At 37.9% G+C, this 72,089-nt stretch overlaps 2 protein-coding genes across 2 annotated transcripts in view; one reads left to right on the top strand and one right to left on the bottom strand.

Moving 5' to 3' along the window:
- LOC306884779 (F-box/LRR-repeat protein 20) overlaps positions 1 to 9,214 on the top strand; it is a 14,696-nt gene extending 5,482 nt beyond the window's left edge. Inside the window, exons 4-15 of the mRNA XM_079440968.1 lie at positions 609 to 683; positions 820 to 914; positions 2,289 to 2,357; positions 2,429 to 2,524; positions 2,616 to 2,742; positions 3,225 to 3,299; positions 3,397 to 3,527; positions 3,618 to 3,678; positions 3,800 to 3,844; positions 6,143 to 6,199; positions 6,561 to 6,773; positions 8,447 to 9,214. Coding sequence (XP_079297094.1) covers positions 609 to 683; positions 820 to 914; positions 2,289 to 2,357; positions 2,429 to 2,524; positions 2,616 to 2,742; positions 3,225 to 3,299; positions 3,397 to 3,527; positions 3,618 to 3,678; positions 3,800 to 3,844; positions 6,143 to 6,199; positions 6,561 to 6,773; positions 8,447 to 8,554 — 1,152 coding nt within the window. The 3' untranslated portion in view covers positions 8,555 to 9,214. The remainder of the gene's footprint in view (positions 1 to 608; positions 684 to 819; positions 915 to 2,288; positions 2,358 to 2,428; positions 2,525 to 2,615; positions 2,743 to 3,224; positions 3,300 to 3,396; positions 3,528 to 3,617; positions 3,679 to 3,799; positions 3,845 to 6,142; positions 6,200 to 6,560; positions 6,774 to 8,446) is intronic.
- Positions 9,215 to 28,697: 19,483 nt separating this feature from the next.
- Positions 28,698 to 37,108, bottom strand: LOC306884955 (CMP-N-acetylneuraminate-beta-galactosamide-alpha-2,3-sialyltransferase 1-like). Its single transcript, XM_079441225.1, has 7 exons — positions 37,055 to 37,108; positions 35,548 to 35,875; positions 34,452 to 34,639; positions 33,273 to 33,452; positions 30,947 to 30,992; positions 30,651 to 30,770; positions 28,698 to 30,465 (listed from the first exon to the last, which is right to left on the bottom strand). The coding sequence occupies exons 2-7, from the start codon at positions 35,818 to 35,820 to the stop codon at positions 30,298 to 30,300; spliced, it is 975 nt and encodes a 324-aa protein (XP_079297351.1). The 5' UTR covers positions 35,821 to 35,875; positions 37,055 to 37,108; the 3' UTR covers positions 28,698 to 30,297.
- Positions 37,109 to 72,089: the final 34,981 nt, after the last annotated feature.

Genomic DNA, 72,089 nt, shown 5'->3' with positions numbered 1-72,089 from the left:
GAAACCCAAACAAAGTATGTTTGCTTTCACAACGAAACACAGCGTCTCCAGGACATGGCACAACAATACTACAGCGAGAATAATAGTTCCGCCGCCTTTCATTTCGTATACATTTGGGCGGTGTTATGCAAACCTTCCCACACCGTGACGTAGACGTGGGGGCGTGTTTGAATGAGCCGTTTTTGGTGGGCATGGTCGAGTCTTAACCTTTATAAAGAATATCTCTTTGGTTTTGAGACTTTAGTCTTTGCAACTTCAGGGATCTTATCTATGCATGAACAGCTTGTAACACTCCAAAGAGAAAGAAAAACTTGGAATCGCATCATATGACCCCTTTAAGAGTCTGTTTTGACATTTGCTCATTTCATGCTTTTAAGAGCCTCTAAAATGGGCACTGTCAAAACATCTACGATAACATAGTAATATTTTTAGTGGATTACATGTTGCTTGCAGTGATACTTTGTCTAGATATATAGCCATCTTTGAGTGGGTGTCTATGGAGAGACATGAAAGGAGCTCTACTAGAATAATATCTTTAGTGTATATGTATCTGTGGTGGATTATTGAGTGTCTGTTTCTCATTTTATCTCCTTCCATGATTTTCTCAGTCATGGAACGTGTTAGCCCTGGATGGCAGTAACTGGCAGCGCATTGACCTCTTTGACTTCCAGAGAGACATTGAGGTGAGTAGACAGAAGTTGTTCTTAATCTGGAGTCTGGACAGTCCACATTTTGTTCTAACTATTAAAATACAAGGAATTTCAGACATTATTTAATGCAAAAGTGGCTAAAAATCATAAAAAATCTCTTTGTTTACAGGGCCGTGTGGTGGAGAACATCTCAAAACGATGTGGAGGCTTCCTAAGGAAGTTAAGTCTTAGAGGATGTCTGGGAGTTGGAGACAGCGCTCTCAGGTGGGAAAGAGAGAGCGGATGAATGCTTATCTACGCTGAGCACGTTTTCACTGCAAAAAGATGAAAGTATTTATTCTCGAAGACCCATTTGCAGATGGGGGCTCAAAAAATGATTTTTTTCACATTTGCATGTATGCATTTGACAGAAGGCTTATCCAAAGCAATTTACACTACTGTTCAAACGTTTGGGGTCAGTACTTTTTTTTTAAAGAAAGTAATACTTTAATTCAAAAATGTTGCATTAAATTGTTTTAAAAAAGACATTTATAATGTTTCTATTTAAAATAAATGCTGTTTGAACTTTCTATTCATCAAAGCATTGTGAAAATGCGTCACACTTTCCCCAAAAGCAGCACAACTGTTTTCAACATTGATAATAAGTTTTATCAGCATATTAGAATGATTTCTGGTGGATCATGTGACACTGAAGACTGGAGAAATGATGCTGAATATTCAACTTTACAATGACAGGAATAAATTACATTTGAAAATATATTCAAATGTAAGACAGTTATTTTAAATAGCAATAATATTTTGCAATCTGTGATCCTGGACCACAAAACCAGTCATAAGGGTAATTTTTTTCCAAATTGAGATTTATACATAATCTGAAAGCTGAATAAATAAGCTTTCCATTGATGTATGGTTTGTTAGGACAATATTTGGCTGAGATGCAACTGTTTGAATATCTGGAATCTGAGGCAAATAAATCAAAATATTGAGAAAATCACCTTTAAAGTTGTCCAAATGATGTTCTTAGCAATGCATATTACTAATCAAAAATAAAGTTTTGATATAGTTACAGTAGGAAATTTACAAAATATCTTTATGGAACATGATCTTTACTTAATATCCTAATGATTTTTGGCATAAAAGAAAAATCAATAATTTTGCCCCACACAGTGTATTTTTGTCTATTGCTACAAATATACCCCAGCGACTTAAGACTGGTTTTGTGGTTCAGGGTCACACATCACGATACTGTTTCCACAATTTCTTGAGACTTCTTTCAAAAAAAAAAAAAAAAATCTTACTCGCCCCAAATTTTTGAACATGGTATATTTGATCGGTTCAATATTTGGGCTTGTATTTTGTATTAAAATGCTTTCAGTGATAAATATCCTACTAACTGACAGATATCTTTGAAATAGGTGTTGTGAGAATCTTTTTGTCAACTCTACAGCAGAAAAGACTGACCAATCAGAAATACTTTCCACCTGTCAATAATTTTGACTCCTGCTTTAGCAAGATAAAAAACAGCTGAATTTGCTTATTGTACCTGTACATTTAAGATTTGCCATCTTTCGTGTATGCAAACCTTTTATTAATAGTTTTAGAGCAACATTTTAGAGCATTTGTTTTCGTCTCTCGCAGAACATTTGCCCAGAACTGCAGAAATATAGATCTGCTCAGCCTCAATGGCTGCACCAAGATCACTGACAGGTGAGTAAAAGATGCGGCGTGTGTGGAAATGTTTTTTGATCTCTGTTGAACTACTTTCTTTCTTTTTGCAGTACCTGTAACAGCTTGAGTAAATTTTGTCCCAAACTGAAGCACTTGGATCTTGCCTCCTGCACCTCAATCACAAACCTGTCCCTCAAAGCTCTGAGGTCAGCGTTTGAAGATGCTAACGGAATCTTTAGTTGCTGGTTATGCAAAACGCTTGTCTTGGGCTAAATGACTCTGTCTGTGTCATTTTAGCGAGGGCTGTCCGTTGTTAGAGCAGCTGAACATCTCGTGGTGTGATCAGGTGACCAAAGACGGCATACAAGCGCTTGTGAGATGTTGTCCAGGACTCAAAGGCCTGTTCCTCAAGGGATGCACACAGGTAATTCTGTGCTTTCACGACAGACCTCTTCGCTGTTCTTCTCCACCTTCTCAATGTTATTTTGACACACTTGTAGCTAGTTCTAATTGCTTTTGAAAAATATTTAAATATGCAGTATGTGCCACTAGGACTCCCCCCACAGTGCTGCTCAACTAAAACCTATTACAAATAATTTTTGGTGATTGAAATAGAGGCTAAAATAGACAACCTAAAAATGTGGTTCATGTGTTAACATCAAGGTTAACTGTGATATGGGATTTTGCATAGTGACAACAAAAGACACCATAAACATTGTCTGTATGCTATCATATAGTTTCAGAAGACTTAAAATATGTTTAAATTTATGGTAATGGTGTTCACTGATTCTGCAAAACTCCATAAAAATAAATGGTCTTAAAACAACATGAGGGTAAATAATATTTTGGCGTGAACTGTCCCTTTAAATCCATTCATCCATTCATTATCTGTCTCTCTCTTCGTAGTTGGATGATGAAGCCCTTCAGCATATTGGAGCACACTGTCCAGAGCTGGTCACACTCAATTTACAGACGTGTTCAGTAAGTCACACAAATTCGCTCGTACAGGGGTCGGGTGTGAATATGTCCTGCGGATGGGTTCCTCATGCAGCTCTGTCTCTGTGTGTGAATCGAGCAGCAGATCACAGATGAAGGTCTCATAACCATCTGTCGCGGGTGCCATCGGCTGCAGTCTTTATGTGTGTCGGGCTGTGCAAACATCACAGACGCTATTCTCAACGCCTTGGGCCAAAACTGCCCTCGCCTCAGGTGTGTAACACACACATCAGCTGCAATCCACCATAACCCAGTTTTTCTCCTCTTTTAAACGATGCATCATTGATCTCTGTGTCTGTGTAGAATATTAGAGGTGGCTCGCTGCTCTCAGCTTACAGATGTAGGCTTCACCTCACTAGCACGGGTGAGTAAACAATCCCACAAACACACTGCACAGCTCAAACCTCTGTCTGTGCTGATCCTCCAGAGCTTCTAACAACACAAATCCAGCGTGTCGTTTTCTCTCACTCTTTCGTTTTTTACAGAATTGTCATGAATTAGAAAAGATGGATTTAGAAGAGTGTGTACAGGTGAGTCACAATGGGTTGGCATAATAATGTTCAAATATTGTTACATACAGCATTAAATGTTATTAATTCTACAGTAAGAACATTAAATTTGATAAAACTCTCTAAAATATTTTTTGTTGCCCATTGAAGTGATTAGTCACTTTTTCTGAAATAAATCTAGTAAAACTTTGAAATGGGTGAAATTTTAATGGAGACTCTAAAGAGAAGGAACTTGGAAAGGATAGATTATTTATATATATATATATATAAAAGGAATTTGATGTTTTTATAATAAATGTTTATTAACTTTGATTAGTTAAATAGAATAAAATATAAAATAAAAATCTAATTTCTACAAACAGCCCATTCTTTGAGTAATATTTTTCCAATCATAAAAACAAAGACATTATATTTCACATTTGAAAAAGTTTTAAATTGTAAGCCTGAATGTATCTTTTAAATTTAAATTGTAGTTTTTATGATTGTGTTTTTGTTTAATACTACTAGATGTGGAATCTTGTTTCCGCCATGGATTGAAACATAAAAATTTACTTTTTGTCTCACAATTCTTGGGGATAAAAGTAAGAATTAGTGCTGTCAAGCGATTAATTGCATACAAAATAAAAGTTTTTGTTTGCATAATATATGTGTGCGTTCTGTGTATATATAAATACACACACATACAGTATATATTTTGAAAATATTTACATGTCTATATTTATATTCATATAATTTATATTATATATAAATATATTTAATATATAAACAAAACATTTTTCTTAAATATATACATGCATGTGTGTGTATTTATACAGTGGTGTGAAAAAGTGTTGGCCCCCTTCCTGATTTTTTTTTTTTTTTTTTGCATGTTTGTCACACTTTAATGTTTCAGATCATCAAACTAATTTAAATATTAATCAAAGATAACACAAGTAAACACTACATGCAGTTTTTAAATGAAGGGAAAACAAAATCCAAACCCACATGGCCCTGTGTGAAAAAGTGCTTGCGGACTGACGAGACAAAAGTTGAACTTTTTGGAAGGTGTGTGTCCCATTACATCTGGCGTAACAGCATTTCAGAAAAAGAACATCATACCAGCAGTAAAATATGGTGGTGGTAGTGTGATGGTCTGGGGCTGTTTTGCTGCTACAGGACCTGGAAGACTTGCTGTGATAAATGGAACCATGAATTCAGCTGTCTACCAACAATTCCTGAAGGACAATGTCCGGCCATCTGTTCGTGACCTCAAGTTGAAGCGAACCTGGGTTCTGCAGCAGGACAATGATCCAAAACACACCAGCAAATCCACCTCTGAATGGCTGAAGAAAAACTAAATGAAGACTTTGGAGTGGCCTAGTCAAAGTCCTGACATGAATCATATTGAGATGCTGTGGCCTGACCTTAAAAAGGCGGTTCATGCTCGAAAACCCTCCAATGTGGCTGAATTACAACAATTCTGTCAAGATGAGTGGGCCAAAATTCCTCCACAGCGCTGTAACAGACTCATTGCAAGTTATCGCAAACGCTTGATTGCAGTTGTTGCTGCTAAGGGTGGCCCAACCAGTTATTAGGTTTAGGGGGCAAGCACTTTTTCACACAGGGCCATGTGGGTTTGGATTTTGTTATCTTTTCATAATAAAAAATTTCATTCAAAAACTGCATGTTGTGTTTACTTGTGTTATCTTTGATTAATATTTAAATTTGTTTGATGATCTGAAACATTAAAGTGTGATAAACATGCAAAAAAATTCAGAATCAGGAAGGGGGCCAACGCTTTTTCACACCACTGTATATATATACATAATAAATATACACAGCAGACATAAATATATTATGTAAACAAAAACTTTTATTTTGGATGCAATTAATCCTTTGACAGCACTAATAATAATTGAGAGATAATGTGAAAACAGAATTGCAAGTTATAAATCAGAATTTGGATATATACACTGACTGAATTCAGACTTTTTTCTTGCAATTCATGTCTCAGTTCTGAGTTTACATCTTGCAGTTCTTTTTGTCTCAGAATTGCAAGAAAAAGTCTCAGATTTTTCAGATGAAGTCGCAATTACCTTTTTTCTTTTAAATTATTTTTATTCTTTATTAAAGATAGCAAGTTCTTAATATTATTTCCTGTTTTGTATTTTATATATAACTATATATTTTGAAATGTATATAATTGTTAATAATTCAAATGATTTTGTATGTTACTTTGGACAGAAATCAATGCAAACATACAACAATGTAATTATCACATTAAAAATGTTCTTTAATATAATATCTCTCTTTAATATAATTGGACATCTTTCTCTAAAGATCACAGATGGAACGCTCATCCAGCTATCTATACACTGCCCTCGACTCCAGGTTCTGGTGAGCATTAAACCACAAAAGTGTACAAAAAAATTACACTGCATATTTTAAAGTCAGCATGAAATGAAAATTCTGTAAACGGTAAATTACTGTAAACAGTTCATTTGTGCATATGTTTTATGTCATTTTATATTATCACAATATAGAAGAAAAGATCTGTCACTACTTCTGTTTCATCACGATTTTCAATTTAATGCTTTAATTTAGTGTGATCAGTTTTTAGAAATTAAATGGAGAGAAAATGACCACATTTTGATACACGCATCTGTTTCAAAGTTATCTTTATTTGAGGGCTTTTCTCCACAAATATTGATATATGTGAGTGTTATGGACTAGTGTTTGGTTCTCTGGCGTGTTGCAGAGTTTGTCTCACTGTGAGCTCATCACTGATGATGGCATCAGGCAGCTGGGCAGCGGACCCTGCGCTCACGACCGACTAGAGGTGATCGAGCTGGACAACTGCCCGCTCATTACAGACGCGTCTTTAGAACATCTGAAAACCTGTCACAGCCTGGACCGCATCGAGCTGTACGACTGTCAACAGATCACCCGCGCAGGCATCAAGCGCTTGAGGGTAAGCCCTGCTTTTGCTTATGCTCCGTGAGGGAACCACAGTGTATTATTGTTTCTAATCTTGTGGATGTTCCTAAAAATAAAACCTTTTAGGGTATAGATTTAGGATTGATTTGCAGTGCCAACGCGATCTCACGACCAATTCGTACGTATTTTACGAGGTGGCTAATTTGTACGAATTCGTACGACCTCACTCTACACCCCAGTGACGGGTAGGTTTAGGGGTGGGGTTAGGTGTAGGTCATTTGTACAAATTCATACGAATTGTGCAACTCATAAAATGTGCGATTTAGCAAAAAATTGTGTACGGATTGCCGTGAGATCGGGCTGCAGTTCTCATTATGGTCCCAAGAAATGGGTTTACGAGTGTAATATTACAAGTGTAAATATTTGACTAAATTGGGTGATGCTTCATGCAAATTGGGATCCATTCAGTGTGATTTTGGTTTAGTTCATAATTCAAATAAATGGTGCAAATATAAGAAATTAGTGAATTTTAAAGATATTTTCAAATAAGTGACCTTAGTATTTATGTTAATAAAATTTAAATCTGAGTCAACCTAGAATAATTTTTTTTGTAGTTATTTTAACTAAATTATATTTCAATTGTAATGTAAATTGTAGGATTATTTGAAGTATTGCACACGTTTTTATAGTGCTGTCAAGTGATTAATCGCATCCAAAACACACGTTTTTGTTTACATAATATATGTATGTGTGCTTATTTATTTATTATGTATATATAAACACACAAACATACAGTGTATATATATTGAAAATATTTACACGTGTGTGTGTATATATATATTTATATTATTTTTATATTGTATATAAATATATTTAATACATAAACATTTATCTTAAATATATACATGCATGTGTTTGTATTTATATATACATAAATATACACAGGACACACACACATATATTATGTAAACAAAAACTTATTTTGGATGCAATTAATCACGAATAATCGTTTGACAACACTATATTTTTATAACGTAAAATGAACCTATTTAATAAATTTGCATTGTATGCAATATAAAATTGTTCAAAATTAACAAAAAATACAAGAACACAATTTTTTTTACCATCCATTGACTTATAGTATTAATATTTAGAGTTGGCTTTTAATTAAATTTTTGTCTTTTTTCAATGTAATTTTAGGTTGTATTTTCAGTATTTTATGTGCTTTTGCTGTTTTTATTATTTTTTTAAAACATATTTCTTATGAACTTTTTCTGTTTAAGTAATTTTAGTACTTTAGCATATTTTAAATTCTAATTATTAAGTTGTTCATCTAATATTTATACTTTTATTTGATTTGAGCTTTATTTCAGTTAACAAACTACTTGTAAGAATAGCAGCACTGATTTCGACACAAGAGGGCGTTAACACAGCACAGTCATCAACCTGTGCTCACAATCTCAAAATGGATAGATATTATCTAACATGTATCAGTTTAAACTTTGGTTGTTTTTGCCACCATGCAGAATTGCTGCATCTGTTGAAGTTTATTTATGGTAACATTGAGTTTTAACATTTTAGCATTCATTATTGTTCATAAATAAGCAGTCTTATAGGGCAGGAAGTTATCATATGTTGGTGAGCTTCCTGCCAGGTGTACATCCACAATGTTTGAATCGTTTTCCTTTTTTCTTGCATCCTCTGTAGACTCACTTGCCCAACATTAAAGTTCACGCCTACTTTGCACCCGTGACTCCGCCTCCATCGGTGGGTGGAAGCCGCCAGAGATTCTGTCGCTGCTGTATCCTTCTATGATGTAAACTGGACTGTGCATCTTGACCCTGATCTACCTAGAGCACATGCTGGTGGGTTCCCGGTCAGATCGGATGGGAGCGACGGAGAGACAAACCCAACACCCAGTCATGAGCTTTAATCAACACTACAGTCCATTCAATGGCTTTATACAAGACTTTTATGGTAATTAAAGTGGACGAATTGGGGAATGTGCTACTTTGCTCATCAGAAACTATTTGGAGAAGAGAACAGTGGGGCTTTTATGAGAAATACACGGCCACTACAAACGTCATCGTGGTTACACGGTCGCTGATGTTCCTTGTTTTTGGATGGACCACCTCAATTTTATTGGAGATCATGGTAAACAGGAGACGATCACACAGTAACCAGCTCAAGGATTCATGCCTCATCTATAACACACAGTAACCTGTGAGCCCCTGAGGAACCTAGCTTTGAACACACATTCAGACACATCTCTCTCATACACACACACACACACACACACACATATATTCTCTCTTTCTCTCTGTCTGTGTTGCTCTCAGTGGCTTTGTTAAATTAGAGCAGAGACTGAATATTTTCGAAGCATGATTGTCTTCCGATTCTTTTTTAACTTTTTTTTTTTTTATTTGTCTTTACCTTATAATCTCTTCCCAAGGGGTCAGAGATTCAGCCGGCCGGTGGAGATGCAGGGGCAGATGTGAGGTTAAAGATTTAGGCTGCAAGTAAACGGGAGCTGTATTGAGATGATGAATGTGTCATGCATGAGATTACAGCATCTCATGCATCGTGTGTGTGTGAGAAAATCTGTCATCCGTGATCATGGAGAGAATGGCAGTGGGCTTCATTCATGAAACAAGCAGAATTAATTTCTCTTGTGAATCCATTAGAATCCAATATACATTAGTGTATATATATATATATATATATATATATATATATATATAATATGTGTGCACACACACACACACACACTGTGGTGGGAAAAACGTTTTTCCCCCTTCCTGTTTTTTTATTTTTTAATTTTTTGCTTATTTGTCACACTTGAATGATTCAGATCATCAAACAAATTTTAATATTACACAAAGGCAACCCGAGTAAATACAAAATGCAGTTTCTGAAATAATGATTTTATTTATTAAGGGAAAAAAGCTGTCCAAACCTGCCTGGCACCTCGTGAAAAAGTAATTGCTCCCTAAATCTAGTAACTGCTTGTGCCACCCTTTGCAGCAACAACTGCAATCAAGCAGTACAACTGGCAATGAGTCTTTCACATTGCTTTAGAGGAATTTTGTCCCACTGTTCTTTGCAGAATTGTTTTAATTCAGCCACATTGGAGGGTTTTCGAGCATGAATGGACTGTTTAAGGTCATGCCACAGCATCTCAATCGGATTTAAGTCCGGACTTTGACTTGGCCACTCCAAAACCTTAATTTTGTTTTTCTTGAGCCATTCAGAGGTGGACTTGCTGGTGAGTTTGGGATAACTGTCCTGCTGCATAACCCAAGTGCGCTTGAGGTCAGAAACCGACAGCTGGACATTCTCCTTCAGGATTTTCTGACAGAGTGCAGAATTCATGGTTCCATCAATTATGGCAAGTCATCAGCTCCTGAAACTGCAAAGCAGCCCCAGACCATCACACCACCACCATATTTGACTGTTGGTCTGATATTCTTTTTTTGAAATGCTGTGTTGGTTTTAAGCCAGATGTAACGGGACACACACCTTCCAAAAAGTTCAAATTTTGTATGATCAGTCCACAGAATATTTGCCCAAAATTCTTGGGGATAATCAAGATATTTTTTTGGCAAATGTGAGACGAGCCTTTGTGTTCTTTTTTTTCAGCAATGGCTTTTGCCTTGGAACTCTCCCACGGATGCTGTTTTTGCCCAGTCTCTTTCTTATTGTTGAATCATGAACACTGACCTTAATTGAGGCAAGTGAGACCTGCAGTTCTTTAGATGTTGTTCTGGGTTCTTTTATGACCTCCTTGATGAGTCGTCATTGCACTCTTGGAGTAATTTTGGTAGGCCGGCCACTCTTCGGAAGGTTCACCACTGTTCCAAGTTTTCTCCATTTGTGGATAATGGCTCTGATCGTGGTTCGCAGGAGTCCCAAAGCCTTAGAAATGGCTTTATAACCCTTTCCAGACTGATACATGTCAACTATTTTTTTTTCTCATCTGTTCTTGAATTTCTTTATATCACGGCATGATGTGTTGCTCTTTAAGCATGCTTCAATTTGTCAGACCGGTGAAGTGATTTCTTGATTCAGTAGGTCTGGCAATAATCAGGCCTGGGTGTGTCTAGTGAAATTTAACTCCGCTTTCTAAAATAATGTGGTTAATCACAGTTCTTTCATGATTTAACAGAAGGGGGCATTCATTTTTCACGTAGGGCCAGGTAGGTTTGGACAGCTTTTTTCCCTTAAATGAAATCATTATTTCAAAACTGCATTTTGTATTTACTATCTTTGTGTAATATTAAAATTTGTTTGATTATCTAAATCTTTTAAGTGTGACAAATACGCAAACAATTAAAAAACAGTAAGGGGGCAAAAACCTTTTCATGGCACTGTGTGTGTGGTGTATGTTCATATAATATATAGTAATCAAAAATTCATATTAGTAAAGTCATTAATTCATATTAGTAAAACACTAAAATTGTATATTTTTATATTGTAATGCATATTTTTACACTGAATCTCCAAATTAATGTAACATACTTTAAATATTTGTTTAATGGCATGTTTTTACTCTGAATCAGTTATACCAGTGATACCAATATTGTATTGGTACTGTATTAAATTATTTTTTCACAATTTCTATGGATGAAATTAATAATTATAGCCATTCAACATTACTGTATAAATGAAAGCCATAATTTTTAAACTCTGTTAGGCTTTAGAAAAATATAACTTATAACTGAAATGAACTATAAACACATTTAGCTTTAGTATAAAATATGCCTTTTATTTGTTCATGTCTCATATGTCGTCTCAAGCAACTCAGATGAATGACAAATATTAAAGTGGTTTGTTTATATCATAAGTTTTAACTACATTAAAACTAATTAATGTAGTTCAAACTAAAAAATAATATTTTTATCATAGATTTTCATAGGTTTAGATTGAAGGTCTGGGACAAATGTAAAATATCAAAATAATTATAAATGCATATAAAAGACATTTGAAAAATAAAACAAATGGTGAAGGCAGGATAATTAAGTTGTAAAGACCATTTTAAACTTGCCGATGAGATATACAAGTCTTCATAGCTGAAAAAAATAAGTTTTAAGTAAACTGAAATATTTGAAGGAATGTTTTTACACAGAAATGAATTTGCTTGTGTTTCATGAATGAGGCCTGATGAGTTTTAGGTCTGTTTGTTTTCAAGTCTCTGCTGATTGTTTTTCATCCACAAAAGCAAAGCGAGCAAATAATCAACCGTAAACATGTACTTTACAATCAATGCGCTCGTGAATCATCTGCTGGCTTGTAAAGTACACAAACATACAGATTTGTACGCAGATGCACTCCAGTTATGAAAACATGTTTGTACTTGTTTTTGTCATGACTCTGGTCGCTTTGGTTCCTGCGAGGCCACTTGTGGAAATGTTAGTGTCTGTTTTTCTTTTCGTGAATTTCTGTAGGTAAGCATTAGAAAATGTTCATATTGAAATGAGTTGCAATATGTCGAATATTTCAGTAGGGCTTTATGGAAGTATATGGATGAGCTGGAGGTGATGTGGTGGCCTATATGCTGTTTTGAGGCATAAAAGCATTAAATATTTCAGATAATGATACTTGATGAAAACTGCAATTACATTAAGCCACTTTTACGTTAATTTACATTGTTTCTTCAAAAAGTACTCTCACTCGTACACTTCATACAGAGAGCACAGCGGCTGGGATTAATGTACTGACCGCCAGCTGTAGTTTAACACATTTTGTTTCTGTCACACACTTTAGAGGAAAGTATTTCAGCAGATCAGAGTCATATATGCAATAAAAAGCTGTGTTTTGAAGTAGGTTTTCTGTATGTTGTGATTGTCTGAGACTTGTAGGGGTCATCGGGTGCTTTGTCTTTTTTTTGGTGATGTTCTGCAGGTTTATTCTACACCTTTTCTTATTCTTCATATATTTTTTGTGGTTTTTGCTCTCGAGTTTGTCCGCAGCACATAAAACATTGTCATTTGCGATCAGAGATATGTTCGTCCTGTCCAGTGTTTTTTTTTTTTTTTTTACCTTGACGTCATCATTTCCAGCAGTGTATGAGATTGTGTGTTTTTTTTGTGACACAATTCTGCGATAGTTCACCCAAAATGAAAATTCTGTCCCTCAAGTTGACAGCAGCCATTGACTTCCATAGTAATTTTTTTTTCAATACTGTGGAAGTCAATGGCTGCTGTCAACTATTTGGTTACCAGGATTCTTCACAATATCTTCTTTTGTGCTCAAGAGAAGAAAAAACTCATACAGGTTTGGAACAACTTGAGGGTGTGTGTTTTGGGTGAACTATCTCTTCAATAATTTTTGTGGCACCTGAGATTCTTCATGCATATGTAACTTATTATTCAGTGGAGTTCAGTTGCAAGCAACTTCAACAGGTTCAACAAGACAATCACTGATCAACAAAATGCTCTCAGAGCAAAACAAAGGTGAAATCTGATTCACATGAAAAAAACAATCTCTCTTTACAGAGACAAATTGCATCCCAACTGCACGGAAAAACTGTTACATACTGCTATTGAACTGATTCTCTTTGCTTTCTTTAGGCACGTTAAATCTTTTAGTCATCCAGGTCGGGAAGTATTTACGTTAGAAACACTTCCTCCATTCCAATGGTTTTGGTCATTCGGGTCTTGTCTAGTAGTCTTGGAATCTCTCAATCATTTCCAGGTCATATTTCATTCCTCAAAAAATAAGATTTTATGTTCATGAAGAAATGAAGCTTATTTTAAGACAAATATGATTTCTGCATTGTGACATTGTTTTCCATATAATTAAGGAAACACTTAATTATATGCTAGAATCAATTTGTTTTTTTTTTTATAAAAATGTCACAATATAGAATTGTACTAAAATGGCTTTTTTCTTAATGTTATTTCTTAAATGTTCCTTTTAAGGTTTAAGGTGAAAGTGATAGATAGAAAGATGAAAACTGTGTCATCCTTACCTCAAGTTGTTTCAAACCTGAGTTTGTTTCTTTCTTATGTTGAACACAATATAATATATTTTGAAGAAACTTGGTAACCAAACAGTTGCTGGTAGCCATTGACTTCCATTAGTATGAAAAAAAAAATACAGTTGAAGTCAATAGCTACTGTCAACGGTTCAGTTACCAGTATTCTTCAAAAATATTCTTTTGTTCAAGTGAAGATAAACAATTAAACATGTTTGAAATGCCTTGCGGAGGAGTAAATATTTGGGTGGCCTATCATTTTCACCCATCACTGGCATCTTGTACATGCCGTATAAACACGTATAGGAATGCCACTTGGGAAGCTTGCGTAAACTAATGAAATTCAGTCTGTTACTAAAAGCATGATCTTATCACACTCCCAACAAAGTTTAGCCAAGATGTTCTATTCTTCTTCCTGTCACTATAACGCTAGTTAACACCGATTCTTATTAGTTTTTAGATTTTCTCACAAGATCCAGTGTCCCTTCCTCACATTTGTCCTTTATTAATATTGCAGTTAAGTGAGAAAATGAATCCCAGACAGCTGCACTACGACACAGTATGACTCATGTGCTTCTATCTGACTCATAATACAAGTATTGTCATTTTTAAATGGTGACGCAGACATCTCGCGTTGACTTAATAGACTGTAGTTCACTGTACTGGAAAGGCCTTAAAACACTGACATCATTTGTTTATAGTCAACAATACCCTAAATAGTAATCATCAATGCAGTTTGCTCATGCTATGTCCAAAAAAAGTCTGTCCCTCGTACCTGCTTTTGGCTATTTTATTGGATTTGGTTACACTTTATTTTGTTAGTCCACTTTAGACATTCTACTAACTATAAGTAACTTTGTAACTACATATCAACTACATGTCAACTAATTCTCATTCATTTGCAACTACATGTCTACTAACTCTCAGAGTAGACTGTTAGGGAAGGTTTAGGGTTAGTAGAATAAGTTGACACTTGCAAATTTTCTGATAGTCAGTATGTTGTATGTTGTGGACCCATCAAATAAAGTGTTAGAAGATATTAAGCAGACAGTCTACTAATACTCTAATGACTGCTAGTTGACATGTAGTTGTAAAGTTACTTACTGTTAGTAGAATGTCTAAAGTGGACTATCGAATTAAAGTGTTACCTTGGATTTTACCTCATCGTTGATGTCTGTAATAAGCTCTGTCTGTTTTTCTTTCTATCTCTCTGACATTCTCATACACACATACATACACACACACACACACACACACACACACACACACACACATTTTGAGGTTACCCTCTCAATCAACATAGTTACCTGTGCACTTGTTATCAGTGAGTGTGTATAAGTTGTGGAGTCTGATTTTAAGACACACAGACAAATTTACAATCTGGGGGTCACAGTTTGAGACGCTAATATGAGTGATCGGTGTGACGTGGACATGAACTTTGATTTTGGCGCTTGGGGATTAAAACCCTCACAAATACTTTTTTTTGTACAATTAACCAATATGAATGGATATGGCAGTATGAATAAATATATAACTATATATTATTAAGAGCTGTGTGAACTTTTCTGTTATATTGTTTGGACCGATGTTTGTCCCTTTTCAACGAGGTTAATGTGGAGGATCAGAGACAATAAAATTGTTTTTCAATTGATCTTCAGAGTTGGTAAATGAAACTTATGAACATACTTATTAATATATTATTCAGTTTAGAAAATGAATTATTGTAGTAAAGAAATCTACCATACAAACAACATGATGGATGTAGGCAGTGAATGCATGAAAAGCTTCATGATCTACCTCTAGTGCAGGGGTGTCAAACTCAGTTCATGGAGGGCCGCAGCCCTACAGAGTTTAGTTCCAACCCTGCTCCAACACTCAAACCATGTAGTATTCAAGCCTGAAGGACTGATTAGCTGGATCAGGTGTGTTGGAGCTAAACTTTGCTGGACTGCGGCCCTCTAGGAACTGAGTTTGACACCCCTGCTCTAGTGCTTTGCTTCTCCAGAAGAGGGCGGGAAAAGCTGTTCCCGAAGGAGACATATGGAAATCAAATCCCAAATCTCTTTTCAACGCATTAAAAATGTTCTGACTTTTATGACACAAGCAATGCAGGGTTGACCTGGATCATATGAGTAAGCAGATCAACTGATGTGCATCTGAATCTATTTTTGTGCTGCTATGACGAACAGAGATCACGAGTAAAATGATGCGTGTTTCATGATGCAAACTAAAATGTGGTGTGATGCAGGAAAATACAAGAACATACAGTGCCCTCCATTGATATTGGCACCTTTGATAAATATGAGCAAAAGTGGCTGTGAAAATAAATCTGCATTGTTTATCCTTTTTATCTTTCATTCAAAAATGAAAGCGGTGATCCTTGGAGAGTCTTTGGCCACTCGGTGTGCATTAGAACGATATAGACACACGTCTTCTTCCAAGCAGATTTTTAACATCTTTAGTTGATTGGAACCTTTTAATTATTACCCTTATGGTGGAAATGGGGATTTTCAATGCTTTAACTCTTTTCTTACAGCCACTTTCTATTTTGTGAAGCTCAACAATCTTGTTCTGCACATCAGAACTATATTCTTAGGTTTTACTCCTTGTGATGGATGATTAAGGGAATTTGGCCTTTGTGTTCCTCATATTTATAATCCCATGGAACAGGAAGTCATGGCTGGACAATTTCATGCTCCTAGTCACCCTGGTGTGCTAAAAATGTACATTTACATTTACATTTAGTCATTTGGCAGACGCTTTTATCCAAAGCGACTTACAAATGTGAATGGGAATATACTTTAGGGAATATACTCTGCTTAATACAACCAAAATTTCGGAAATGTTGGGACGTTTTTTAAATTTGTATAAAATGAAAACTAAAAGACTTTCAAATCACACGAGCCAATATTTTATTCACAATAGAACATAGAGAATATAAATGTTCAAACAGAAATTTTACACACAAGTGCAAATAGCATATTTTTTTAGTGACAGATGCTATTTACACCAAGTGAAAATAGCAATATTTTTTAACGATATGCTATTTACATTTATGTTAAAATAGCAAGATTTTCTGCTATTTATACTACTTATTGCAAATAGTGGCAATTATCTGCACCTCAGTATTGTAGTACATTATAAAACAGTACGCAATAATAACGTACTGAGTGTAAATTATAATTTTAATTCAAATTTATTAAATGGATGCAACCTTATTGGAACAATAAAGCCCTCCCTACATCTACCCTAAACCTACCAGATACTTTATTTTCAACTTTTTGATTATTTGATTCTGATTATTCGATTGATTATTTGATTATTCTGATTCTGATTCTGATTTCCTTCATTTTTATTGAAAATAAATGCCTTTCTGATGCGATATGAGATTTAAAAGGGAGAAAAATATGTTTGGCAAAAGGTGGTCTCGAACTCGGGTCGATCGCGTCAAAAAGCATGCGCTTTACCATCTACACCACTGAAACTGATGTTGCACTGACTTCTTTTTTTATTGTTGACTAACCCCATCACACATTAGTGGGCGGAGTTAGTGTAAATAGCCTTTGCCAACAAGACACTCCGTTACTTTTTCCCCATTTATTGACTGACAGTGCGCTGTGTGAGCATGCTGTTACTATAGATCTAAATGTGAATGTGCATGAATTCATCCCACTCGCAAAAAACAGATTTAGTATTCATCAAAATGAATTAAAACAGTGAAATGCAAACTCAGAATATGACGCAAACTGCAATAATTAAATGTTAAACAACACAAATGTATCTAATCCCATTTTATTAACCAGTGTCTTTGCTGCTGACCTTTGATGATCCAGTTCAACCATACTAATAAGCAAAAATGACTTTAGATAAACTAACAATTGTGCTTCATTGTTTTTTTATTGCCGAAGAGTGTTAAACCTTCTTATCCTGAGTTTTACTTTACAGACGTGAATTTACTTTTCCTTCACAAGATACAGGGCTTTTACATTTGTATTAATGTAATTTCTTGTATTAAAAACAATCCAGACCTGCTCATATTTAAAAAGTAACGCAAAAGTAACGTAACGCATTACTTTCCATAAAAAGTAGCTAAGTAACGTAATTAGTTACTTTTTTAGGGAGTAACGCAATATTGTAATGCATTACTTTTTTAAAGTAACTTTCCCCAACACTGCCCATATGTGAACATGGTCTAGAAGCGCCGTCGTGTCCAGTGGGCTAAAGCTCATTTAACCCTTAAATGCATGAACGTTTCGCCAATCACTCTTACATATTCGGGTCTTTAGCAACCCGGTCCTTTATATCCGGCACGGATGGATCCTAAACTGCTGCATTAGCAAAAAACTCTATTTTAAGAACCATTACAGAAGAATAAAATAAAGCATATTTCGTTACCTTTTGAAACTTATAAGGGCTCAATATGAGCAGACTGATTGTACCATCGCCGTCATCGTCAGAGCGCACTTCCACAGTACATCTAGCATCTGCCTCATATTTGCGATCTCAAACATAGTCGCAAAACTACCATGTTCAGTGACTTCAAAATCAATAGTTGGATCGCTGGCAGCTTATTTACCACATCCACCATCAAATGACAGTGACATTTATATTTTATGGCATACAGTAATTGCTCTGCAGTTCATTCAGTTCATAGCCATTCAAACCAGCTCAATTTTTGCTGATGATATTCTTTTGTTTTAAGCCTGCAGTGGTTAGGAGTGAAATATCACGTCATTATTCTCTATTAAACAGTGCCACCCCGAAGAATAAAGGTGAATTGCATGTATTGAGTCATCACATATTTGAATATACTTGCGCAGAAAAAAAATACTTGCACTAATACACACCTCGGGTCTCTAGCGACCCTATACACTTTTTTTTTTATGAAAAATTTATCAGAAAACAGACAATCTTTTAAATTTAATTTTTTTCTTGTTATATTGTTTATAATGAATAGATTGAGGAATACTAAGAAAGCTGTCTAACTTTAAAAAATTAAGGAGGGAGAGGGTAGTAAACGACGTCCCAGGTCGCTAAAGACCCGAGGTATGCATTTAAGGGTTAAAATTGACTGTTTCAAAGTGGAAAAGTGTTCTATGGTCAGATGAGTCCAAATTTGACATTCTTGTTGGAAATCATGGAGGCCATGTCCTCCGGGCTAAAGAGGAGGGAGACCTTCCAGCATGTTATCAGTGTTCAGTTCAAAAGCCAGCATCTCTGATGGTATGGGGGTGCATAGTGCATATGTTATGGGCAGCTTGCATGTTTTGGAAGGCACTATGAATGCTGAAAGGTATATCAAGGTTTGAGAGCAACATATGCTCCCCTCCAGACGACGTGTATTTCAACAGGACAATGCAAAACCACATACTGCAGCTATTACAACAGCATGGCTTCGTAGTAGAAGAGTCCGGACGCTGAATTGGCCTGCCTGCAGTCCAGATCTTTCACCTATAGAGAACATTTGGTGCATCATTAAACGAAAAATTTGTCAAAGACGACCACAAACTCTGTAGCAGCTGGAAACCTGTATCAGGCAAGAATGGGACCAAATTCCAACACCAAAACTCCAGAAACTCATAACCTTGATGCCCAGACATCTTCAAACTGTTTTGAAAAGAAGAGGAGATGCTACAACATGGTAAACATGCCCCCGTCCCAAATATTTTGAGACCTGTAGCAGGCATCAAATTTGAAATGAGCTCATTTTGGCAATAAAATTGTACAATTTCTCAGTTTAAACATTTGTCATTTTATCTATGTTCTATTTTGAATAAAATATTGGCTCATGTGATTTGAAAGTCTTTTAGTTCTCATTTTATTCAAATTTAACAACCAACATGGTGGTGATGGCACAGTGGATAAGACACATGCCTTTGGTGTGAGAGACCCGGGTTCGAATCCACTGTGAGACACCAATGTGTCCCTGAGCAAGACACTTAACCCCTAGTTGCTCCAGAGGCGTGCGACCTCTGACATATATAGCAATTGTAAGTCGCTTTGGATAAAAGCGTCAGCTAAATTAATAAATGTAAACATTTCTGGAATTGGGGTTGTAAAAATGCTGCTTTGCATAGATTAAATTATTAAAAGAATTGACAGTTCCGTTGCGTTTGGGACTTTTACATATTTGAAATGCTTCTATTGTCTTCTCAACCAGAGCGCTTGTTATGAGGGAAACTTCATCCCTGAACAAACATTTTGTTCAAAAACCAATCATATCATATCATATCAATTAGCTTTTTTACACATAAAGGAAATACACATTTGTCCAATCCCAAAAATGTAAAAAGCAGCAGTGTGACTCAATATTGAAAATGTTCTGCAGCTATTTTGGCTTGTTCCTGAATGTTACTGTATACTTACCTGAGAACCATTTTCTCTGATAATATTTCAACAATAATGTTCAGTGTGTTTTCCATCCGCTGTTTGGAAATAGTAACTAACAATGCCAGATTTTTGAATGAGTCACTCTTTTGATCTAACCTGTCAAAATGGTTTGTACAAAGACCTGACATTGTTTGCGATTCAGTTTGATTTATTGGGACGGTTCAGTTAGACTATTCGTTTGGAGTAGTTTCTCACACTGCAATAGTTATAAGATATCTTAGAAGACTGAAAACAAATTAAGCATTAATGAGGTGGATCTTTACATGACACACATTGTAAGAAACTTGTCAGTGTCTACCATTTGTCACTCAGCAGCTCAACAGTTGCACCTCAGTATACCGATGAATGGGTTCACATAAATGACATATTTTGATTCAAAACTGCGAATTTCACTGAAAAGCAATTACTTTGCAGGTATGTTATTTTCTATACAAGACTGAATCACAATTTCTTTAATGAAATATACACACTATTTTTAAGTATCACCTTAATTTTTTTATGAAAAATACAAGACCCATGATTAATTGTTTCGTGACTTGCCATTAATATGTGCAGCATATCTTCCCTCAATATTAATTTTTTTGCTGTAAATGGTCCATTTTTCCCAGAAATATTTTTCTGCATTGTGTGCTCATTCCACATTGTGGGTAGATTAGGACACTTACAAATTGTAGGCCTAGTTAGTTGCAATCAATTAGATTATGCATTTTAAGTAATGTATTCTGAGCTAAAATTCTTATTTTGTAGCATATTGATACCATATTGAAAAAAGTTAATCAAATTAAACATTTTGACTTCCAGAAGACATACAATAGGCCTACAGTGTTAAACAACTCATTGAGTAATAATTCAGATAATAATTATGTGTTTGTCAGGAGTGTATTAGATATGAAAATAATTAGGGAGAATCAATAAATTATTAATAATTTACTGCCATTGGGTGATTAACAAGTAATCTAAACCATAAACACATATTTAACTTGCAACAGTTCAAGTTTATTTGTATAGAGCTTTTAATGATACAAATCGTTGCAAAGCAGCTCTACAGGAAATTAAGTTTCCACAATATATTTATATATTGCAGAACCTTAATATATTTAACTTATTTGTATAATTATATAATATCACATAATTTAATTTTGGTGCCTCTTAAGTAACCGAAATGAAACACTTCAGAAAAGTCTTCTCGATAGGAATCTCAACTGAAAGTCTTTGCTGCACATCTGAAAAATGCAATATTTGAAACTGCAGTGGAATTCTGTGCAGTACTAGTGTTTCTACTTCATCTCCAACCTTTGTGCATCAGAATCTTGTTTTCCTGTTGGAGCCGATTGATTGTTTCATTTTCAAATTTTCCAGCATGACTGCCGATCTCATATGAAGTCAAGATTTTTTCAAAATAATGATCCCAGATTCCACCACTTGTAGCTCCAAACCCAAACACATTTACCTGTGAGAGAAAACAGTAATCAATGGATTATTGATTATTGGTTCATGTGGCATTGTAAAGCAAAGCATATTATTATTATATATATATATATATATATATATATAGAGAGAGAGAGAGAGAGAGAATATTGCTAGGACGTTGCTAGGAAACGCTTATTTTGTTTAATAGGATGAGAGTTGCTGAAATCGCGTTTGGTCTCGTACTGTATCGTGTATCTTGTCAGTGTGTGCACTTGCTTGGCCATTTGTAGTTGATAAACAGGAAAGTGGGTCCAGCTGAATTGAAATGATCATTTGTTAGATTGGTATAATAAAGGTTATTATACCGCGGCAGTGGTCGCGGCAGTCGTCGTGTGAAGCCCTCTTAGTGTGAAGACCAAAGAGTGTAAAGACCATCGACTCTACCGTGCGACTCCACCGGGCAGGGACACCGGCAAGGGATAGTAGTAGCTTTTTATTTAATTTTTTCATTGATATGTTTATTATTGAAATGTTGTTGTTATATGCATGTGTTAATTTGATTTAATTTCTTTATTTTCTTAAATATGTGGGTAGATAGTATTTATAGAGTTGTAACTTTTTAGTTTTAGTTACTTTTTCTTATTTGTAAGTCGCTTTGGACAAAAGCGTCTGCTAAATGACAAAAGTAAGTAAAGTAAGTAATATATATATATATATATATATATATATATATATATATATATATATATATATATATATATATATATTTATTTGATATATATATTCATTAGACATGTATAGACATATAGGCTTTATTATTATTGGCTATATATATATATATATATATATATATATATATATATATATATATATCTATCTTTATTAGACATATATAGGCTTTTGTTGAGCAAGTAAAGATATTAGTGCAGTCAAATGATTAATTGCGTTTAATCGCATCCAAAATAAAAGTTTTATTTACATCATACATGTATGTGTGCTGTGCATATTTATTATGTATACTATGTATAAGGGCAAACAGGAACTAAACAGAAATCAACAAGTAACAGTATGTGTGTGTGTGTGCGCGCAGTTGGTTTTCTTTCATGCTGCACGCGTTTGTTTGAGCAGTTTTGCTGCGACTAAATCTGCAAATAAACCATGCAAGTTGACAATCTCTTGATTTGTGCTTAAATGTTAAAATGCAGTTATTCTGATGAAAATTCTAAAATGACAATAATCTTGATTAATTATTTTTAGACATTAACTTGACATGACTCTCTCTATCCATGGGAGCACATGCAGTACAAACACTAGGTTATAGGTTTTGCTCCTCAAGTTTTAATACTAACACTTTCCTGAAAGGCCTTTTGTTTTTGTGTAAACCATCTGGATTGTTATTCATGATAACACCCACAATCAAATATTTGATGTCATTCTAGGGTTTCTGTTCTGGTGGATTCAGAGTCCTGTAAACTCTGACACACCCTCAATAATAACAGCAATGCTACGCTACACACAGTTTGACACACAGAACGGGAGTTTTACCTCGTCACAGATGTGAAGAGCAAATATCAGTGTTAAGAAACCAGTGGATGGATATAAGCCTTCTGCCCAGTTATCATAGACGTATCTTATGAATTCTGGGTGGAGGATCATCCCCTAAAAACAATGACAGAAATAAATCAGGACATTAATGAAACATGCATTTACAATATCATGTTGAGTCAATATCAAGATTTTAATCAGATAATGTTAGTAAACCATACAAATGAAAACAAATCAGCATTTGTTATTTGATTGATTGGTTGATTTCATGAGGAGGTTTGTGTTATTCACCGTGTCCTTATTTGCTTTGATTGTAGATGGCACTTTGGTGTAAGTTCTGTAACAGAATATGGAACAGATATCAACAAACAAAAGCTGTGTGTTTAATTCTTACCGTGTGATGTTTTTAGAGGTGAAGGCACAGAATGTTCCTTTTTGAACTGGCTTTAAGACAAAAAAAAAAATTGTAGTCTGAATTTTTAGCAACAACATTCTCTGTTTAATATAACTATGATGTGCCATAGGACATATTAAGATAAACCTTTAAACTAAGTACATTTACATTTACACTTTTATTCAGAGTGACTTGCACATGAGGCACATCACAATCAAATGAGGCACATGTGAGAAATTATAGTCTGACCCAGATTGTCAGGAGTATGGACTGTTTTGTGAGTGTTTTGCTCCCCATGTGTGCCATGTGACGCAGTTTCTTCTTTCCCTGTTAATTTGATTCCAGGTGTGTCTCGTCTTCCTCCCTGATTGCCCTGTGTTTAAAAGCCCCAGTCCTTCTGTTAGCGTTTGTTGGTTCTGAACGTCTTCCCTTGTGTTCCTGTGGCCCCTACGTGTGTGGCCTATTAAAGACCGTGTTTTGAAGTACTCCTCGTTCCTTGCTCCTAGTGAACTGTGACCCAGATTCCACTAGATGTTCGATCATGCTCATTTCTCAACAGTGGGTTGTAAGAACTTCATTAACATACAGAGCACAGCTGTTACAACAGGAGCAACCTCATTTACGTTAAGGGAAGTAAACCGTAACCGTATAAAAAGTTTGAGCTTAGGATGTTTCGGGTTCATCCCGACTCCAATGTACAACATGTACTTTGTCCCAGATATGCTGAAATAAACATCTTCAAATGATTTTTATAACAGTTCAATAAGCAAGAAGTTAAATAAGGGACTTATGTTTTAGAGAGCATATTACCTGTCTTAATCAATTTTGACAACTAAATTCAAACACAGCCACAGCACTATTTTGCATCTCTGAGCAACATGAAGGTCGTTCGTTCCTGAATGAATCAACCGTTTAAACGATTCGGTTCAATTGCAATGACTCGTTTAATAACAGTGACCTGCTGCCACTACTGGCAGTTTTAATTTCACATTTAATTAATTTCAAACATCAGTTGTCAGCGTTTTGTTTAAAATATCAAAACATATGCATTTGTAACTGCAGGTTAAAGCATTCTCATAACCTTCTGTTGGGGCTTTATTTATTCTGAGAGAAAAACAGTTTGAGGTATGCATGATATTTTAAAGAAAGGCCTTTAAGGTATCTTTTGAAAAATAAAACATCTTTTCCACATCTGGAATTATCTGATCTAATGTGATCTCATGACTCAACGCATTCGACCACAGCCTCAGTCGATAAATGCTCAACATATCCATTCCATCAATACTGATGTTTCATTATTCTCAAGGCTCTCATTAACTTGAAGAGTTGAAGAGTGAAAGGCAATCTTAATAGCAACCAAAAAGAATCCAATATAATCTCATGTACTTTATGACAAAGTCATGGAAATCTATGAGAGGCCCATGATTGGATCCCAGGAGGTTCCCAGAGTTTCCCACCACAGCACAGGTTCTGCAGCGATCTGGACCGGCATCCGAGTAGTGCTCTTTATCAGGAAACAGAGGAAAATTTTCCCCTAGCCACGTCTTTCTATGTTGGGATTAAACATCAAATTAGATATAGTTTTTTGTTAATCATCTACCCATAAGCTATATATTTCTATCATATTCATATATAAGAAATGGTGACATATTAAAAAAAAAAAAAATTTGGGGTTAGTAATATTTTGTTAAATATCCCAAAAATTACAGTAAAGTGTTACATCCCAGGACGTGTGCCATTCATTGTTGTTTTCCTTTTTCCTTTCATCTGTGTGTGTGTGAGATTGTGAGCATCCCAATGTGCCTACTTATACTACGCCCTTAAAATATATACTCTTTTGGTGAAGAAAAAGTACACACTTTTGAGTGTGTAGTAGAAGAGTAGGCAAGCTTTGGGACATACTATCACGTCACACAACTGCGTCTTTACTGGACCGCTCTGTCGCACCTGTTACACGCACCCCTGTCACTGTAAACTCGCCTGTCAATCATCTTGTCACAGTTACCATCCTCCACATATAATTTAATTTAACTTCCTACCGTATTATTAGAGAGAAAAGAAGTAGCTCATTGATCTGCCAGTCTTTCATGCGGAGAACTCTGCTCATATTTTCTGCATAATGTTGGATTTAAAGGTTAAGGACCAAATTGATGTTTTTAAAAGTTCACATTGCTGTTGCAGATGAAATATAACACGGATAACAATAAATAAATATTTTTTTTACCAGGTTAAATGTTGATTATTAGTAACTCAAACCCCTTTTTGCAAACCTCTCTACCTAACCGTTGATCACGCGCATCTGCTACGTTTGTAGTTTTTCTAACGCTTTTTATACGTGTTTGTAGTTCTGGACCGAATCCTTTGCCAAAGCGCAATGGATTGTGGGCAGTTTTAGCCATTAGAGTGTGCACGGCTCCACACTTCAAAAATCGACCTGAAATAGTAGACCATCCGGGGACTTTTGGCATACTCTTTTCAACGTACTATGCTTTGAGACACACTTATTGTAATCTCACATACTATTTAGGATGGGTAGTATGAACACTGGGACGCAGGGAGTGTTTTCCTGATGCCCAACAGCATGCTGGGAAGTATAGTTTTTGTCTGTTTTCCTTTGTTCCTCCCTGTCCTCTCACAGATCCTAATTGATGTCACCTGTCCCTCATCATAGTTGTCGAGAGGATCTTGCATTTGAACAGAGGGAACCGGCTGTATTGTGTGCTCTGAGCCTTAATGCTTCTTTAAGAAAACCTGTTGTACCTGCTGTGGTGACAGTGTGTAAGCGCACCATTATTGTTGCCTGCAGACGCAGTAGGGAGGTGGGTCCCACTTTTGTTTGACTTAAGGTCTCTACACAATGAGTCCGAAATTTTCGTATGCATTTTTTCGTATTCGTTATCCTAAAAATTTGTCACGCACAGAAAGCTTGCACACTGAGTCCGATGCGTATTAATTAATCCGTTGTGAAAAAAATTTGCAAATCAGCACTAAATGGAGTCTTAAGCAGTGAGGATGATTTTGTTGTCTTCACGCTTCTTAAAAAGAGAAAAAGAGAGGAAATATTGGGTCCATCTAATACTGGGATAGAAAGGAGAGTTCCAGTCCATCATTAAACGAAAAATACGTCAAAGACGACCACAAACTCTTCAGTGCCTGGAAACCTATATCAGGCAAGAATGGGACCAAATTCCAACACCGAAACTCCAGATTATTTCTAAAGCACTTTCAAAAACCACAATGGTCACCAAAGTGCTGTACTTACCCAAACACATACCCAAATACATAAAATTTACAAAACATTATTAAAAGCTAAAGAAAATAAATGCGTTTTTAACATCCTCTGAAATGACCCTAGAGTAGGAGATGTTTTTAAGGACAGCGGAAGCTCATTCCATAGTCTAGGATAGTCATAGTCATAGTCTTAACAGGCAATGCTCAGGGCAGCCGAGTCAGCGCAGCAGAATCGGTGAACTATGTTTAACCGAGATTGGGCAGGGTTTCTGTGCTTTGTTGCGAAGCATATAGGTTTTCATGCTAGCCTTGTTTCCAATAGGATGAACCCTTAGTTGATGCCAGAAGTATGGTGTGACGACACAAGAGCACAGTATCTAAATCCCATTCCCAAATGAGATTCAGGATAAGCCCAATGACATGACCATAAAGAAACCTGACCATCATGCCTTTCTGCATTTAGGTGAAGATTTATTCGGCCCACTATTTGCTTATTTTAAAAATATCATTGAACAATCATCTTTTGTTAGAAAAAAACATATAGGATCTGATCTGCATTTCATCAGTCAACTACAGGAAACTCAACACCACATCTCAACATGTTGACATAAGACTTACTATAGGCATACAGACCATAGAAATGGGACCTTGTGATCAGGCAATATGGCCCTGTCACAAATGGGACACTTGCAGTCCAGTGAAATTACATAAGGTGAAATAATTATTTAACATAATGCCACAAAACAGAGAAGTCCAGGTTTGTCAGACAAGCAGGTTTGAGTTTTAAAAATGAACTGATTTTAACATAATTACACTTACTATTGTTTATGACATGTACATATAATACAGGAATAAATCATTTTTAAAAAATATATTACAGTAGAAAACAACTACTTTAAATTGTAATAATATTCCACAATATTGTTTTTACTGTATTTTGGATCAAATAAATACAACCTTGGTGAGCAAAACAAACTTCTCAAATCTTACCGCCACAAAACGAAGTAAAATAAGGTAAGTAAGGGCTGTATATTGATTTTCCAGCGACCTTGCTTACCTTCCACCACCTGGAGACGTTTGCCCGTAATACGCTGTTGGTGCTGTTGAGCAGAAGTGGTACGTTGGGGTCATAATGCTTATTAAACCAGTCACTATTTCTTGGACTTAGTGACATAGTATGGACAAAAAAGTCACACAGGTTTGTAACGACATGAGGTGAGTAAATGATGACAAAACTAATTGCAGTGCCATTTTTCACTTTTTTTTCAGTTTTTCATTTCACGTTTTCGTATCGCACTCAGTATGGAAAGGGCTTAATAATGCAATAGGATTTTTCAAAAAAGATATTGCAGCTACTGATTTTGACTTTTAGCCACTTTAGAAAATGTGTTTTGATATATTTGTATGAAATATAGTCATTTTTGCGATAAATAACACTCTGTGATGATAAATTGCAATGAGGTGGTAATTTTACAAGGTGGACACGGTTATAATCCTAACAGTAGACCTGCTGGTGAAGAATTGACAAGTACAAGAAAAAAAGGGAGAGACAGAGATATTGGGGAAAATGAAGAAGAGGAAAAGGGAAGTGAAGGTGCAGTTCAAGAGGCAACCTTTAATTATTTTCCAGGTCCCCTGACCAAGGATTTAAACCTTTATATGTGATGCCCATTTTAATAATAGGGTTATCCGTGGTTTCAGATTTTGTAGTGGGTATATAGGCTATATACAGAAAAAAGGGGCCAAAATTGTACCTTTTGGGGTACAACAGCTTGTCACTGGACATCTTTTTGCCTTTTTTATGTGTATGTGTGTATATGTGTATATAACATTACATTTCTGTCCCCCTCACATCTGAAATGATGGGTACGCACCTGCATATAGTATACACGTGTGTGTATATACTGTCTATATAGCTAAGCACTCCTTATGTGTATGTTCTTTATGGGAAAATGCTTATTCAATTTAGCTTAATGGGTTCATATTCTGGTCGCATCTGCTTGCTGGTATATAATATGCATCATCAAATCTTTTATTTAAAAATAAATCTGAAGTTTACAGCAGAAACGACAACAAACGATCGTGACTCCTGGCACAAACTCTGGCAGCTGATACATAAAAATGTATTATAATAATAACAATAATAATAAATAACACACCTGTGGGAACTTTGCCTAAATATTTTAAAACACCATTGCTCGCCACTGAGAACAGTTTTTACAGAGAAAACCGCAGAAACAGCGAGGAAAAACCATGGGAAGAAATCTGTGGCAGCAGCCATGAACTCTGGCAGAATTGTTCATAAATAAGCAGTCTTATAGGGCAGGAAGTTATCATATGTTGGTGAGCTTCCTGCCAGGTGTACATCCACAATATTTGAATCGTTTTCCTTTTTTCTTGCATCCTCTGTAGACTCACTTGCCCAACATTAAAGTTCACGCCTACTTTGCACCCGTGACTCCGCCTCCATCGGTGGGTGGAAGCCGCCAGAGATTCTGTCGCTGCTGTATCCTTCTATGATGTAAACTGGACTGTGCATCTTGACCCTGATCTGCCTAGAGCACATGCTGGTGGGTCCCCGGTCAGATCGGATGGGAGCGACAGAGAGACAAACCCAACACCCATGAGCTTTAATCAACACTACAGTTCATGGTTACACGGTCACTGATGTTCCTTGTTTTTGGATGGACCACCTCAATTTGATTGGAGATCATGGTAAACAGGAGACGATCACACGGTAACCAGCTCAAGGATTCATCTATAACACAGTAACCTGTGAGCCCCTGAGGAACCCAGCTTTGAACACACATTCAGACACATCTCTCTCTCTCACACACACACACACACACACAAATTATATAAATTCAAATGAATTGGTATGGCTATAACCATATAGCCATAACAAGTCAGAAAACTGAAATAAGAGGTTGAAATCAGATCAGATCCATAGGAATTAAGCGCTGATAAAACATTCCTGTTAATATTTGTTACATTTTTCTAGAATTTTAATGTTTGTGTAACAAAATGCTTTCTGTGTGTTCAGGTTTGACAGTAGTAATAATAATTCAAAAACTGATGCTTTAAATCAACATTTCAAAAAAAAAAAAAAAAAAAAACCTATACAAAAAGTTGTCATGATAGTAAACCAGCAATAAAAAAGAAAATCCTTAGCAAAAAATAAGTGGTAAGCTTTTTAGGAAAAAAAAAAAAGAATTAGGGAGAATCAGTAAATAAGTGAATAATGTAATCAAATCCATAAACACAGTATAACTTGCAACAATCAAACACACTTAAATTATAATACAAATTATGAATCCACTTTTCTGGGCTAAATCCTATTTACTCTCTTGTGAAAAGTGTCATGGGTTGATTTGCCAGAAAAGTGTTAACACTGTGACTCTGTGGTGTTTGAACATCCTGACAGGTTCAACAAAAGAAAAAAACGAAGCAGTCTATAGCATAATTTCATTTGGTGCCTCTTGAGTAGTTCAAATGAAACACTTCAGAAAAGTCTTCTCGATAGGAATCTCAACTGAAAGTCTTTGCTGCACATCTGAAAAATGCAATATTTGAAACTGCAATGGAATTCTGTGCAGTACTAGTGTTTCTACTTCATCTCCAACCTTTGTGCATCAGAATCTTGTTTTCCTGTTGGAGCCGATTGATTGTTTCATTTTCAAATTTTCCAGCATGACTGCCGATCTCATATGAAGTCAAGATTTGTTCAAAATAATGATCCCAGATTCCACCACTTGTAGCTCCAAACCCAAACACATTCACCTGTGAGAGAAAAGAGTTATCAATGCATTAATAGTTTATGTGACATTGCAAAGAAAAGCTAATTATACCACATATAGTAGAGAGAGAATAATAATATAGGCCTATATATATATATATAGGCACACTCTCAATAATGACAACATTGCCAGGCCACACAGTTTGAGACTCAGAACAGGGGTTTTTACCTCGTCACAGATGTGAAGAGCAAATATCAGTGTTAAGAAACCAGTGGATGGATATCTGCCATGCCCTTCTGCCCAGTTATCATAGACGTATCTTATGAATTCTGGGTGGAGGATCATCACCTAAAAACAATGACAGGACATATATGAAACATGCATTTCTAATATCATGTTTTGAGTCTACAATAGCATGATTTCAATCAGGTAGACTAATATTAGTAAACCATACAAATGAAAACAAATCAGCATTTGTTATTTGATTGATTGGTTGATTTCATGAGGAGGTTTGTGTTATTCACCTTGTCCTTATTTGCTTTGATTGTAGATGGCACTTTGGTGTAAGTTCTGTAACAGAATATGGAACAGATATCAAAAAACAAAAGCTGTGTGTTTAATTCTTATCGTGTGATGTTTTTAGAGGTGAAGGCACAGAATGTTCCTTTGAACTGGCTCCAAGTTAAAAAGTTTTTTTGTAGACAGAATTATCTTTTTTTTTTTTTTTCGACTTTTAGCAACTACACTCTCTGTTTAATATAACTATGATGTGCCATATGGACACATTAAGTTAAAACTTTAACATAAGTACATTAACATTTAGTAAACACTTTTATTCAGAGCAACTTACAAATGAGGCACATCACAAACAAAAGAGGCACATGGGAGAAATTATAGTCTGCCCTGACCCAGATTCCACTAGATGTTCGATCATGCTCAGTTCTCAACAGTGGGTTGTAAGAATTTCATTAACATACAGAGCACAGCTGTTACAACAGTAGCAACCTCATTTACATTAAAGGAAATAAACTGTAATCGCATAAAAGGTTTGAGTTTAGAATGTTCTGGGTTCATCCCGACTCCGTTGAACCCCAGGGTACTACTTGTACTTTGTCACTGCTCTGCTGCAATAATCGTCATCAGAATCAAATGTATTTTTCATAAAGCCAAGGTTGTGTTTAAGCATGTGTGACTCAAATATGACCACATACAACTGAGATTCATTTATTAAAACCCTTTGTATAATTTACTTGTATGATTTAGTTTCCATAACATATGGCTGAATCTACTGCTGATTTGTTTGTATTTGAGTTGGGGTAACTGGCAGATACAGATAATAATGAAACATTCATTAACGTTTATCTTACGAAAAGGTCAGACAGTTTTGTACAACATTATCTCTGTGTGAGATACTGTAAAAACAGTTTATCTTATAAAACAACTATTTCATAGTTTGCCCTTATTCAATGTATATAGATGATGTTTCATTGACTAAAAACAGAGCAAACCAAACACATCTTTAACAAGGAAGTGCTTCAGTATTGACATTTTGGCAGTTCCACACCCTTTACAGATACACTGTGAACAAATGCAACTGCACATTTTCTTGAAACTACATAAAACCCTTGGCAGAACACCCTACTAGTCAAAAACAGCTGTCTGAACAAATAATTTCATATTGTTGAAATTTTAAGGCATTGTGAGTTCCCAGCACGCATTGCAGCATGAATAAATTATGCAGTTACTGTTATAGGATTATTTTTTGTTGTTTGCTCACTTAATTTAAACTTTTTTGCTGTTGTTGTTTTGTCATTATTGTTAATTATTTGTTGTAAAGAGCTAATCTTTTTAACATTTGTTGGCTGTCACCGTTCTTGAGGTTTGTGTATCTAGTTTTGAGGCCTAGAGAATGATCGGCAATTGATCTACTTCCCGGATATCTTAGTCTTGTAAGTAATTTTACAAGCAAAGAAAATGTTGTTTACCTATTAGATGAAGTTTAAGATGACTTAAATGTTATTCGTAAATATCATTAATTTGACAATATGGTGAATTTTTAAACATGATTTTTTTTCTTTTTCATCCTTTTTTTATACAACAAATACTTTTTTTCTGTTTGCAAAATAAGACAATCAGCATTGCATGAAATAACAAATTTACATTTGCATCTTTACTGAGAATAACTAAAATACTATTGTTGAGAGAAATCTTACTGCATCAAGGTGCCTTATTTTTTTTACGTTTTCTTAACTATTTATTTTTTACAGTGTAGGTAATTCTAATTAAAAATGTCTAAAAATTCATAAAACTGATCTGAGATCAGGTAAAAAACCATATAGACAGTGGTCCATGGGGATTGCAGAGATCATCGGCCCCCAGTTTCGAACCATTGAAACTTTTGAAACAGTTATTTTGAAAGAGAGGTAAGCCTCCTTTATTGAAATCATATGACTTTGGCAGTTTGATAGGCTTCCCAAATCACTGATTCAAAACAAATGATTCACAAAGCAGTGCCTCGAAAGCATCCAGTTCTCAGTTTCATGTTTCTAGGTGTTTCCATTCAGGTCCTTGTATTCTTAGTGTTTTGATTTCATTATTAAACTATTTTTAGCGTTCATCTATCACATTCATGTATAAATATGTACTTTCGGCTTATTTTGAGGATTTTGAAATGTATAGAAATAGTATATAAATCTAATAATATATAATTATATCAGCTAGTTCAGTGGTTCCCAAACCTGTCCTGTGTGTTAGACAAGGGAGACGTACGAAAGGTGCAGGTCAGGGGGGCTCCAGGAAAGGTTTGGGAACCACTGAGCTAGTTTACAGTCATGTATGTTTAATTCTTACTGTGTGATGTTTTTAGTGGTGAAGGCACTGATGAGCCACTGAATGTCCAGAATCTTAAAGGGAAGAAGCACCAGATGGGTGGAGTTGTCCAAGTCCATGGCGCTCTCAGGATACACAATCCGGTGAGTCGTCTTGGACCCCACATCCTTCTCATAATCTTCTGTCGGACCTTTATTTATCCTGAAAGAGGTATGCATGATATTTTAATGAAAAGCTTTTAAGGCATCTTTTGAAAAATAGTTTAACATCTTTTCCACATCTGGAATCAGCTGATCTAATTTGATCTCATGACACAAGGCATTCGACCACAGCCTCAGTCGATAAATGCTCAACATATCCATTCCATCAATACTGATGTTTCATTATTCTCAAGGCTTTCATTAACTTGAAGAGTGAAAGACAGCCTTACAAGCAGTGTTGGGGAAAGTTACTTTTAAAAGTAATGCATTACAATATCGCGTTACTCCCTAAAAAAGTAACTAATTACGTTACTTAGCTACTTTTTATGGAAAGTAATGCATTACTTTACTTTTGCGTTACTTTTTAAATATGAGCAGGGCTTGATTGTTTTTAATACAAGAAGTTCTAATTATAGCAAATGTAAAAGCCCTTTCACACCAAAAAGTGTAATGAATAAACCTCAGGGTGAAGGAAAAGTAAATTAACGTCTGTAAATCAGAACGCAGGAGAAGAAGGTTTAACACTCTTCAGCAATTAAAAAAAACAACAAAGCACAATTTTTAGTTTATCAAAAGTCATTTTTGCTTATTAGTATGGTTGAACTGGATCATCAAAGGTCAGCAGCAAAGACATTGGTTAATAAATTTGCAGGTTTGCATCATATTCTGAGCTTGCATTTTAATTTTAACAGTTTTAATTCATTTGTGATGAATACTAAATCTGTTTTTTGCGAGTGGGATGAATTCATGCACATTCACATTTAGTCTAGAGCTACAGTAAAAGCATGTTCACACAGTGCACTGTCAGCCAATAAATGGGGAAAAAAGTAACTGGTGTTACTTATTTGAAAAACTTTTTTGTTACATTTTCTTGTAAATTAAAAAGTAATGCGCTACCTTACTAGTTACTTGAAAAAAGTTATATTATTATGTAACTTGCGTTACTAGTAACACTGCTTACAAGCAACTAAATACAGGACAATGTAATTGAATTTACTACCTAATGACAAAGTCATGGAAATCTATGAGAGGCCCATAATTGGATCCCAACAGGTTCCCAGAGTTTCCCACCACAGCACAGGTTCTGCAGCGATCTGGACCGGCGTCCGAGTAGTGCTCTTTATCAGGAAACAGAGGAAACATCTGATCCACCACCTCTGTGTAGTTGCCGGCATTTGACTGTAGCTCCTGTGTGATATTATTCAATCAGTTAGCATCACAATTAAGTATGATATAATAATAATAGAAGTGTAATATTTCAAGACGTTTACAGTGCCTTATGATTATAAGTTGTCATAAGGTCTTTATCTCCGTAACTATGAGATTTTTAGTGAAAAGTCAAATTACACATGTTTGTTTTCTCTAGCCACATCTTTCTATGTTGGGATTAAACATTAAATTAGAATATTTTTTTGTTAATCATCTACCCATAAATACCAATAATATTTATATAAGAAATGGTAACGTATTCAAATGTTCATGAATAAGTACAATTAGTAAACATTCAAATATTAAAAATAAAGATTTGGGGTCAGTAAATAAAAAAAAAAAAATAATTAAGCAATCATGCATTTAATTGATCAAAAGTGACAGTAAAAACATTTATAATGCTACAAATGATTTCTATTTTAAATAAATGTTGTCTTTTGAACTTTCTATTCATCGAAGAATCTTGAAAAAATATGTTACCGTTTCCACAAAAACAGCACAACTGTTTTCAATACTGATTATACTAGAAATAATAAATGTTTCTTGAGCAGAAAAATATAAATCACTGCGCTCACTTTCAAGTAAGGGATACACACTCACTCTATCTTCTTAATAACTTTCTATTTATTTTAATATTGCAACAGAGAATGATGTTGAAAATTCAGCTTTGCACCACAGGAATAAATTACATTTTCTAAGTATATTACAATCGAAAACAACTTCTTAAACTTGTAATAGTATTTACCATTTTTGTTACTTGCCTTACTTGCCTTGGTTTTGTGGCTTTGTTGTGCGCACCAAGGCTGTATTTATTTGATGCACACAACAAAGCCACAAAACCAAGGCAAGTAAGGGCTGTATATTGATTTTGCAGCAATGTTTCTTACCTTCCACCACCTGGAGACGTTTGCACTTAATACGCTGTTGGTGCTGTTGAGCAGAAGTGGTACGTTGGGATCGTATCGCTCACTAAACCAGCTACAATTTCCTTGGTCTGTCACACAGATACTGCAAGCACACGGCACTTTCTTGGAGATGAAATTGTAAGAACCGTGGGTGAAAACCAACATGGAGTTTTGAAAGTACAGAAGTAACAAGATGGTAGTGGAGCTCAGAAGTGCGGTCAAGTAGCGCTGATGTTTCAGTAGGAAAATGGCCATCTTTACATCAGTGATGTGTGAGGTTTTAGTCACTTGAAACAGAAATATACTAGATCTATAGAGGGAAAGAGAGTGAGAGAGAGTGTTTTATATGGAGATGCTGAAGAGACATCATATAGTTACAGCTATAAATGCAATGTGTAACACTGCACTATCAAATATATTATAATAGGCTGTTGTGACTTCGCAATACAGTACACCTGCTGAAAACAAAGCATAGAAACCATCACAGAATTTGTAATGGTTTTACTGGTTATAATGGGAATTGTATTGGTTTTAATGGTAAACGTATGGGTCTCCATACTTGTTGCCTTTTATTGGTGCTTATTAAAATCCTAATGGAATATGTCCCAAAACACACTACAGGAAACCAATTTTTAATGGTTAATAGTTGATGGTTTTTAATGTTTGTAATGGTATCTATAGTGGAAACCATTTTTTTATTTTCTTTTTCCAGCAGAGACAGCATCTCCCTGCTTAAAGGGATAGTCCATCCATTTATGTAAACTGAATAAAATGTAGAAACTGAAGAATGGCACAGCGGTTAAAGGGAGTTTTAAAGTTAGTTTAGTTCTGAAGGTGATATTTACTATCCGTAAATAGTAAATATGTTTATGGAAGTCCCATTGACTTCCATAGCATGGACAAAAATACTATGAAAGTCAATGTGATCTGAAATTCTTTGGTTACCAGTAATCTTCAAAATATCATAATTTGTGTTCCACAGAAGAAATAAAGTCACACAGGTTTATAAAAACATGAGGTGAGCAAGCAATGATACAACTTAATTTATGGGTGGACTATACTTTTAAGCAAAACTAGGCTAATTACAGTGTCATTCTTCACTTTCTAAACTTTCTAAAACTTTCACACATTTTATTCAGTTTGTATCAAGACATTTAACAAAAGAAGTTAAACAGATGCTGTTCATATATCCCCCAATTCAAAACAAACTATTTTAGATATTAAATTGACTATATAGCTTTGTCTAGAATATACAACAAATAATTTAATATTTTTAATTCTTCTAAAAAAACGAGGATACAACTGTTCGAAAAACAACCCACAATATATATCGAAGCACCCATCTATAAAACTGTACCATGGTATTGGTACTTAGGAAGTTAGGAATTAAGTGTCATTGATCGTGCATACATATAGGTCCCATGAGACTCTTTGAAACCACACATAAAACAATTTCCTAATAAAACTCCTCAGTAGCCTAATGACTTACTTTGGAAAGATCCTTGTAGATGTATGTCACTCCTCAACATATCAGTGCCGTGGCGAAGCTTGGTTTCTTATACCTGGCATTGTGTGTAACTGCTGTAGGCGTGCACTGAGTACTGTAACCTGAGCTTTATTTACGAATGAGCAGTAAGGAGGGGTTTATATGTGACTCCCTCCCTCTGGTAACTCCAGTTACTTCCCCTGTTGCCTGGATCTCATGGTTTCATTAGGGCACTAGAGAATGCATAATCCATAATGCAAAATAAATGAGAGTTTGCGTTATTCAGACCACTGAAAACGTCCTGCGGCAACAACGGAACAACAACGGAAGAAGTTGCTCAATTCTGTGGGAAAACCGTGGATTTAGCAACACTAAATACCAGTCAGTTGTGTCAGTGAGAAAACATTCCAGATGCATTTGACGCATCATATTTTGTGTTGATGGTAAATTATGTAAATATTAACTCTTAAAACAGATGCAAACTACTCCCCTTTATGTGACAACTCACAAAAAGGTAAATACTGGGGCCGGTTGCAGACTGAAAAAGCACCAATGAAAAAGTGCGGGGGACAAATTAATTTTTTATAAGAAGTGTGTGTGTGTGGGGGGGGGGGGACACGTCCCCCGCGTAATCTACGCCCCTGCCTGTTTCCACAAAACCCTACTTCAAAGAACCTCACAAAGCCAACATCCATGAAAGAGCTGAAATTGCTAAGACTTTAATCACAGACAATAATCTTAAAATGCAAAAAAGATGATGTCATGAACCTGGACAGATGGAGCAGCAAAGTACATCCACATTGATCAGCATTAGAAAACACAAAATGGAGATATGGTTTTTATTTTATTTATTTATTTTTAGTTGTATTGAATTGCAAATGTATCTACAAAAACAACAAATAAAAACACTGTTTTTGTTTTAAAAATAGGACTAAAGTATGTCACTCTTTTCAAAAGCCAGTAATTATAAAACAAGGTTGAAGTTGATCCACTATCTGAAGTTTCAGTTTATCAAGTTAAATCTTGTTTTTAATTCCCAGAATCGTTTGTTTCCTTAATGTTGCCTAAAGGAATGCAACAAAGTTTTCACAGACAGGTTTATTAATCAGGTGCAAATAATTCATGTTCAGAAAGTTCCTGTTCCTCTAAAAATACCCCCACCCCCCCCGCCCCCGGTCAAATATTTACATTCATTTTTACATACAATAATACAAGTCATTTTATTTTAAAGGTGACATGGCAGATAAAATTACTGTTGATAAAATCAAAAATAGTGGCAGATTAAATTCAGTTTAAAATATGGAAAGATTAAACCCATTCAGGGAGCATTCTGTAGTGGTTAATAATATCATGTCAATCATCCGATGTTGAAGTATGTAAAACAGGTTGTTTTATGAACGCAACTTGTCCTCAGATGTTTAAATCTTTTTATGCTGATCCAAGTTTCTACACAGGTTTGTTATATTTTCATGCTAAATCTTCACCAGGACGGTTTTGAAGCTGATTAATTAGTCTAACAGCCTTTGCTTAGTTGACAGCCATATAGGGCCTTAAATTTTCCTTTTGACATCTTAATTTTTAAGGCCCAATATCTAAAATGGCATTAAGATACCTTTAATACTTTTTGAGTTAGAGATATAAAAACTTTGGAGAAAAAATGTGAAAAGTGCCTTTTACTGTTTTTTTAATGGTCACCATTGGCATATAATGCAACAAAGACTGATAAAATCAACAGATTTTACCGATCTCCGAGTAAAAATAACACTTCTGTCAGGGCCACTATCGTCACGATGATTGACAATTAGCATATAGTTTGGATTGGCGGTATGGTTCTGTTCTGGGCAAGAACTCCCTGCGCATCCATGCAGCCTAGCATAAACCCTCCAGGGTAAACAGAACAGAACCGACAAAAGTATTGCATATTTGTTAAAGTTCAGTCATTTTATGTACACATTTTGAATTAGTCTGATTCAAAAGAGAATCAGAAGGCTGGATCCTGACTGACAGAGGAGGAGTTGGGATGGAGGAGGGTAATTAGCTATTGAGCAATGCAAAAACTGCTGATAATACTGATGAACTTATATATGGATGCTTAGGTGTCGTATTCCTATAGGTAGATGGGGATCAGCTGAGAGTCAGCTGATGCGAGCTTGACTAACGTGACCTGCCAGAACTAACACTACGCTCAATAATGTTTCTGCCATTTCTGACATAATTTTACACCCCTCTAAGTTGGCTCCAAATCTCAGGTGATTCATCAGAATAGTGGATCACTCGGTAAATAAACTTCCACGACATTTAAGTGTAATGAGGTTCTTAAATAAACATAATAACAGGATTGTTCTTGATTTAGCTGTTGCCTTATAACATTCTGTACCCGGATGCTGCATTGCATTGTTATGACCTAAGCAACAGATGTCTTGTTCTTTGATTGTGTGTAGATATGACACATTGTCTGAATGACATTTCAAGGAGGTTTCAATCATCAAATATTACCTCAATCAAACCTAGCTGAACTCATGATTAGTGTCATCATATGACATTTTTAGGGAGGCAGTAGAAACTAATATTGAACTAATTTATTTTTTTATTGTTGACTAACTCAATCACACGTTAGTGGGCGGAGTTAGTGTAAATAGCCTTTGCCAACAAGATGAGCTATTTGCACTTAGTGTAAATAGACACTCCGAAAATTAAATCTCCGGGATTTTATCATCATAATGATAATTAGACAATATTTTGCTGAGTGTGTTATTGTCCTGGTATCTTAAGGACTACTGTGGACAGCTGACTCCTAAAGTTTTTGATATGATTTTTGTTGGCGAAATAGAGCAAAAACGGACAATAATGTGTCTAAAACGCATCTTGTTTATTGATTTGTGTGAATAATGCAGAGGGAAAACGCACTGTAAATGCGCACGAGCACTAATCTAATCTTCATCACGCAACATTAATGTATTCGTGCACTCTGTAAATTAGGGGTGTTTTCTTTGGCTTTTTTTTTTTTTCGTTTCCATGGCAATCAGTCACTCAGTTTGTGACGTCACGACATGCCCAGGCTCGCGCCCGCGGTCCCGCGCTGTATCCATCCTTCATTAAAGGTCGCGATGAGTTCAACTCTTCACTTCTCTTTTACGAAGAAGTCAAGCAGCGTACGTTGTCCTGTGGTATCCGAATAGTGTTGCACAATGTTGAGTGACTCTGCCTATTGTTCTTGTTGAATAATTAGCAAGTTTTGATGTTCATTATATGGAGAAATAGAAAAGCTGCCTGGACAAACATGCACTTATTTATTTTCAGTGTATTTTTCCGTAACTCTTTTGTAACGTCTTTTATTTTAATGTTATTATGTTTATTATGTTATTAGAACCCTTCAAATAAGAATAAAGATAATGTTGAACTGTGATTTTACAGCGTTTGCAGCATTGTGACACTCTGCCAATTCTACATGATGTATTTCAATCAAGTATGCAAGCACTGATCTGATACAGGACCGATCTTCATTTAGGGGTGCTCTGTCATTATTGCACTAATTTTACGTTTTTATGTGTTGTCAAGAATGAACAAGAAACAGTCAGCCTAGGTTTGTTAGGACAGAATTAGGATGACACACAGTGACAGGTGAGAAGAGTGGCTTTTAACACCTGGCTGTTTTTACATTGTATAACGTCTATAATACACTATGAGGGGCGGATCGTGCCATGGATTACCAACCAAAGTAGGCAGTCGTGTAGTTTTTACGTGTGAGAAGGAGTACGTCACAACACAGACGCGTGACACCAACACCGGAGAAGGAGTGCATCGCAACACAAACGCGTGACACCAACACCGGAGAAGGAGTGCATCGCAACACAGACGCGTGACACCAACGCCAGAGAAGGAGTGCATCGCAACACAAACGCGTGACACCAACGCCAGAGAAGGAGTGCATCGCAACACAGACGCGTGACACCAACGCCGGAGAAGGAGTGCATCGCAACACAGACGTGACACCAACGCCGGAGAAGGAGTGCATCGCAACACAGACGCGTGACACCAACGCCAGAGAAGGAGTGCATCGCAACACAGACGCGTGACACCAACGCCGGAGAAGGAGTGCATCGCAACACAAACGCGTGACACCAACGCCGGAGAAGGAGTGCATCGCAACACAAACGTGTGACACCAACGCCGGAGAAGGAGTGCATCGCAACACAAACGTGTGACACCAACGCCGGAGAAGGAGTACTTTGCCACCACAATAAATTAGTATCTTACCCTCATGTGTTTTTTCCCCAAGTTTTCTTACTTTCTTTATCAATCATTAACTTTTTTATTTTACTTCCCTGTGTTCTGATGACATTGACTATATCCTTGATACTAATTGTGTATTGCATACAAACTTGTGTCATTGATGTCATCTCTGTACTTTTTACAAACATAATAATTAAAAAAAAGACTTCATTTGCATTCTCTTGGAGATTAATGACAAATTATACACCATCAAAGTCGCAATTTTATGTTATGTTCACAGCTATTTACAACAACTTCAAATATAAACACAATTTATAATTATAATCTATAAACAAAATATTCTGGGATATGTCATTCTGAGTTTTTACTTTTGATGGTGGTAAGAATTTTAATTAACACAGCTGACTATACAATGTGTGAATAGCCTACATTAGCTCACGACTATATGCAATATTCTTTTCAGGAGATTAAGTCATTTTAATAGCCTATTATTTTCAAGAAATCAACAATGGCAAAATATATGACAGAAAAATACTATTCTAATCACAAATTTCAAAACAATGCAGGTTCATTTTCAATTGTTTTAACTAGGGCTATCAGTAATGATTATTTGGTTAATCATCTGCTGAAGATTTTATTTATATATTTTTGGTAATTAAGATAAGTGAACAATAGCTTTTAGTACCAATTAAATACATGTAATAAAGCGGCAATAATAATTGGTTGAAATAAAGTATCAAAATGTATAAACAATAAACTTACGTATTTTATGTATTATAAGAAATGCCAGCAGACGGCCTGATGATTGTTGTTAAACTTTACATCACGAGCAAACCATTGTTTATCTGATGTTTAATTGCATTTACTCTGTAATGTTTGGCCACATATTTATGATAGAAATACTACAGCCAACAGTTTAAAGTTTTATTTTGAAACCTTAAACATTTATTTATAAATATATTGATGCATTCTCATGTGTTGCTGGCTATGTTTTTAAGTTGCTACAAATAATTTCAACAGCACAAGTTTTGTCCGCATTCCCAAATGCAAGTTATTGTGGAAAAAAAGTACCAAGCATAGAATAAAATAATACAAGGACCGTAAATGGTTTTGCCACAAACTCAACTCTGTTGAACAGAACAGTACCAGAGGGTTAAAGGGATAGGGTTGTTTATATTGTCCCAAACAAGTATTTCTTTTTCTTGCTTCTTTGGAAAATTAAAATTAAAAGGAGACTTATGGAAGACTTTTCCATGTCCCTCAAAAATATGATTATTGAGATTTCTTAAAATAAACAATGGTTCATTGCAGAGAAATTGTGAAAACTCTTCAAACCATTAATATTTACTGTACAGCTCAGCTGTACATATTTATGTTTTCTTGTGTTTTTTCCAATGTTTTTTTTTTTTAATTGTAAATTGATATTCTCCTTTTGATGTTGATATTGATATTCAATGTAGGCTATTAGCCTATGGAAGTTTCATCATAACCTGCAGTTTTTTCTTGAACACTGTACCCATTTTCCTGTCTCATGTTTTCTCATTTTTCCAAAGGTACTAAATGTATAATCAAATCTAAGTAAATAATTGAATCTTCCTTTCTATTTCTGCTTGTTACTCTATTTACCAGCATTTCTTTGGATGTTATAAAACCATTTTTTCTTTCTGCCATCTACTTTTCACATTGTTTTATTAACTTCATCTCAGTTTTACCAATTTACTTTCATATATAAAACTTTCCTTTGGCTACCTTTTCACATTTACCTGCCAATGAATATATCCTTACTAACTCAAGAGATTGCATTACAGTAAAACAAAACGATTTGCTTTTGTTTTTTAATAAAACAGCCATTAATACAATTTCTAGACAATTCTGAGCCAAACAGAACATGAAATAGATAATTAACTATTAATACTTGAATTATGTGTTGAGGCAGTTATCAAGGTGTTCAGGGTTGCATGATAATTACAGACAGGTGTGTTGGAGCTGAAGTCTGTAGTAGCTCTCCAGGAGCAGGGCCGGAGACCCCTTGTCTATACAAATTATGATCTTTTTGGTTATTTCTTTCACCCACTGTTGTAGTGCAGGAGGGGTTCCATTTCATGTTTTGGAGTCTGCACATTTTGTATCTCTCCCTTATCTGATATACACCTTTCAGCACTCTCTATTTTTCCACCATCAAATATTAGTGATTCACATTTCACAAACTTACATGTAAATGTACTATATAAAACTACACTGTCAATACACAAGTTACATAAATCAATGCATTTATTTCCATTCAAAGTTAATACAAATGAATAATATTAGACTAAAACGATTCATTATATTATAGCTCCATCTAGTGGACAAGGTTAATATCCAAGCCTTCAGGTTGCAGTTGAAATTGCTGATGATTTAGAGCAGTGGCTTTCAATCCTGGTCCTGGGGACCCACTGCTCTGCACATTTTGTATGTCTCTCTTATCTAACACACTTAGGCCGTTTCTCAATATGCGTACTTGTCTGTACTTGTGTTCTTGTGGACTTGTGAAACGTCATCAGTCGCTGCCAAGTACTGTTCCAATGCAAAGTTCACATCTAGCCAAGTCCAGTTCAAATCCCCGGATGTGTTCTTGATCCGCCCCTTTTACCGAGGATGCATCGAGAGGTGACTTGTGCGGACTTGATACGGGCCATAACCCAGAATTCAGTTCGTCTTCCCGTCCTCGAGAGTTCGTTCTTCTGAGTCGAACTTGGCAAGTCCAAACTCTAAAGGACGGAAGTCCAGACTCTGCGAACTTGGTATTGAGAAACGGCCTTAGTGTAGTTCATGGATCTCTCTCCTAATGAGCTGATGATCTGAATCAGGTGTGTTAAATAAGGGAGACTTGCAAAATGTGCAGAGTGGTGGGTCCCCAGGACCAGGATTGAAAACCACTGATTTAGAGCAGTGGTTATAATGCCAAAAATACAATTATAATAGTTCAGGAGGAGAACAGCAAATTCTAAACCAGGAGTTCTCAACTGATTAGGGTTGGAGCTAAACTCTGCAGGAAAGTGGACCTTGAAGACCACAGCTGACAACCCCTGGTTCAGAATTTGCTGTTCTCCTCCTGAGCATCAGAAATTCATACATCTATTATAACTGCTCCTCTTTTTGGTCAGAAGTTACCATGTTAGTATTCATTTGTTGTAACAAATTTAATAATAATAATAAAAATCCTTTCTACCATCAACTTTTTACTGTTTCACTTTTTGTAAACTCTTATTTTCCAAAATAGATAAGCTATATACATGAAACCAAGAATGTTTTCCCAGAATAACTTGTTCTGCACCACATTTAATGTTGAAGAAAATGTTAAAAGACTTAAAGAAAATTCAGGCAAGATCACGAAGGATCAAAAAAGAAAGAAAAATTGAGCATAGGCTCTTAGGGCTATAGCATCCAACTTAAAATAATGCCTTTAATGTTCAAAACATGTTTAATTTATTCACTTCAACACTAACATAACAGCCAATACACACACACATACATAATACATGAAATAAATGTAGAATTCTTATGGATTATTGCCACTTGTTAGTTAACTGATTACTGTAAAATCTGTATGTATCAGGCGTCATGGAATGCGACGTACATAGTTCAGACCATAGACGTACCAATCACACGTCATTTTTTATGTAAATTTCTCACGTACGCCGCCGTCACGTCGCCGCCTAAGATTGGTTCTACAGTGACGCCTATATAAAACTACACTGTCAATACACAAGTAACATAAATCAATGCATTTATTTCCATTCAAAGGTAATACAAATTAATAATATTAGACTAAACCGATTCATTATATTATAGCTCCATCTAGTGGACAAGGTTAATATCCAAGCCTTCAGGTTGCAGTTGAAATTGCTGATGATTTAGAGCAGTGGCTTTCAATCCTGGTCCTGGGGACCCACTGCTCTGCACATTTTGTATGTCTCTCATATCTAACACACCGTTTCTCAATATGCGTACTTGTCTGTACTTGTGTTCTTGTGGACTTGTGAAACGTCATCAGTCGCTGCCAAGTACTGTTCCAATTCAAAGTTCACATCTAGCCAAGTCCAGTTCAAATCCCCGGACTCCGCCCCTTCCCTGGACCATTCCCTCCTGAACACTGCCCTCCTTCACGAGCCCCGCAGCACGACGAGGACACCAGATCCCTGTTTATTTTGGACACTTTTCCCCCTTTGGACACTTTATTTTAATATTTGTTTAATAAAAACCTCTCTGAGGCCTGACGCCACGCCCACTGTGTCTGACGTTTGCTCCTCTCGCCACAGTACTTAAGCACATATTAATTCTGTATTCTTCATGGCCATATTCTGCATCCCATAATCCTAAACTTAACAACTACAACAACTACCTTACAAGCTATTAATAAGCAGTAAATGAAGAGTTTATTGAGGCAAAAGTCATAAGTTAATAGTGAATATGTGTTTATCATTCTAAAGTGTTAAAAAAGTATTTAGGATACAAATGATTGGTTATTGTCCAGCAGTGTACTTAATGTGTTATTTTCTTCTGTATGTCACTATTCCCTGTATGTACATGTTTCAAATACTGCTTTATTTGCTATAGACAGAGGCAGAAGTGAATAGATGAGAGTGAATGAGGCAGAACATTTCAGTGAGGCTTCAGAGGTAAAGATTATTTACAGCATTGTCTATGATAAGATATTTATTTTAACATAGACTAATCAGACTAATGTATAATAGAACAGAACAGAATAAAGAAGTATGTTAATGTGCAAGTATCCATTACCGTGTGCCATGTACTCTACATACAACACTCACAAAATACAATCTGAAATATCTAAACAATAGTACCCTTATAAGGACATCTTTGTAACTTATACTCAAAAAGGTGCATATTAGTACATTAGAGTACCAATATGTACAACTATGAAACTTTTTGGGGTAAATAAGGTACAAAGATGTGCTTTTAAGGGCACTGTCCCAGTGACAAGCTGTTGTATTTCTTTCTTCCTTTTTCTTTTTTTCTATCTTTCTTTCCTTCTATTTTATAATCATATATAATAATATAATCATAAAGCATATTAAGGGTTAACTGAAAAAAACAACAACAAAAAAACAGGTATAACACTAGACATTCCGCCCCCCCCCCCCCCCCCCCCCCCACTTTTGAAATGATGGCTACGCCCCTGGTTAAAACAACAATTACGATATTATCACAGATGATATCACACACCCCTGAGAGATCAGTGTGGGCTAGGCTATAATACATGTAGTGCTTTGCTTCTCCAGAATAGGGCAGTAAAACTGTTACAAAATGGAGAAAAAATTAAGTAATAATACAAGAGCAGCAAATCAGCATATTAGAGTGATTTCTGAAGGATCATGTGACTGAAGACTGGAGTAACGATGCTGAAAATTCAGCTTTGCATCACAGGAATAAAATCTATTTTTGAAATGTACTAAAACAGTTATTTTATCCATTTAAATAAACACAGCCTTGATGAGCATAAGAGACTTCTTTCGGTTACACTTTACTTGAAGGGGTGTGCATAAGACTGACATGACACCTTCATAATCATGACATGACACATGTCTTAAATATAAAGTTTTTTTTTTTATGCATGTTTATGACAACTGTCATTAAGTGTCATTCACTCGGTTATGTCATTTTTAATGCAAAGATAACATTGTTTGAGATGTCTTCGTTATGGGCTAGGATTAGGGGTAGGGGTAGGGTTAGGTAAAATAATGTCATCTTTGCATTAAAAGTGACATAACTGAGTGAATGACACTTAAAGACAGTTGTCATAAACATGCATAAAACCATCATGTGTCATGTCATGATTATGAAGGTGTCATGTCAGTCTTACGCACACCCCTTCAAGTAAAGTGTTACCCTTCTTTCTAATTTTACGAACTTTAGATTATTTTTTATGGACTGCCAAAGGTTTACAGGATTTTTCAGTGATGCCTCGGATGTTTACCAGATAAAATGTGTCATGATGTTAAATAAGTTTGTTAAGGGCAAAAGAATGTAGTCAAGCTGGATTCATATGAGCCTCTTACTGAAACTTATTCTGATTGCAATGAACAAAACCCCATCTTTTTCCAAAGAAACCAAAATACAATTCACATGTTCTGCATGTCAATGCATTTCCTTGGCTGAGTCACAAATACACATAGTTTACATGGGATAATAAATGGGACAATATCACAATGCAGTTACCCTGAACAGCACATTGTTCACCTTATAAAACAAGCATTGACCTATTCTTTACAGCAATTGTACACCCAATAACAAAAGTACATGCCTCATATTACAGTTTATACAAGGGTTCAGATGTTTCTTTGATGCTGTATGTCTGATCCTGCACGAGACAAGCAGGTCAAGAGAACCATGCAATGCTTTTGAAAGAAGACATAAGTAGACTGTTTTCTTACATGCTCATTTAAAAAGTCTTTTGTGTGATGATATTGTCTGGCCTGAGCCTGTGTTAAATGGTAAAGTTTTAGAGCACTTAAAAAGCACAGCTTCTTTGGAATGTGAAATAGGCCTATAGCTGTGCGAGAGGCAAGAAATATACTGTTGCTAGCATTTAACATTTGCTACAGTATTTTTACATACTTGAAATGCTTCTATTTGTCTTCTCAACCAGAGTGCTTGTTAAATAAAGGAATTGTTCATTCCTAAACAAACATTCTGTTCAAAATCTACATGACCTTGTGACCGTGAATCAAAAAAGGACATGTTTTCAAGAATGTCCAGAATCAAGAATCGGATCTTTTCACATAATGGAAAGTGTGAAAAGAGTGTCCAAATAATAATAAAAAAGCAACAACTAAAAAGCAGCAGTGTGACTCAATACAGAAAAACTTCTGCAGCCATTTTTTTTGGTTCCTTAGAATGTTACTGTATACTGTCCTGGGAACCATTTTCTCTGATTATATTTTAGCAGTAATGCTCAGTGTGTTTTTCATCAGCGGTTTGGAATAAGAACTAGCGATGCCAGATTCACGAATGACTCTTGATTTAACCCCTCAAATGGATTTGCACAAAGACATTTATTTGGACAGTTCATTCACTCGTTTGCTGTTTCTCACACCAAAATATAGTAACATGTTATTTTATAAGACTCGGAAACCAATAAAGCACTGATGAGATGGATATTCACATACAATCCTCTCCTTTGTAGGAAACAAAACATCCCAATGTTTATCATTTGTCAGCGATGAAGCAGCTCAGCAGCGTAAGGTTGTGCCTAAGTACTGATGAAATGCCCCTGCTTGCTTTATTGCTGTATGTATGTAATTATTTATGGTGTTTTTGTCTTTATTGGATATTTGAAGATAAGAAACAAAGTGTAACAGAGAAAATCAGGAAAGGATTCAAAGTCGTGATGCCCGAGTTGTCAAAACAGCTCCAGTGTTGTGATGAACCTGTAGACCACTGGCCCTTCACAAAGACCCGCTCCACTTTGTTACTGTTACTATGTCTGACTTGGCTTTTTCATTTATTATTATTTTTTTTTTTTCATTTTCTATGGAATTCAAACAATAAATAGCATTCGGTGGCTCTTTAATATGTCGTGACAGATTGTTGTAGCGCCTCAGTGGCACATGAACCGATCATCTCTTCCTCTCTACTAATGAAAGCATGAAATAAACATGAATGAACATTTAGAAGGTATCTTGTTTCAACGCGAAAAGAGGTCAGTACACACCATTTTTCAAGTTCAAGTCCACTGGCGATAATCTACTCTCCTTTTTGTCGGGCAAAAATGGCAGATTCGGCGTTATTTGTCAGATCACCTGTCAATCAAACTCTCTGCAAAGAGTCAGTTATGTATCACAGAATCTTTGTTTACGTAAACGTTTCCTTGAAGGAAATGTACAAATATAATTGCAACATTCGTGTTACAGGGCTGACGAGACGTGAGACGTACGGATCCATTTGCAAAGCTTTATTGTAAAACGTGGTTATACAGGCAGGGTCGGGAGACAGCAAACAGGTATGGCAGAGGCAAGACAGAGCAATCCGTGGAACAAGCGAGGGTCGACGATCGGCGTACAATATCCAGACAGGGCAAGGCAGAGAGATAATCCAATAAACACGGGCAGGGTCAGACACGGCAAGATAAACAAGGCAAGACTCGGAAAACTAAGACCAGAAAACGCTTCGTAGTGTAGCTAGGCTAGACAATACTCGGCGGTGAAACAGAGAAAGTCCAAGGCTTATAAAGTGTGTGTGTGATGGGTGATAGTTCACAGCTGTGAGTGATTAGTGAGTGCAATCAGGGTAATGAGAGCCGCACGCACTCCCCTCTCGGGTCCGGGAGCGAGTGGGGGCGGCTTCCTTTAGCGGCGACGTCCTACTCCTGGGCCCCCGGAGCTTCTGGGGGACTCGACGGCCCGGCATCCTGGCCCGGCATCCTGGCCCGGCATCCTGGCCCGTCGGCCGTCTAACAACGGGTGCGGCAGTCTTCCTGCTCGACGCTCCCTTCCTGGACCTATGAGGACACCAGCGTGCATGCACGGGGAAGAGACCGGTCTTGTGAAGAGAGGCGCGCTCGGCATTTAAACAGCGGCGGTGATGAGGCTCTATTCAGATCAGGTGCGCCTCATCACACGTCGCCAGCCCTGGCTGTTTCAGCGCCCCTCCTCTCTCACACACCCACTCCCGTCGGGAGCCTGGTGAAGGGGCGGCGAATACGGGACGGGGTGGTGATGACAATAAGGGGGGAGGCAGCCGACTCGTCACAATAGGCCTACTAATAAACAACCAATATGCAAGCTAATAATTAACTACTGTAGTTAAAAATGATAGCTGAGAAGTTGTTCATCATACTAATGTTATTTTTTATTTTTCTATATTTGACTAATTATGTGTTTTTTATGATTGGTCCATATACAGTATAATCCTACAAACGCTTGTGCATTATAGACGTTATACAATGTAAAAACAGACAGGTGTTAAAAGCCACTCTTCTCACCTGTCACTGTGTGTCATCCTAATTCTGTCCTAACAAACCTAGGCTCACTGTTTCTTGTTCATTCTTGACAACACATAAAAACGTAAAATTAGTGCAATAATGACAGAGCACCCCTAAATGAAGATCGGTCCTGTATCAGATCAGTGCTTGCATACTTGATTGAAATACATCATGTAGAATTGGCAGAGTGTCACAATGCTGCAAACGCTGTAAAATCACAGTTCAACATTATCTTTATTCTTATTGGAAGGGTTCTAATAACATAATAAACATAATAACATTAAAATGAAAGACGTTACAAAAGAGTTACGGAAAAATACACTGAAAATAAATAAGTGCATGTTTGTCCAGGCAGCTTTTCTATTTCTCCATATTATGAACATCAAAACTTGCTAATTATTCAACAAGAGCAAAAGGCAGAGTCACTCAACATTGTGCAACACTATTCGGATACCACAGGACAACTTACGCTACTTGACTTCTTCGTAAAAGAGAAGTGAAGAGTTGAACTCATCGCGACCTTTAATGAAGGATGGATACAGCGCGGGACCGCGGGCGCGAGCCTGGGCATGTCGTGACGTCACAAACTGAGTGACTGATTGCCATGGAAACGAAAAAATCATGTATAAATTATCTTGTCTCTTTGAATTTTAAATCATTCTGCATTTATATACATTGCTCCATTAAAACCTCAACATGTCGAGAACACAACTGTCCAATGAAAAAGTGTGGGGGACGAATTTACTTTTTATAAAAAGTGGGGGGGACACGTCCCCCGTGTAATCTACGCCCCTGTACAGTGCATATGTAGAGAGCCATAGACATACATTATTTTTTCTGGCTGTGGCCAACTTCTCTAACATTTGTAATATTTTGTGAATTTATGTAGGCTACATGTAAACATTATGAAATACATTCAAATCAATACTCTGTAAACATTTGTTTTAAATAAAATTAAAATAATTGATTTTATTTGACAAATTCTTTAAAAATTCTAAATTCTCTGTCACATCTGCATGTGTGTGTGTGTGTATATGTGTGTGCATGTATTAGATCTCACCTTTTCATATCTGTTATCTGCTTTGGTGGCTTATTTAATTTGTCATTCTATATAAATTCTTTGTTGCAGACATGTGTTTTGTGTGTCTATCCTCCTGACTACCAGCTATGGAGTTTTGTCCTCTGGACATTATGTTTCAGTGATTTCTCTGAGACGTTACATGTCACAGTTTTAAGTCTGGATGTCCAGATTAAGGGTTTTTCAGAGATACCAAATGATTGAATGTTTCACCATAATCACTCCTTCTCCTTGGTCTTTAAAATGGCTCACATTAATTTAATGATCAAGTTTATCACCCTTATGGAAATATGAAAATATTTTGTCATTATCATTTAAATCTTACTACTTTTCAAATTGTTTGTCATAAATCAACATCTCAAGAAAATGTTATGAGGTATCAAATCAAAATATGACCTTCTGTTATGAAACAGGACATCAATTTCATTCATGTACACTGTAGAGGACACCAGGACTTAAAGCATGTTTATTACACATTTTGGGAGACACAACAAATGAGTAGAGAAATAATTATATATCAATATTCCTATTAAATATTAGATATTATTCTGAAAATCTTGCTAATTATTACTCCCATTATTGCACTTATTTGTTTATTCTATGTTGCCCCAAAATCACATTAATATTCAAATTAGATACAGTTTATAGGTACATTGTATATAATGGAAAAACTTGTTTGTGGCCATTTTACACACATTTTTTCATAAAGAAAAATGTTTTTAAAAATATATGTTTCATAACATATTTGAGAATCATCTTTATATAAAGTTAAAAAATTAAAATTAATTTGGAAAACTAAACAAAAACAAAACTTTTAAAACAAAAATTCCCACTGTTTGTGCCTTTTCATGTCTATTAATGTCTTTTTATAAAAAAAAAAAAAGAAAGAAAAAACAGTTTTCTAAAGTCCCGATGTCCTTTTTTACATTTATTAAAGATAAATTGATTTTATTTGGCAATTTTTTATATATATATATATATATATATATATATATATATATATATATATATATATATATATATATATATATATATATATAAGCATATATATACATATTATATTATATATATATATATATGCTTTACAATCCATTCCCATTTGAGAAATTGAAAGATTCAAGATTCAAGATTCAAGAGTTTTATTTGTCACATACACAATTATACAGAGTATAACCAGCAGTGAAATGTAGGTCAGGTCCGCTCCAAGGACAATGCAATTATAAAGTATACAAATATTAAGAGAAGAAAAGTAGAAAAAATAAAATAAAATAAAAGAATAAACTAAAAAGATAAGATAAAAAATATAAATATAAATGTGCAGGTCAGTATGTTGTTGACTTAAATAGTACTAAGAGGAATGTGCAAAATAATGTGCAAAAACGTTGTACAGGATACATGTTGATAAAAGTTCGGCATGATCTGCTTGAGGTTGGCTTTGTTAAAGTCCCCCGCGATGATGAAGGCAGCGTCAGGATGTTTGTTAATGTGGCCGCTGAGCACATCGTGAAGCTTAGACAAAGCCAAGCCAGTGTCCGCCTGTGGTGGAATGTACACGGCAGTAACAATGATCGATGAAAACTCCCGGGGCAGATAAAATGGGCGGCAGATAATGGAAAGATGTTCCAGATGAGGCGAGCAGGAACGTGACAGAATGGAGATATTCCTGGGATCACACCATTTCTTGTTGATCATGAAACATACTTACAGTCCCTAATGTCCCGTTGGAAACTAATCCTGGCTCTAAGATCGTCCATCTTATTCTCCAAGGATTGGACATTAGCGAGGAGAATGCTTGGGAGAGGAGGACTGTGAGCCCTTTTCCTGAGTCTGACTCGAATTCCAGCGCACTTCCCGCGGTGTTTCTTGATCCGTCGCCTCGGGGGGGTGTTGTTTATCTCCGCGTTCCGAAGAATCTCCAGAGGCCACGCAGGATTCGTGGATAAAGTGTGTGTAAAGTAAAGTCGTGACGTATAGTCAAGTATGGTGACCCATACTCGAAATTGGTGCTCTGCGTTTAACCCATCCAAGTGCACACACACAGCAGTGAGTAGTGAACAAATGCACACACACACACACACCGTGAACACACACCCGGAGCAGTGGGCAGCCATGCTGCGGCGCCCGGGGAGCAGTTGGGGGTTCGGTGCCTTGCTCAAGGGCACCTCAGTCGTGGTATTGAGGGTGGAGAGAGCGCTGGACATTCCCTCCCCCCACCTACAATCCCTGCCGGCCGGGGACTCGAACTCGCAACCTTTCGATTACGAGTCCGACTCTCTAAACATTAGGCCACGACTTCCCACGAAACAGGTTGGTGTAGCGGTTTCCAATGTCCAAAAGTGTTTCTATGTTGTAGGTGATCAGTGCCGACGTGAGATGTGTAAAAAGAGAAAGTAAAACTAAGTAAAAAAAGAAAGTTGAAGCAAAATCTCAGTGGAGCGACCCTAACGGCGTCCGAACACAGCGGCGCCATCTTTGGTTTTTTGAAAACTTGAGATCTTGAAAAACTCAAAGTCAGCGACTCAAAGTTGATTTCAAAATTCTAATTTAAAAAAACTCAATGTGTAAAGGCCACAAAGCTCAAACAACAAGACTGAACACTGTCTTCATTTTGGGGAAATAAAAAAAATTGCTGCTATTGGACTTGATTATACTTGACTCATCTTTTTTTCACAACCCACTAAGAACATGGGGAGACAAGTAAGACATTTCTAATCTCATATAATAAATAAATGATTTATTTTATGAGCAGACATAACATAATATCTATAAAACAAATAATATGACTCATTGGGTCCATTTGTACTATTTGTGTCCCTTTCTATAATTTTTTTAAAATTTGCATAATGTTATATATATATTCGTTTCGGGATTATGTCTGTCATGTTAACATTACTTTAAAATAAATAAAGACAATTTTAATAATAATAATTATTATTATTACTAGGCTACTTATATTTTAATTTGTATTATTATTTATTTATTACATTATATATAGGCTATATATATATATATATATATATATATATAGATAGATAGATATATAGAATATATAGATATATAGAAAGGGACACAAATAGCACAAATGGACCCAATGAGTCATATTGTGTATGTATGTATATGTAATAAAAAAAAAATTTACTCGCGTGCTGAGCCCGCGAAACCTGGCAGCGGGCATATATATATCCACCTGTTTCTCCAGCAACCAATGATATTTCATTGTCTTTGGCTTTGTAAGTATATTTTGACTAACTGTCCGACACCTGAAAATTACTTGAGTTCAGATCATTTACAGCAACATTGTGCAGCAGCCAGTCTTCACTGTCTTAAGAAAAACATTAAAGGAATAGCTATTTTACAACACAGTCTAGCACCCTGCATCTCTGATCGGAGACCTCAGAAAGTCTATCACTAGTGTTAGCAAGTATTATGGGAAAAGACTAAGTGAACTACACATTTTGTCATTAGCAAGCAGTTGGCGGCAGACAATTAGGTATTAGTCTACCTACACCCTCTGACTATCATCAGATGGTGAGTTTGTGTCTACGCGTGAGACTCTATGCGACATTAGGTCCCCAGTGAATGGATAATTGAAAGTATGGGATGTCTAGAATAATAAAATATCTAAATTAATATACAATAGATATCTGTGATCAGTTTTTAATTAAGAATATTGCCTAAATTTAATGATCACTTGAAATTGGAGTCAGATTGTACACGGAGCTAGACTAAAATTTAAACTAAATCCACATAAATTCAGAGGCGCAAGTAAAAGACCAAACATGCATTAAACCTTCGACTAGGCCGATGGATTCCGCTGTTTGGACTAGCGGGTGGATCCTTACACCATCAGTGTCCCAATGTGTAGTGAGCCAGGGTCCTTACTGTCCTTACCAGTGCACAAATTCATGTACGTGATATACTGATTCACGACCAAGGGAGCTAGAGAACTGATTGAGACGCACCGTCAGTGTCTGTCTTAAGATTTATCTTATATATTCATATTTACATAATATTCAACATATTGTACAGTTTGAGAATAGGCTACGTTTAGTGTTGTGCCCAGTAATGTGAGCAATTGTGAGTAACATCCTTTTTTTTTAATTATTAGATTTGCATCGGCCTGCACTGCTGTCACAGAAGCAGCCGGACACAAAGGTAAGTGATAACACTGTGACTTTATTTCCAAAGTGAAGGTGCAGGAGATCGTGATGAGAGGTGAGTACTATATCTTGAGGCTTGATGTCTGAGAGTCAGGCAACTGAACTGATACTGTCCTTTTGCTTCACAGGTTGACGGAGCGAGACTGATGAAGAGAGCCGGAGTCAGATGAGGTAATTCCCAACAGAGATGAGTCTGCAGACAGGGGAGACAACAGGACGGAGAACAGAAGGTAAGTCTAAGAGGTAAGTAGTCAGAAGGTATACTCATCGGCTTGTGGTGCGTTGTAGAGGAGTCCACATTGAAGCAACGAGATCGGACAGCTACTGTGACTGAGGTGAGTGATTTTAAAGTGTCCTTGATGATGGTGGTGACGAGGTGCAGGTGTGAGTGATTTAGAATGCAGGTGAGGCTGTGAGTGATTTAGAATGCAGGTGGGAGTAGAGTGGGATGAGAGCCTGGCCGTGCTGTTACAACTGCCTCCTCCACAGAATTTTTTGCCTACCAACGCTTCAAGGCAAGTAATTTTCTTTAGCTTTGTTGGTTTGGTTCACAAAAAAATTAAAATTTGCTGTCACACATCAGCCAATATGTCTTTTTACTTTAAAGTAGAACATAAAAAAAAAACTCTTTTCCTTTGACAATTCAAATAAAGCAAGTCAATGGTTCCCATCACTTTAAGATACCAAAAAAATCATAAAGTTTACTTTAGATAATTTAATTGATGTTAACTTGCTTACCAGATGATGTTAACACAGTTAAAAATGTCTCGGTTACGTATGTAACCCTCGTTCCCTGAAGGAGGTAACGGAGACGCCACATCGGATTACCGACGAAATTGGGATCTCGCCTTAGAGACCAATCCACTTCGAGTGTAACTAAACGAGCCAATGGACATTGGCATGCGATCATTGTATCCAGCTGCCGCTGATCACAGCGTGAGCATAAGCGGCAGCAGGTGCACCGCATTAATTCATGCTTTCGCTGAGGAGCCGAGCTGGTGACCTGGCAGCTCAACGGTGGTACAGCGACTGTGGCGATGGGACGTGACGTCTCCTTTCGCTCCTTCAGGGAACGAGGGTTACATACATAACCGAGACGTTCCCTTTCAGTCAGTCACTCCGAGTCACGTCGGATGACCGACGAAATTGGGATCCCTACCAAAGCGCCACAGAAGCTGCCCCTTCCAGTGCCCTGTGTAGACCTCCTGATCCTTCCTATAAGGCAGGCGATAGGACCGGGCTCTACACAGAGAAGGTCAACTACTGTTGTTCCTTGAGCAACCCACCAGTAGGACTTGGAAAACATTGGGAAGCGTGCCCTTCTACTTGGAAGAGGCACACTGCAGAGTCACCTCCTCCCAGAGGGGGTTAAGTGACATTTAGACATGTGTAACCCCGTAGGGCCCTATTGCACATGGAAGTCTCTGAGATGGTCCCTAAAGGGAGTGGTAGGAACCTTAGGCACATAGCTGGGCCGGGGCCTCAGTGTTGCACTGGAGTCAGCCGGCCCAAACTCAAGGCACGATTCGTCGACCGAAAATGCCTGCAGGTCCCCCACCCTCTTGATCAAGGCCAATGCAGTCAGGAGTAGGGTTTTCATAGAGAGAAACTTCAACTCGACTGACTGCAAAGGCTCAAAGGGGGCAGTTTGTAGGGCTCTTAGCACCAATGCCAAATCCCAAGAGGGTAGGGAGGGAGGCCTAGGAGGATTTAACCTCCTGGCCCCCCTAAGAAACCTGACAACCAGATCGTGCTTCCCCACGACTTCCCCTCTACGGGGTCGTGGTGAGCGGAAATGGCAGCAACATAAACCTTAAGGGTGGAGGGGGACAGCCTACGCCCCAACCGTTGTTGCAAAAAGGAAAGCACGGCTCTGATCGAACATCTCTGGGGGTCCTCATGGTGAGAGGAACACCAATCGACGAACGATTGGTTCCACTTCAGAGCATAGGCCCGTCTTGTGGACGGTGCACGTGCTGAAGCGATAGTGAGTGCTACCTCCTGGGGTAGGTCTCATAGAACCTCTGCGTCCCATCCAGGGACCATACGTGGAGTTTCCACAGGTCCGGACGTGGGTGCCAGAGGGTGCAAGGAGATCCTTCCTCAGAGGAATCGGCCAGGGATTGGCTGTCGCGAGGAGCATGAGTTCCGGGAACCAGGTCCTGTTAGGCCAATATGGAGCCACTAACAAGACCTGCTCCTCGTCCTCCCTGATCTTGCACAGTGTCTGTGCTAGTAGGCTCACTGGGGGGAACGCATATTTGGTTTACATTACAAGTGAATATGAAATTGTCTCAATTTTACATGCAATAATAAAATATAATTTACCACAGACTTGAGTGACAATATCATATTCATGAGCTACAATCATTATTCATTAAGTTTACTGATGTCCTGATACAGTGTTTAGACAGTACAATGACTGGTACTACATTTTTATTAGGGCAAATCTTTTCATGAATTTCGCAAATTAATGATTGACTCTCTGAGATGACTCTTGTTCCAGAGATTGATTACTATAAAAGGAGGGAAAAAGTGCTTCCAATCATTGTGTACCTTTTAGCAATGGCTACCTCCAAAGAAACATGTGCATTGCTTTGCATCAAAAAATGGCCTCACATGCAAAGAAATTGCTAGAAAAATATTGTGTCTGAAAGAACCATTAACCGGATCATCAAGAACTTCAAGGAGAAAGGTTCAACTCCAGTGAAGAAGACTTCAGGATGTCCAAGAGTGTCCAGCAAGTGCCAAGACAGTCTCCTCCTGAGGAGTCAGCTACAGAATCGTGTCAGCAACAGTGCAGAGCTTGCTCAGGAATGACAGCTGGTGGGTTTGAGTGCATCTGCACGCACAGTGAGGCCAAGACTTTTGAACAACGGCCTGGTGCAAAGAAGCCTCTTCTCTCCAAGAAAAACATCAAGGACAGACTGAAATTCTAAAAATGTTTTTATGGTGTGGTTCACCAAAAAAATATGTATGGCACTCAGACTGTCACGAATCCAGTCCATGAACTTCCGTTCACTCACCACCAGAGGTCACCCGCTCACCGCATGGACTCTTGCAGTACACCACTGTTGCACTTCACCATTGGACAACAATTCCCATCATCCACGCACAGCTGTCACCAATCTCACACTGCTCTGATTACACAGCTGATCACACAATCGCACACGCTTTATAAGCCTTGGACTTCCTCTCTGTCATTGCCAAGTATTGTATAGCAATACTCGGCAATGACAGAGAGGAAGTTGGACAATATCACTCTCCTAGTGATAGCTACTCTACGGAGCCCACTTAGTTGTCATAGTCTTGCCTTGCCTTGTGTGTTTTCTAGTGTTTTGACTCTTGCCCGTGTTTCCTGGATTTACCCTTTGCCTTTCCATTTGGACTCTGTTTGCCCCTGCTTGAACTATTGCTCGTGCTCTTGGCTCTTGTCTAAAGCCTTTGGATATTGTTTGCCGATCGACGACCCCCTGCCTGTGTTTTGACCATGTCTCTGTTTAATAAAAGCTTGCATATGGATCCGTACGCCTCACGTCTCGTTGGCTCCGTTTCAGAATACTCCATCCAGAACCATGTCACGTCACAGCTGATCAGCCACAGTCTTGTCACGTCCTGTCCTGCCACACCCAGATATTCAAGGTCAGTCCTTCAGTATACTAGTCTGGTATCCAGTGTGAGGGATGCACAACTGGTGTCTGCACGTGCAGCTGGTATACCCAAACCAGCTCACTTTAACCCTGCTGTTCCTGCACTAATTCCCTTGTCCGAAGCGCTTCCCATGATGGGGATCGCTTTGTGTTGCGTTTGGGCTGCCTACACCACCACAGAACTGCCCGAGGTGGCGACGTCCACTGTGATGTCTCCAGAGGTGGCGGCTGATGCTGTAGAAACTCTTGGGGTAGTGTCACTTGCTTCTGTGCTCTCCGAAGCGATGGCACTCACTGCAGCTTCTTCAGAGGTGGTGGCACATGCTGCAGAACCTCCTGAAGCGGCAGTGCTCGCTTCAGCACCTTGTATGGTGGTGGCGCCCAGCAATGTACTCTCAGCCTGTCACGTTGCGGTCAAACAGACCATTACTGAACTCTCCCTGTGTCTGGAATTTACCACTGTAGAACCTTCAGAGGTGGCGGCAACTGCTGCAGATCCTCCAGAGGTATCAGTGGTATCCACCTATCAATCCTCGTCCTGCCCTGTCACGGCCAAAGAGGCCGTCTGCGAATCCTCGTCCTGCCCTGTCACGGCTATGGAGGCCGTCTGTGAATCCTCGTCCTGCCCTGTCACGGCTATGGAGGCCATCTGTGAATCCTCGTCCTGCCCTGTCACGGCTATGGAGGCCGTCTGTGAATCATCGTCCTACCCTGTCACGGCTATTGAGGCCGTCTGTGAATCCTCATCCTGCCCCATCACAGCTATGGAGGCCATCTATGAATCCTCGTCCTGCCCTGTCACGGCTATGGAGGCCGTCTGTGAATCCTTGTCCTACCCTGTCACGGCTATGGAGGCCGTCTGTGAATCCTCGTCCTACCCTGTCACGGCTATGGAGGCCGCCTGTGAACTCTCGCATTGCTCTGGGCTGGCCGATGGCCCATCTCCGAACTCTCATCCTGTTTTGAATCAGCCTTCATGGCTGATTGTGATCTGTCTGTCTGTCAGGATGCTGATTTTTGAACTCTCTGTCCTGCCCGTTTCTGTCAATCTGTCCGATCATGAACTGTCAGTCTGCCCAGGATCAACCCATGAATCAGTTGTTGAACTATCTGTCTGTCCCGTTTCTACCAATGCATTTAATTATGAACTGTCTGTCTGTTTAACGTCAATCACTGATCTCTCTGCCCGTTCAGTGGTCACCAGAGAAACTTCTGATGAACTTTTTGTGTTCCCTGCCTTGGCCCTTGGGGCCACAAATGCTCTGTCTGTTTTGTGTGTCTCAGTGTTCCCTAGGTTCCATTTCCTGCCTTGGTCTCCAGTTCCGCCTGCTCCGCACTGGTGGGCTCGGTTCGAAAACATAAGGAACCAATGTCATACACCAATCGGTCTGTACATGCAAATAAAGCCAAATCCTATATTTTAGGCAATATAGAAATCCTGGCCAGGATGCGTCCAGGAAAAATGGTACGTAGGGTCACCCTAAATTACAAGTACTTAATTTTTGGAATCTGATTACGTAATCCATCTATCTGTGTGTGTACACACACACACACACACACACACATTTATATATACTTTATTTGATTCCACATTTGTAGAGTTATGGGGTATGTTCCTTTAAGTCACGGATTGGGGATTAAGTGACGTCAGTGCGTCCCATGTTCAGGGACGACCGTGTGGGTGTTGAATAAAAAAAAGGAATACGATTTCAAGCTCGTCTGTTCATCAAAGTCTACATGGTGTCAGAAGTGGGATAAAATGGCCCAGGGACTTCGCCGTATAGACCCATTGGTTTTTGATGAGAACATCGCCGATAACTGGCGGAAGTTTGAAAAGGAATGGCGCATCTACTGCTATGCGGGCCTGTCAGATAAATCAAAGAAAGTACAAGCCTACACGCTGTTAAACCTAGCCGGCCCTGAAGCGGTCGATAAAGCTGAAACATTTGTGTATGCGGACGAGGAAGATCATGAGGATCCAGAGGTACTGTTAACTAAATTCTCTGAATTGTGTTTACCGGCAAAAAACGTCATCATGGACAGACACGCATTTAATACTGCTGTTCAAAAACCTGGCGAAACTGTACAAGCCTACGTCTCAACTCTGAAAATCCTGGCAAAGAAATGTGAATTCGGATCTCTGCAAGATGATCTCATAAGGGACCGCTTAGTTTGCGGTATAGAAAATGACACTGTTCGCAAACAGTTACTCCGTGAAAAAAAACTCACCCTGGACTTGGCTATTAACATATGCTTGCTGCACGAACAGTCAGAGAGGAGCATGAGAGAGCTTAGAAAAGAGGTATGTGCTCTGCAGAAAACACGTTGCTCAAACTGCAATGGCCAACATTCTTGGCATTGCAATTTGCATTGTAAAAAGCGCTATATAAGTAAAAAGCGCTATATAAGTAAAGGTGACATTCCTCAGAGAAAAGTAAATGTTTTGCATACAACAAACGCTGCAACAACTGTGGCAAACTAAACCACTTCGCAAGATGCTGCAGGTCAGCAGCACAGCCAACAGCTGCTAAGACTTACTACCAGCCTAGGACCCAGCAAAGGGATAAAATACATGAGTTGGATGCACAACCAGATAACAATTTGCAGGACACTTTCTACTGTGACCCTGATAATCTCAGTAGTCAAAAGGGTGAGATTTTCACAACACTAAAATTGAAAAATGGACATGGCCAACTGAAAGTAAAAGTTGATACGGGCGCTAAATGTAATGTCATATCCAAACGACTGCTGAATATTTTGAAACATACAACCCCTATCAACACAGCAAAGAAAGTCAATCTTGTGGCTTATGGAGGAGAGACAATTGACACTGAAGGAACCACGGTGTTGCAGTGTGTCCGTGGGGAATTTACGTTCCATGTAGTGGATCGGGATGTAAAATCCCTTCTCGGTCTGCAGGATAGCATTGCTATGGGACTCATTCAGCTGGGACCTGATGTGCACATGCTACATCATGAAGCACCAGAGATACGTGAATATAGAGATCTTTTTGATTGTAATGACATTGGCAGCTTGCCAGTTGTGTATCATATGAGACTGTATAATACAGTGACCCCTGTAGTCTGTGCACCCCGAAAAATACCAATAGCTATGAAGGAAAAAGTCAAAGCAGAACTGGACCACATGACTGAGCTGGGTGTGATAACACCTGTAACCGAGGCAACAGAGTGGGTATCAGCCATGGTTGCAGCCAAAAAAAAGATGGCTCAGTGAGAATTTGCATAGATCCAGTTCATCTTAACAAAGCCCTCCTCAGACCACGGCATCCCCTAAAAACAATTGAACAGATCATTGCAGATATGCCTGGTGCCAAGGTGTTTACCATTTTGGACGCTAAATGTGGCTTCTGGCAAATCCCCCTTGATGATGCTTCATCCAAACTAACTACATTTATGTTCCCATTTGGCCGTTACAGGTTCTTGAGGATGCCATATGGAATCTCAACAGGCAGTGAGGTGTTTCAGAGATCAATGGAGCAATTGTTTGCTGGACTGCCTTGTGAAATTATAGTTGACGATATTCTCATCTGGGAGCGGATGCATGAGGAACACGACGATCGCTTGCGGCAGGTACTGGACAAAATTTGTGCCATTAACATGAAACTCAACCCTGACAAATGCAAATTCAGAGTCAATTCGGTCCAATACGTTGGTCACCTGCTAACTGCTGATGGTGTCAAACCTGATCCTGAAAAAACTAAAGCTGTATGTGACATGCCAAAACCTCAGGACAAAAATGCACTGCAGCAGTTCTTAGGCATGACAAACTACCTATCAAAATTCATTCCCCAGTACAGTGACATCACTGGTCCTTTGAGACAGTTGATTCATCATGATGTAGAGTGGTGCTGGCATGAGACTCATGATGAAGCTTTTGCAAGACTGAAACAAGTTTTGACAAACCCCCCAGTTTTGCAGTATTTTGATACGTCCATACCAGTGGTCCTCTCGGCAGATGCCTCTCAACATGGCCTTGGTGCAGTGTGCTTACAGCGTGGACGGCCTGTAGCATTTGCATCACGAGCCCTCACGCCAACTGAATCACGCTACGCTCAGATCGAAAAAGAAATGTTGGCACTCGTGTTTGCGACAAAAAAATTCCATGATTTCATCTACGGCTGCCCAGTCACTGTAGAAACTGATCATCAGCCCTTGATAACCATATTAAGGAAGCCACTCCACACGGCCTCACCCCGCTTACAGGGCATGATGATGAAACTGCATCGTTACCATCTGGATGTTATCTTCAAACGTGGCAAGGAGCTGTTTGTGGCTGATGCCTTGTCCCGAGCCCACCTCTCCACATCTGACCCACAACTCACAGATGACTTACTGGAGGTCATGACTGTTCAGGTACTCTCCTCCCGTCGCACAGATGAACTCAGGGCTGCTGTACAAAAAGATGTCACATGCAAACAGCTTTCTGACATGATTAGGAACGGCTGGCCAGCCACCGCGAAAGAACTTCCCTATTCCTTGCGTCCCTTCTTCTCAATGAGAGATGAGCTGACCATTCAGGATGACTTGCTGCTTCGTGGGGAGAGATTTATTATTCCTCCCTACTGCAAAAATTTTATGTAGACCAGCTACATCAGGGCCATCCTGGCATTGCAGCAACAAAGCGCAGGGCTAAGGAAACTATGTACTGGCCATCGATGTACATTGATATTGATACTGAAATCTCTCGTTGCACACCCTGTAATGCACTCAAACCTCATCAGGTGAAAGAACCACTGCAGCTGCATGAAATCCCGGATCTTCCCTGGTCTGTCACGGCTGCTGACCTGTTTGATTGGCACGGAAAAACACATTTAGTCCTTGTGGATTCCTTCTCTGGGTGGTTCGAGCTGGACTACCTTTCTGACGTGAGAAGCAGCACAGTCATTGCGAAGTTGAAAAGACATTTTTCAGTACATGGTATTCCGCACACTCTAATGACCGATAACGCTACTCAATTTGTGTGCAAGGATTTTGCTGATTTTGCACACACATGGGACTTTAAGCATGTTTGCAGCAGCCCTCACTATCCCCAATCCAATGGGCTTGCAGAGCGTGCAGTCAGATCTGCCAAGCACCTTCTGGAAAAGTGCTACCGTGACCATACTGACATCCGTGCTGCCCTTCTCCATGTTCGCAATCTTCCCCGGGATGGTTTACCGTCCCCTGCACAACGCCTTTTTTCTAGGCAAACACGGACCTTCCTCCCGGAGACCAAGCCAATGCTTCAGCCTCTTGTCCACACAGACGTGAAAGCAACCATCACACAACGGAGAATGAGGGGAAAAGACTATTTTGACAGGGAAGTCGTGGCCTAATGGTTAGAGAATTGGACTCGTAATCGAAAGGTTGCGGGTTCGAGTCCCCGGCCGGCAGGGATTGTAGGTGGGGGGAGTGAATGTCCAGCGCTCTCTCCACCCTCAATACCATGACTGAGGTGCCCTTGAGCAAGGCACCGAACCCCCAACTGCTCCCCGGGCGCCGCAGCATAAATGGCTGCCCACTGCTCCGGGTGTGTGTTCACGGTGTGTGTGTGTGTGCATTTGTTCACTACTCACTGCTGTGTGTGTGCACTTGGATGGGTTAAACGCAGAGCACCAATTTAGAGTATGGGTCACCATACTTGACAATACGTCACGACTTTACGACTTTACGAAATGCTCACCAGCTCCCTGCACTCAAGCCAGGGCAAACCGTCAGGATGCAGACAGCATGTGGCTTTGACAGACTAGCAATCGTGAGTTCCCCTGCCGAGCAACCAAATAGCTATGTCGTCACATCACAGGGTGCCAAGTATATCAGGAACAGGCGACATCTCCTCCACGTATCAGAATCCCCTCCAGCTGACTTTGAAGATGATCACCCAGTAGTGACTGATGCTGGAGCTCTCGCTACACCACCCAATTCTGAGGGGTTCATTCTGCAACCACAAGCACCTAAAATGGACTGTTACGGTGACACAGATGGCAAATGTTTAGTGGTGACTCGTTCTGGAAGAGTCAGTCGTCCTAACCAACATTTCAAAGACTATGTTATGGCCTGACTGAAATGTGCCTTAAATCTGTGTTCCTTTATTGCTCGTCATTCATGTTAGGTGATATTGTGCAGTCAGGTTCCCTCCCTTTTTGCACTCGTTTTTTTGTTATTCAGATGTTATGTTGTTGGTCAGAATTAATTTAACCTTTTGAACTGTTTGTTCTCTACTAAAAGAGGGGGGATGTAGAGTTATGGGGTATGTTCCTTTAAGTCACGGATTGGGGATTAAGTGACGTCAGTGCGTCCCATGTTCAGGGACGACCGTGTGGGGGTTGAATAAAAAAAAGGAATACGATTTCAAGCTCGTCTGTGAGTCTGTTCATCAAAGTCTACAACATTACAAGTCAAATTTCATTAGGAATCAAATTTTTTGAATGATCCAACAGATTAAAACAGATCAGCACATTGTTATGAATTATACAGTCCTAAGGGTACAGGAAACATCGCCTTTTCCAAATAAACATGCTTCCTATAGTTGTTGAGATTGAACAGTACTTTGTCAACTGTTTGGCCCTTGTTTTAGACAGCCCCCCAATGCAATGTCCACGGATCGCCAGCCTGTGTACATGACCCAGACTACCAAACACTAGGACAATAAGATGGCATTTGTATCCAAGGTTCTCAATGGTAGATATCAATGAATAATATTTTAACATCTTAGAGCAGTAAGAATCCTCCATAAACAAGTCAAATGCAAATGACACCTCAAATATTGTAACTGTTTTGCCATTCTGAGATGTTAACGATATCTGGTGTATTACAGGAAATAAAGATCATATAAAGATCCTCATAGAGCTTTTTAATGACTCTGACAACAAACCTCCCACTGTCCTCTAGTGGACACACAATATCTCACTCCAGAAATTGATAAATAACGATGCGACTATAGACATGCTTTACATATTAAGTATCTGAAAGATACAGAGTTAATAAACAGGATTTAAAGAATTGATACTAGTAAGTTTAATGTTTTATTTTTGTTTGTTTGCAGTTTTCCCCCTTTTCCCTTAACATCAACGCTCCGCACTCCATCCTAGTAGGTGTTGGTTGATGCACCTAAGCTGGTTTGCCAACCGCCATAAAACGTAAAAGAAGAAGTAGAGACACAGACACACAGATATCTGTATAAATTCTAAAACACTATGACAAGGTAATGTGTAATTTATTATATATTATATATAGCCTATTTATTACATTTTATTTATCATCTCACACATGGATCGGCATTTTCTATAATGTATTTCTAGAATAAAAATATAAATCTGATATGACTTAATATATAATTAGCATCAAGCAAAAAAAAAAAAAAAGTCATATTCTCAAGGACTGAAGATTAAACGAAAAAAAAAAAGATTGCACAACCATCAATTAGGTGGAGATATGCACTAAGCATGTAAACGTCCATTGAACAAAAGAAGAAGAAACAGCATGGTGCTCTTTTTCTCAGCGTCCGTTTCCATAGTTTTTTTTATTTTTTTTTTATTAATGCCAAAACACTTAATAACAATCATATAACCACAACATCCTCAAAAACAATAGAGGACAAAATACAAAACAATAATACAAGATAGAAAGTTTATAAATAAATAAATGAAAATAAAAATAAAAACAAACAAATAAATAGCATAGGCCAGAGGGGTAAAATTATACAAGGTTAAACATTGAAAGCAATTTTTGACTTTTGAATGATTTTTTGTTTTTGTATGCCCATCAAAGATAAAACGTAAGAATTGTAGTCAACCAGAAAAATTTACAGTACTGGGTTCTTACCCAAAAATGTACACTTATGAATAAAAAAAATTACCAAGAATAATAAAAAGATTAACAATATTTATTTTTATTTACATTTATTTATGCATTTAGCAGATGCTTTTATCCAAAGCGACTTACATTGCATTCAAGTTACAGTTTTTACATTTTATCAGCTCTTAACAATATATTGAATCGAAAAGTTAGAGTTATAATAAAATAAAATAATATCAAAAGTGTTTATACAAATGCTAACATTTGTTTTGCATATTGTTTTATCTAGATATATCTTATCTTACTTGGCTCTCAACGAAGGTGGACGCATTTTTCTCTCCCTCTCCTCCCCTTACCTTCCCTGCTTTGCTCTCTCGTCTCGTCTCATCTCGTTTATTGTCTAATACTTGAGAGACTCTCTCTGCACTGCTCTCCAAACTCATAAAAAATCATAGATTTGATCAACTGGTCTCTCAACGCAATTGACACCATCTTCTCGACGAGAAGTTTGGGTTCGGGCGAACCTGATTGCCCTGGCGGAACGTTTGCAGCTGGCTACACGATGGACGCATGGGACTGAGACTATTAACCGCAATATGGATTCCATCACGGACAAGCTCATGGCTTTGCAAAGGAAAATTTATGGATTTGGAAACCAGAATGGACAAAGAGAGTAGCCGTGAAATTGGAATGCGGCTACTTGCACCAAGACCAAACAATCGCAATCTTATCTTCTTTTCGGCTCCCCCAGACCAGCGCGGGCCTCGGACAAGGTTGCTGTTGGGAAAAAAAAGCCCGGGAAGAGCACTGCAGTGAAACGCTCTTGCGTTCCTCCCCCCTTCCACAGACACCTGTTGATTGTTGACTCTGTCTGGGTCCTGATCAAGGCTGTCTCCATGGCAACTTGCTGTGTCGTTATCACATTCTGCGGACTCAGACAACTTGATTTGAATGCCAGCGTTGCTTCTCTCCAGGCCTACAAATACACAAACTCTACATACATACAGACACACATACGCACATATATACAGATATGCATTCACCTCCCCACCCCCGATCCATCGCCTTCGCCGCTTTGTACCGCCAGTCTGACAAGCGGGTCTGTGACCAGCGCAGAGAATGGCTGCAGGACCGGATGGCTGCTTGCCAGAGCTGGATTAATTCCCCTGTGGCAATGTCTATGTTTGTGTCTATGTTGTATTGATTGATTATGTGCTTTTGTTGCTGGGGTGTTTTTCCTGTTCTCACACTGTACTCCCAAAGGAGCATAGTTTGGGGTTTATTTTTTCTCCCCCCTTTCCTTATGTTATTATGCTGTATTTCTTCCTAAATTCCCTGTCTTCCTGTCCTGTCTACCCCCTTGTCATATTGTATGTATGTTGTGTATGTATGGACAAGTTGATGGCTAATTTTGCTGGTACTTGTGACTAGTGACAATAAAGGGCTACTACTACTACTACTACTACTACTACTATCTGAGAGATAGGTACATAACTCATTCCAAATAAATGTAACACAAACACATTCAGAAAAAAGATGGTCTCTTCTAAATCACAAAAAGTATTTTTTTTCAATATTTTGCAAATACATATTAAGTATACTATTACAAGGGTAGCATCTATGTAATATTTTAAATGTGACTTCTTTTATTTTGTTTGTTAATAAATATTTGTGTGGACGAGACCTGTCAGGATCCTGGGCTGTTTTGTTGTGTTTTTGCTCCTCATGTGTTCCCTGTGACCCAGTTTCTCCCCAGTCTGATTGTGTTTATTTGTTCCAGGTGTGTCTCATCGTCTTCCCCAATTACCCTGTGTTTATAAGCCCCAGTCCTTTCAGTTAGTGTTTGTCAGATCTTGAACGTCATTCCTTGTGTTTCCTGTGCCTCCTATGCTCCCTGTTGGATTAAAGACTCTCGTTTTTGTGAATTGCTCGTCTCCTTGCTCCGTGCTCCCTGGCAAAGTGTGACAGAAGAACCGACCAAAAACAGTTACCCCTGTGTCTACCCACTGTTTTGTTTTCCTCATTGTTTTTATTTCCGTTGTGCCCCATGGATCCCCTTGTCCGGCCCGAATTCCTCCTCCTGCTGGAGCAGGGGGACCGATCTCTCGAGGACCATACGCGACTGTTCCTGATGTTAGTTAACATCACCAGCTACCCGGATGACGCGCTCTGCTCCTTCTATAATGGAAGCCTAAACACCGCGTGCAGAGCGCTGTCGTCCGAAGATGGTCCTCTAGAGGATTTCGCCGCATTCGTGGAGTGGACTCTGGCGAGAAACGGATCGCCCCTCACAGTCTCCCCTGAGGATGATCTCGCCAGAACCACTCTAGACCTAGAGCCCAGCACATCATATCCCCGCGGTGTGGAGCACCAGCCCGAGCCCACCGATGACGGAGAGCCATTTCCCGCCGCGATCTGCGAGCCAGCGCGAAGTCGTGCGACTGAGTGCATGATCGCCCCGGATGTTGAGTTGGTGGTCGTCCCCCTGGAGTCGGCAGCCATCCCTCCTCCATGGCTCCTCCCTCAGTCGGCTCCACCGTGGGCCATCTTCATGGCTGTGGCCTGGGTCCAGCTGAGCGCCTCCTGCTCCGGGTCCATCCTGTCTCTTCCCTGGCTCCTCCCTCCTCAATCAAAATCCCTTCTACTGTGATAGACTTGTTAGGCCTATATATAGAAACATGATTAAAGGTTTGCTCTCCTTTCAATAGAGTTTTTATACCACTAGGAAAGGCATTAAATACGGTGTTATATTCTTTTTACGAAGCCCCAAAATCAAATTCCCTGAAAAATTCTGAAAAGGAATATAGCTGACCATTGTCAACTGATTAACAAAATATGTTATTTAAATACCATTTCTCAAAAAAATTATTTATTTCTGTAAACAATTATTCTGATTATTCTAAATAAAACAACAGTGAGGTGAAAAATTGTTTGTAAATTAGTAACCATGACAATAAAGCTTGCTGGTGAAACTTTGCTAATTTAATGGGTAATTTACCAAGTGAGAAGGGGCACTGTAACAAATTCAATGCCTCCAATTTTCTTAAAAATAAAATGAGGAATTGTGTTCCATATAGAATGTTTTTTTTTTTTTAAACAAAGTTATTGAGTTTCCAGTATCCTCCACTAATTCTGTTATCCTTACACCCCGATAATGCAATTTTAAGACTAATAACTTTATGGTCTGTTAGAGCAGCAGATATAGATGTATCTAAAATAAACTGCTTTAAGTCTGAAGAGACCAACCGAAGGTCAATGGGGGATTGTAATGAGAAGTTTTTGTTGCTCCAAGTAAATTGCTTAGTTGAAGGATTTTTTTACCCTCCAAATATCTATTAAATCAAGACAATAACTTAAACGCATGAGGTCACTAGACTCACTGTTCGCTCTAGGAGGAAATCTATCAATGGAACCATTCATGACCAAATTAAAATCACCACCAATAATTAATTTTGCTTCTCATGGTAGAATTGACAATTTTCAATTTCACCTAATAAGGGAAAGGAAAGGGAAGTGGTGTGTGGCCAAGTATGGTGACCCATACTCGGAATTTGTGCTCTGCATTTAACCCGTCCAAGTGTACACACAGTAGTGAACATACACCGGAGCAGTGGGCAGCCAATGCTGCAGTGCCCGGGGAGCAGTTGGGGGTTCGGTGCCTTGCTCAAGGGTCTCACCTCAGTCGTGGTATTGAGGGTGAAGAGAGTGCTGGTTATTCACCCCCCCCCCCCCCCCCCCCCCACCTACAATCCCTGTTGGACCTGAGACTCGAACCTACGACCTTCGGGTTACAAGTCCAACACTCTCTCCATTAGATAACAAAGTATTTGCATCTTTTGAACAGTACCCATAAACATTAACAACAATGAATTTACTGTCATTCATATCAATAAGCAATATTAACCAATGACCTTTAGAGTCCCCTTTGCTCCACACACATTTTCCATGGAAAGTATGTGCCAAAATTGCCACTCCACCCGAGTGACTGGAACCGTGTGCTAACCACATCTCATCTCCCCATTGGTTTTTCCAAAAATTAAAACCCTCAGGGGACGAACGAGTCTCTTGAATGAAAATTAAATCACTTTTGAATTCTTTGCAAAAAATAAAAAAAGCCTTTCTTTTAACCAAGTTCCTCAAACCTCTGGCATTAATAGAACATAACTTTAACACCATCAAAACGGTAAATTCGATCAAAAAGAAAAGAAAAAATGTACTATTAGAGAGAGAGAGAGAAAAAAAGAGAAAGCTCTGCTTTTCTCCTGAATGTGAAAATACAGGCAAACAGCCATATAGTAATTGTAAATAAAATAGCAAACAAAAAAGTGCTTATCACAACAGTCATCCTTGATTTTGCTTTAAGCAAGCAAGAATCAAGTAGTGTCCATTTTTTCTGGAACGATTTCTCTGCCGTCAACGCATGCTTTTGATCCGATGAAGTAAGCCTTTTTTTCCCTTCGGTGCGTGCTTTTTGTAAGGCCAAAGCAGTGTATGGGACGCCTTTTCTTTTTTGTCAGGTCTTCTCCAAAGCATAGTTTGCGTTCTTTGAGGTAGTCGTTGTTTTTTTGCACTTTTCCAGATGAAGTCTCTCACCCAGCGCAGCGCAAAAAGGATAATAATAGCTCTCGCTCAACCCGACATAGGCCTGCCCAATCTGTGAGCTACATCCACTGCCTCACTCATCTTTGCCTCGAGCTCAGGTGCCACTTCCTTGCATATCTCCTTGACCTTGACATCGTAATTTTCTGCTTCTGGAAGTCCGTATAGTCGTAGACACCACCTCGGTTTGTAGCGCTCTGCATCAATTAATCTATTTTCCAACTGCGATATAGCTCTTGCTTGTTCGGTAACTTTGGCTGTTAGTTCGACTTTAGATTTCTGCAAATACACAATTTCTGCGTTGACAAAAAAGGAGGGATGATTTCAACTCTTCAATGGTGTTTGAGTTTGTTTTAATAATTTCTTCAAGGGTCAGCTCTCTTGTTGAGGGCAGTGATGATGTTTTCTTGTAGCTCATGTAACGAGAGATCAGCTTTAGGTTTCTTTGAAGCTGGGCTACTTGACGGTGATTCGGGGGAAGGTGTACACCAGGGGCGCACAACCCTGTTCCTGGCGATCGACTGTCCTGCGAATTT

The sequence above is a fragment of the Barbus barbus genome (genome assembly GCF_936440315.1).
Source record: "Barbus barbus genome assembly, chromosome: 19".
NCBI lineage: Eukaryota > Metazoa > Chordata > Actinopteri > Cypriniformes > Cyprinidae > Barbus > Barbus barbus.
Note: the sequence above shows the minus strand (reverse complement) of the source record. Positions and strands in the feature narration are given on the sequence as shown.

What these genes read in the sequence shown, in the direction of transcription:
- LOC306884955 (XM_079441225.1), bottom strand. Translation starts at nt 35,820, where the DNA reads ATGGCCATTTTCCTACTGAAACATCAGCGCTACTTGACCGCACTTCTG. An exon ending in ACGTCTCCAGGTGGTGGAAG is followed by an intron (nt 34,640 to 35,547) that starts GTAAGAAACATT and finishes AATATCACACAG; the next exon opens with GAGCTACAGTCAAATGCCGG. An exon ending in ACCACTAAAAACATCACACA is followed by an intron (nt 30,993 to 33,272) that starts GTAAGAATTAAA and finishes ATTCTGTTACAG; the next exon opens with AACTTACACCAAAGTGCCAT.